Source organism: Scyliorhinus torazame, chromosome 22, assembly GCF_047496885.1.
Source record: "Scyliorhinus torazame isolate Kashiwa2021f chromosome 22, sScyTor2.1, whole genome shotgun sequence".
In the NCBI taxonomy this organism is placed as follows: domain Eukaryota; kingdom Metazoa; phylum Chordata; class Chondrichthyes; order Carcharhiniformes; family Scyliorhinidae; genus Scyliorhinus; species Scyliorhinus torazame.
Window position 1 is genome coordinate 94,689,748 of NC_092728.1, and position 72,089 is coordinate 94,761,836.

At 50.9% G+C, this 72,089-nt stretch overlaps 1 protein-coding gene across 1 annotated transcript; it reads right to left on the reverse strand.

Annotated features, from left to right (window-relative positions):
• Positions 1-234: 234 nt before the first annotated feature.
• cdk9 (cyclin-dependent kinase 9 (CDC2-related kinase)) lies at positions 235-28,006 on the reverse strand. The gene is made up of 7 exons (XM_072488644.1): positions 27,852-28,006; positions 18,465-18,546; positions 17,179-17,269; positions 15,345-15,511; positions 14,654-14,825; positions 10,746-10,894; positions 235-2,396 (listed from the first exon to the last, which is right to left on the reverse strand). The coding sequence occupies exons 1-7, from the start codon at positions 27,992-27,994 to the stop codon at positions 2,031-2,033; spliced, it is 1,170 nt and encodes a 389-aa protein (XP_072344745.1). The 5' UTR covers positions 27,995-28,006; the 3' UTR covers positions 235-2,030.
• Positions 28,007-72,089: the final 44,083 nt, after the last annotated feature.

Here is a 72,089-nt window from a genome sequence, read left to right on the forward strand (position 1 = left end):
ATGGGCAGGCGTTACCATCCTAAATTGGTAACTCTGTTCCTATTATCACATGGAGAATTTTGGGGGATGGGACAGTTCAAAGCACGAACATAAATAAGATTTTTTTTTTAAAAATCACCAAAGTACACAGAAATTAAGCACAACAGTGTGGCAATGAATAAAAAGAGTCCCCATTCATAGTAAGACATTCAAGCACCCCCTACAATACAAAGAAGAGAGAGCAGAGAAACAGGGTTGTTTAACAACAGTTTATTTAAAAATCTGGAACAAGGTAGAATTCATATTCAACACTGATATACTTTATGACAAAATGCTAAATGTTTTGCATATGCACTAATCTTGCACTGCACAATGTAACAGAATCCTTTCATCAAAATTGCTTATACTGAAGAATTGCACATTAACTGTGTCCTAAGCCCCCTAAGGACTGAATTTTAACTGATATTCCAGCATTACAATGCAAAGTAGACCCAGAGGCAAAATACCTGCAGTACCAATGATAACAAAGAAATATTTTATACTGCCAGGGGCGAATGTGATCTCCTGACATTGATGAAAGGCTGGATAATTAATTAAATTACAATAAAGGAAGTTTTAAGCAAGATTTCTGTTTGCTAAAAACAGGTTGGCCAACATCATTGGCCTCCAAATGCACCAATTCAAAAGCAGTTTTGTATTTACATAAATAAGATCTTCCCCCAAGTCTAGAGCGTGCAATACTTTTGGCCAGGAGACAAAAAGAACCATCTGCTAACTGGTGCACTCACATAAAGGGGGAAGTGGACAGCCTTCTGATCACATGACCCAGACAAGGGTCATCGCTGCGTCAACTTGGAGGGGGGGGTGGGGTGGGGGGGGGGGGGGGGGGGGGGGGGGGGGGTGAAAAGAGACCACACTTTTAAAAACATTGAGACTGAAATTAAACTGACAACTTGTAGGAATAAACTCAATCTGCTGAATTCACCTTAATCCAGCTACAGGTAGATTGGTGGACGGACTATCAGACACAAGGCAACATTAGACCAAGAAATCAGAAATCCCATCAACACAAATGGAATGGATCACAAAATGGCAGTAACTACAAACCTGTCGGAAATATCAGCTGCCCAGTGAGAAACGCACTTTAATTAAAAATATATATATATTTTTTAAAACCCTCATCAAATGTGTGGCACAACCCCGTTGATAGTTATCAATCCATTGAAGAGTTGCAAATTTCTGGCTCTTTTTGGTTTGAGGGAATCATGACCCCATCAAGATGCTCTCACTGGTGAATAATGCAGCGGGGCTTCAACCTGGTAAGTATTTATGAGTGAAGTTTCCAACAATTTATTGTTTGACATGCATCTTTAAAAAGCCACTGTCTTAGCATTCAAAGATCCGAGTGTCTGATCCACAGTAAAGTTAAATGAATATAAATCATAATCTTCCCCATCTGCCTTCCCCAAGGTCTCAGAGTGTCTCATGACCAGTACGAGGGGCAAGCTAGTCACAGTCTACTGTTGGGACTTTCCCCCCCCCATTTCCTGTGTAGCAGCATCAGGTCTCAAGAGACAGGCCACTCAATCCGTGGAGATCAGGGAATAAACCCATTCCCTAACCCTCCACTGCTGCCCCATTGCACTGAGCCACCCATATTGCCCAAGGTACTAACATGGAAGATAATTCAGCAAACAGCCAATTGATGAAACGACTGCAGACTCTGACCAAAGGACTGTACCACAATTCTAAACTGATGCTCAAAACCACAGCATCCTCGAAGGGGGGGGGGGGGGGGGGGGGGGGGGGGTGGAGGGGAAAACTAAAATTAACCAAAGATTAACCCAATAGAACCTCAATGTCACTTCTGGACCCTCAGTTCGGCTTTTGATTCCCGACGAAGCACCTCTGCCAAGGTATCAACGTCTGATCAATAATGGGCATAATTAATGCGTAGACCGCTCAATATTTTTCAATCATAAGACCTTGAATATGGCACCATGGTAAAAATAAAACCTGTCTCTTGGATTCATTAGCCTCCTCAAACACATTCAGAACACGCGATCAAACTCGGTCTGGTTGGCGGCAGCGGGATTCTTGTTCTGAGTGGTTGACTGTTGAGGCATGTGACTAGCTCGCCTCCTGGGAGGAGCCAAGTACTCAAACATTGACTGGTTGTGCGTCGAGAGCATATTTTTCAAGTCGGAAGGCATGGGGTCAGTCCAGAAGAAATCGTGGTTCAGCGCATCATCACTGTCAATCCTCTGGGCGGGGTCAAGGACAAGCAGCTTGTCAATCAGGTCCAGCGCGTAAGGGTCTTTCACATAAGCCTTCAGCCGGTCCTTGACCTTTCGCTTCTGACCTTTGGGCAATTCCAGTTTTTGGTACAGTTCATACTTTTCAACATTAGGCCAAACCTGAAACCAAGCAAAGTTTTATTTTCACTAAAATACAAGATTTGCTTTTGTCAATACGGCACCGGTATCTTATGAAAGAATGTAGAATCAGAAATACAGCTACAGGCTTGCTACGTTTGTAGAGAAATGGGCGAACTCATGAGAAGGGCAGCACGGTGGCACAGTGGTTAGCATTGCTGCCTCACGGCGCCGAGGCCCCAGGTTCGATCCCGGCTCTGGGTCACTGTCCGTGTGGAGTCTGCACGTTCTCCACGTGCCTGCGTGGGATTCCTCCGGGTGCTCCGGTTTCCTCCCACAGTCCAAAGATGTACAGGTTAGATGGATTGGCCATGCTAAATTGCCCTCAGTGTCCAAAAAGGTTAGGCAAGGTTATTGGGGTACGGGGATAAGGTGGAAGTGAGGGCGTAAGTGGGTCGGTGCAGACTGGATGGGCCAAATGGCCTCTTTCTGCACTGTAATGTTCTATGAAATTCCCAGAACACCAATGGTTGGATTTTCCGGTTGCCCAGCCGCGTGTTTCTCGGAAGCACACCTTTCGCTGTCGACAGGGTTCTATCTTCCTGCTGCTTGGCAATGGAATTTCCCAGTGTAACCACCCCACGCTGCCGGGAAACCCGTGGGCGGCAGTGCGCTGCCAGGGGGAAAAGTGAAACGCAGCAGCCGGAGACTTCCGGCCAATGTTATAAAATGTGGAACAACACACAACTTGAAAATGTTGGGATTAAAACAGGAAGCAACTGCTCAATTTTATGTACAAGACGAGTTATTTTCCCTGTGATTATCTCATTTTCAATGCACTCACCACGTGGTTATGTCTCAAATTACTCATTGTCCAAAAACATTTTCTCCTCTGCCAGTTTTTTTAATAAGCCTTCAAAAATCAATGCACGTGGACCACATTGTCCGCAGACCTGACACAAGATTCCCAAAGCTAGCTCTCTACTCCGAGCATCGTCACGCACCGGTTGCCAGGAGGAATGAGAACACGTTTCAGGGACGTCCTCAAAGCCTCCCCGGGAAAATGCAACATCCCACCAATTTGTGGGATGCTCAAGGCTACCCGAAGCGGAGAAGCATCTGCGAAGGTACCAACTGTTTTGAATGTTTCCGACAGGCCCAGGTGGAGGCCAAGCGCAAACAAAAGGAGCGTGCTAAAATTCAAGCACGCTACCCACCCACCCGCCTCATCAAACACTACCTGCCCTACCTGTGGTAGAGTGTGCACATCCAGCATTGGACCTTTAGTCACCTAGGACCAAAGGCCCTGGCGGCACACTGGTTAGCTCTGCTGTCTCACAGCGCCAGGGACCTGGTTTAGATTATGATCTCGGGTCACTGTCTGCGCGTCCTCCCCGTGTCTGCGTGGGTTTCCCCCCGTCCCCCAGATGTGTAGGGTAGGTGGATTGGCCAGGCTGAATTGCCCCTTAGGGTGGAGTTTCAGGGGGAATTGGGTCTAGGTAGGATGCTCGTTCAAAGGGTCGATACACACTCGATGGGCCGAATGGCCTCCTTCTGCACTGTAGGGATTCTATGATACAAGAAAGTTATCTTCGGGACTGTCCAAGAACATGCACCCCTAGGTCCCTCTGTTGCTGCACTCCTTAGAACTGTGCCATTACAACTTCCGGTTGCGGCGATGCGGAGCTAAGCCGCACATTTCGGCGGCTCCTGCTAGAACGGACTTTTGGGCTCTCCAGAGGAGCCCCAACGGAAATGTTTTGACCGATTCCCATGTGGGAAGGTGAGAGCAAGGTCCCCCTTCCGTCGTGCATGGAGGGGACCAGAAGTGGAGCGGGGGAAGTGGCGGCTTTGGAGCTGCGGCAGAAACGAGGGGGAAAAAACAAGATGGCGGAGATTGAGCAGCATTGGGGCCGGTCCAGCAGGAGTTTCTCAGGCGCTGCGTGGAGGAGCTTAAAAAGGTGCTGGCACCAATGCTGACGGCTATCGAGGGGCTGAAGGAGACCCAGAAGGCCCAGGCAGTAGAGCTCCGAGAGGCGAGGGACAAAACCAACGAGGACGAGATCTTGGGCCTGGCGGTGAAGTTGGAGGCGCACGAGGCGCTGCACAAGAGGTGGGCCGAGAGATTCGAGGTCCTGGAGAACAGGTCGAGGAGAAGAATCTCCGGATTCTGGGTCTCCCTGAAGGGGTGGAGGGGGCCGATGCCGGGGCGTATGTGAGCACGATGCTCCATTCGCTAATGGGTGCGGAGGCCTCTCCGAGCCCCCTGGAGCTAGAAGGGGCTCACCAGGTCCTGGCGAGGAGACCCAAGGCTGGTGAGCCACCAAGGGCGATAGTGGCGAGGTTCCATCGTTTTGCGGACAGAGAGAGGGTCCTGAGATGGGCCAAGAAAGAGTGGAGCAGTAGATGGGAGAATGCGGTGATCCGAGTCTACCAGGACTGGAGCGCGGAGGTGGCAAAGAGGACAGCTGGCTTCAACCGGGCCAACGCGGTGCTGCATAGAAAGAGGGTGAGATTCGGAATGCTGCAGCCAGCGCGACTGTGGGTCACGTATCAGGATCGACACCACTATTTTGAAACGCCAGAAGAGGCTTGGACCTTTATCCAAACGGAAAAATTGGACTCAAACTGAGGGTCTGTGGTTGTGGGGAAGATGTTGACTGTATACAGGGTTGTAAATATGGGTAAAGAACGTTTCACGGATGGGGATGGGGGAAGAGTTTTGATGGGGAGACTGTGAGGAATGTGGGCGCCGGTGCTGGAGGGAGGTGAGACCCGGGGATGGGGGAATTGGGATAAGGTCGCAACAGGAGCTGCGCCACAGGGGGCGGGGCTGGCTCAGGAAAGCGCGGGCTTTTTCCCGCGTTAGGGAAGGGCGGGAGGGGGGGGATGGAGGAGCGCAAGGAGGAGGAGGGATTTCCACACCAGGGGGGGCAACGGGAAGGCAGGGGAAGCCGGGGTCAGCTGACTTACAGAAGTATTATGGGGGGAGCAAAAGAGCTGGATCTGGATCGTGTGGGGGGGGGGGATTGGGTTGTTGCTGCATTGGCCGAGGGGGAACTGAAAATGGAAGTGGTGGTCGGGGGTCATGCTTCAGGAGACACATCTGAAGGTGGCAGATCAGGTCAGGTTAAGAAAGGGATGGGTAGGACAGGTATTCCATTTGGGGCTGGATGCGAAGAATAGAGGGGTGGCAATACTGGTGGGGAAGCGGGCGTCATTTGAGGCCAAGAACATAGTAGCGGACAATGGAGGTCGATACATGATGGTGAACGGTAGGTTGCAGGGGACGTGGGTGGTATTGGTAAATGTATATGTCCCGAACTGGGACGATGCTGGATTCATGAAGCGTATGTTGGGGCATATTCCGGACCTGGAGGTAGGAAGCTTGATAATGGGTGGGGATTTCAACACAGTGTTGGACCCAGCACTGGATCGCTCCAGATCTAGGACCAGAAAGAGGCCGGCTGCGGCCAAGGTGCTTAGGGGGTTTATGGACCAGATGGGGGGAGTGGATCCGTGGAGATTTGCCAGGCCTTTGGCCAGAGAATTTTCTTTTTTCTCCCACGTACACAAAGCCTACTCCCGGATAGATTTTTATGTTCTGGGCAGGGCATTGATCCCGAAAGTGGAGGGAATGGAGTATTCGGCCATAGCCATTTCAGACCACGCCCCGCACTGGGTGGAACTAGAGTTGGGAGAGGAGAGGGACCAACGCCCGTTGTGGCGTTTGGATGTGGGACTACTGGCAGATGAGGTGTGCGGGAGGGTGCGGGGTGCATTGAAAGGTATTTAGAGGCCAACGGCAACGGGGAGGTGCAGGTGGGAGTAGTATGGGAGGCGCTGAAGGCGGTGGTCAGGGGAGAGTTTATTTCCATCAGGGCTATCAGGGAGAAGAGAGAGGGCAGGGAAAGGGAGAGGCTAGTGGGGGAGATTTTAAGAGTGGACAGGAGATATGCAGAGGCCCCTGAAGAGGGACTACTCAGGGAGAGACGAAGTCTCCAGACAGAGTCCGACCTGTTGACCACAGGGAAGGCAGAGGCACAGTGGAGGAAGGCACAGGGGGCGACATAAGAGTATGGGGAGAATGCGAGCCGGATGCTGGCACATCAGCTCCGTAAGAGGATGGCAGCGAGGGAGATAGGTGGAGTCAAGGATGGAAGGGGAACTACGGTGCGGGGTGCGGTGAAAGTAAATGAGGCATTCAAGGCCTTCTATGAGGAGCTGTACAGATCCCAGCCCCCAGCGGGAGAAGAGGGGATGCGACGATTCTTGGACCAACCGAGGTTCCAGAGGGTGGAGGAGCAGGAGGTGGCTGGTTTGGTGGAGCCAATTGGGTTGGAGGAGCTGATTAGAGCACTGGGGAGCATGCAGGCAGGGAAGGCCCCGGGACCGGATGGGTTACCGGTTGAGTTCTATAGGAAGTACGTAGACCTGTTAGCCCCGTTGCTGGGGAGGACTTTCAACGAGGCAAGGGAGGGGGGGGGGACCCTGCCACCGACAATGTCGGAGGTGATGATCTCTTTGATCCTGAAGCGGGATAAGGACCCACTGCAATGTGGGTCTTACAGACCGATCTCGCTCCTCAACGTGGATGCTAAGTTGCTGGCAAAAGTGCTGGCCATGAGGATCGAAGACTGTGCCCCGGGGGTGATTCACGAGGACCAGACGGGATTTGTAAAGTGCAGGCAGCTAAACACCAATGTGCGGAGGCTCCTAAACGTGATTATGATGCCATCGGTGGAGGGAGAGGCGGAGATAGTGGCAGCTATGGACGCGGAGAAGGCCTTTGACCGAGTAGAGTGGGAGTATCTCTGGGAAGTGTTGCGGAGGTTTGGGTTCGGGGGAGGGTTTATTAGCTGGGTTAAGCTCCTATATAGAGCCCCGGTGGCGAGTGTGGTTATGAATCGGCGGAGGTCGGAGTATTTTCGGCTGTATCGAGGGACGAGGCAGGGGTGCCCCCTGTCCCCCCTGTTTGCATTAGCAATTGAACCTTTGGCCATGGCATTAAGGGAGTCCAGGAAATGGAGGGGGGTGGTCCGAGGGGGAGTGTCGCTGTATGCAGATGACCTGTTGCTGTATGTGGCGGATCCAGTGGAGGGGATGGTGGAGGTCATGCAGATTCTAAGGGAGTTTGGGGACTTTTCAGGCTATAAGCTCAATGTAGGGAAAAGTGAGCTCTTCGTGGTGCATCCAGGGGACCAGGGAAGAGGGATAGACGACCTACCGTTGAGGAGGGCGGAAAGGAGCTTTCGGTACTTGGGGATCCAGGTGGCTAGGAGCTGGGGGGCCCTGCACAAACTTAATTTGACACGGCTGGTGGAGCAGATGGAGGACGACTTCAAGCGATGGGACATGTTGCCACTCTCGCTAGCGGGCAGAGTACAGTCGATTAAAATGGTGGTCCTCCAGAGGTTTCTTCTTGTATTCCAGTGCCTTCCAATTGTGATCACCAAGGCCTTTTTTAAGAGGGTAGGCAGGAGCATTATGGGTTTTGTGTGGGCGAATAAGACCCCGAGGGTAAGGAGGGGGTTCCTGGAGCGCAGTAGAGATAGAGGAGGGCTGGCGTTGCCGAATCTGGGTGGCTACTACTGGGCAGCCAATGTGGCGATGATCCGTAAGTGGGTGATGGAGGGAGAGGGGGCGGCATGGAAGAGGTTGGAGATGGAGATGGCGTCCTGCAAAGGAACGAGCCTGGGGGCGCTGGTGACGGCACTGCTGCCGCTCTCGCCGACAAGGTACACCACGAGTCCGGTGGTGGCGGCAACGCTAAAGATCTGGGCCAGTGGAGACGACACAGGGGTGCGATGGGAGCCTCAGGGGTAACCATCGGTTTGTCCCAGGAAGGATGGACGGGGGGGGTTCCAGAGCTGGCATCGGGCAGGGATTAGAAGAATGGGAGACCTGTTCATTGATGGGACATTTGCGAGCCTAGGGGCGCTGGAGGAGAAGTTTAGGCTACCCCCGGGAAATGCCTTCAGGTACATGCAAGTGAGGGCGTTTGTGAGGCGACAGGTGAGGGAATTTCCGTTGCTCCCAGCACAGGGGATTCAAGACAGGGTGATTTCGGGTGTATGGGTCGGAGAGGGCAAGGTGTCGGCGATATACCAGGAGATGAAGGAAGAGGGGGAGGCTTTGGTAGAGGAGCTGAAGGGTAAATGGGAGGAGGAGCTGGGGGAGGAGATTGAAGAGGGTCTGTGGGCTGATGCCCTGAGTAGGGTTAATTCCTCTTCCTCATGTGCCAGGCTTAGCCTGATACAGTTTAAGGTTATTCACAGAGCGCATATGACAGGGGCGAGGCTGTGTAGGTTCCTTGGGGTGGAGGACAGATGTGGGAGGTGCTCAGAAAGCCCGGCGAACCATGGCCATATGTTCTGGTCGTGCCCGGCACTGGATGGGTTCTGGAGGGGTGTTGCGAGAACTATATCTAAGGTGGTGAAAGTTCAGGTCAAGCCAAGTTGGGGGCTAGCACTATTTGGAGTGGCGGACGAGCCGGGAGTTCAGGAGGCGAAAGAGGCCGGCATTCTGGCCTTGCCCTGCGAAGGATCTTGTTAGTGTGGAAAGATGCGAAGCCCCCCCGAGTGTGGAATCCTGGATAAATGACATGGCAGGGTTCATCAAGATGGAGAGGATAAAGGTTGCCTAGAGAGGGTCTGTGCAGGGGTTCTCCTGGCGGTGGCAACCGTTCCTAAACTATCTTGCGGAGCGTTAGATGAAGTTTGGTCAGCAGCAGCAGCAACCCGGGGGGGAGCATCTCTTTCCGGGGGGAAGGGAGGGGGGGGGGGTTTCCTGGGGGCACTTGAGCAAGAAAATACACAAATGTTCAGGAAAGTTGATATGTGCGGGAGGAATTCAATGTACAAAGTTCTGTATTATGTTGATTTGATATGTTTATGTCTTGCTATGCAACTTTTCTTTTCTTTTGTTATGGGGGGGGGGGGTTTGTATGGTTGAACATTTTGTTGAAAAATTCTTAATAAACATATTTTTAAAAAAAGAATTGTGCCATTATGTCTGTATTACCTCCTTCTATCCCTTTTGCCAAAATGCATCACTGCACACTTCCCTGTTTTAAATTCCATCTGCCACTTGTCTGCCCATTCTGTCAGCCTATGTTCTATTGCAGACAATTTGTATCATCCTCATTGTCTGCCACTCCTCCAAGTTTGGTATCGTTGTGTCCAAGTCAGTAGTACGTAGCAGAACCAAAAGCAGTGGTTCGAGCACTGACCCCCAACACCACTGCCTATCATCCTCCAATCGCAAAAACAACCATCTACCACGATGCGCTACTTTCTGCCCGTAAGCCAATTTTTTTATCCAATTGGACGCGGATTTGATTTGTTATTTGATTTGATTTATTATTGTCACATGTATTAGTTTACAGTGAAAAGTATGGTTTCTCGCATGCTGTACAAACAATGCATATCGTACATAGGGAAGGAAGGAGAGACTGCAGAATATAATGTTACAGTTATAGCAAGGTGTAGAGAAAAGATCAATTTAGTACGAGGTAGGTCCATTCAAAAGTCTGATGGCAGTAGGGAAGAAGCTGTTCTTGAGTCGGTTGGTACGTGGCCTGAAACTTTGGTATCTTTTTCCTGATGGAAGAAGGTGGAAGAGTGTATGTCCGAGGTGCGCGGGGTCCTTAAGTATGCTGGCTGCCTTTCTGAGGCAGCGGGAATTATAGATAGAGTCAATGGATGGGAGGCTGGTTTACGTGATGGACTGGGCTACATTCACGAGCTTTTGTAGTTTCCTGCAGTCTTGGGCTATTCTATAAGCCTCAGTTTTGTCAATTAGCCTTTGTTGCAGTACCTGGTCAAGCACTTTCTTCAAATCTATATGGACAACGTCTACCACATTACCTCAATTAACCATCTCTGTTACTTCATCAAAAAAACTCAATTAGCTTGGTGAATGACCACCTGACTTTTACAAGCCCCTGCTGGCTCTTCTTGAACAGGATACCACCTTCCAATCCAGTCTTTCTCACAACTTCATACATGGCACTCTTGAATCCGGTTTCCACCCCAACCACGAGAGCTACAAAAGCCCCAAAAACATAAACAATTGCATCTTTGCAATTTCCCTGCAGCTATGGGACATTGTCCTGCGTTAAATGCACAAAATGCAAGTTTTTGCAATAGAAGCAAAGGTTCACAGCACTGTGCACGTGGACACTCAATACATTTACAGTTACATCCATCTGCACATCTGAAAACTTACTACTGAATTTAACCTCGAGGGGTGCAATTATACAGTCAGCATTCCTTGCTCATTCCATAAGCAGATGTGAAATGTATGATTTTGCAACCAGTATTCTTAATGCTTGGGGAAAAAAATGAAACACCACTATTTGCGTGTCGACACAGAACGAGATGGCCTTACCTCTGCTGTGATGGAGCCACAGAGTTGACTGATCAGGGTTAACTGATGTTGTTCTGTGTTACCCTGCATTATAGGACTCCGAGTCCACATTTCAGCCATGATGCACCCAGCTCCCCACAAATCTATGGGTGGTCCATAATCTCGCTCACCTGTGTTGGGGGGGGGGGGTTTGCAAAGGTAAACAAATAATATTACTAATCATGAAGCAAAGCGCAACTTCCCAGTCCACTACTCTCTACTCAAAGATGCTGAGGTTAGATCCCCAGGGCACGGGTAGCCTGCTTATCCCACCCTGGCGATAGCCCTCACATGCAAGCCCACACAATGAATACCATCAGATCAATCAACCACATGGATATCACACCCCAGCCCAATTCTGTCCTCATCCAACACAAACACATGTTCACTTCCCATAATTATTAAATAGCTACCACCTGGACACAAGTTATCCCTTCCTTTGACTGGGGCATGCATACCAACTATATGCTTCCACCACTACCCCGCTGGTTAAGATTATTTCAGAGCACAGGTTAGGGTGGGAGGGACGTCTCAGGTTCACCCAGTCCATGAGACTTAAAAGCACATCATGTGGTACTGCAACACAGCAAAGGCAACCAAGCAGATCAATAACACGAAGGATTCATAGTACAGGACTTGGAGAATTGCTGAAGAGAGAGACACGCTAAGCTTCACATCTTGCACATATCAGGATAGCTCTTGAGAAATACCAAAAGCAACAAGGGAACAATAATTAACACGGCACGAAAGAGAGTGCTGCTTATAGAACATAGAACATTACAGCGCAGTACAGGCCCTTCGGCCCTCGATGTTGCGCCGACCTGTGAAACCACTCTAAAGCCCATCTACACTATTCCCTTATCGTCCATATGTCTATCCAATGACCATTTGAATGCCCTTAGTGTTGGCGAGTCCACTACTGTTGCAGGCAGGGCATTCCACGTCCTTACTACTCTAAGTAAAGAACCTACCTCTGACATCTGTCTTATATCTATCTCCCCTCAATTTAAAGCTGTCTCCTCGTGCGAGACATCACCATCCGAGGAAAAAGGCTCTCGCTGTCTCGGTTGGAAAGTGGACTGGTGGAGGCATTGCCATGGCGAATGCAGCTTGAAATGGTTACCTGCTCGACTTTGTTCAAATTCATTCTAGCCCTGTCCTTTGCAGACAGGAGGAACACGTCCATTCTTTATGCCTTTATCAACAAAACAAAAGATGAGGGAAGTCATTCCCTGGTTCATTCCTCAGGGCAATTCCATGACCAACCAGAGCCTTCCTGTTCGGATTGAATTGAACAAAGGTGGGCAATTAACTAAAAGCAAAATACTGCGGATGCTGTAAATCTGAAATAAATACAGAAAATGCTGGATAAACACAGCTGGTCTGGCAGCATCTGTGGAGAGAGTGCCGAGTAGGAAAAATGGCTAACATTGTGCCGTGAGGCATGATGGTCAAAGAGGTCAACGGCTAACATTGTGTCATGGGGCATGATGGTCAAAGAGGCAAACAGATTTGTCTGTGAAAAACTGCAGCGCTCTGCAGAATGAATTCCATGGGACCAAATAGAACGGCGACTTGCAACTGGACATTTTGCTGACAATGTTGTTTTGGAATAGCGAGAGCAAGGGTCTCCCAAGGAGAAATTAGGCCTGTGGGCCGCCGGAAAGTTTAATTGAACTAAGAACCAAAAACCTTATAAAATAGCAGGGACTTCCGGAATAACCCTGGGATCAATATTCGCAAGACCCCGAGTTTGGAAGGTCACAGCATACACTCTCCAGAGCGATCCTGGCCAAGTGTTTTTTTACCGGATAGTATTTTTTAGTTCAAGTTGGGAGTCTTGAAACTTATGTAACTGTTTAAATAAAACACATAACTCAAGTCGTGAGTGAAATAAATGCTGTTTAGCACAGGGCTAAATCGCTGACTTTGAAAGCAGACCAAGGCAGGCCAGCAGCACGGTTCAATTCCCGTATCAGCCTCCCCGAACAGGCGCCGGAATGTGGCGACTAGGGGCTTTTCACAGTAACTTCATTTGAAGCCTACTTGTGACAATAAGCGATTTTCATTTCATTAAGCTGCTGCGAGAATGAATTGGTCTGTTTTGTCAGTTGCCACCAGCAGAGGGCAGCAACAAGAGGAACAGTTAATATTTTGAGTCCATACGAGTTATATGGACTCAAAACATTAACTGTTTCTTTCTCCACAGATGATGCCAGACGTGCTGAATTTTTCCAGAATTTTCTGTTTTTATTTTGGACAATTATCTGTTCCGTGCTGCATTCGCCATGGCAATACCTCTACCAACCAGAGCCCAATTGCCAACCAATCAGCATTCTCCTCTCATGCATGGTTGACCCTGTTGGTAACTTCTTGTGAGTTAACCTGATGAGTACAAGATTAGAAGCTTTGATAGCAGCTCTCATTTCTCAGCAACATAAACGTTGGCCAAGAATGTGCTGCGCAGAAGCTGTAAGGGCGATATGTCACGGATCAGGTGTGGAACGTCCAGAGAATGACAAGATGATACGAGTGGAACAATAGAAGGTTTATTCCAGGCCTCCATAAATACTATGGCACCGAACTGGAGAATTACAAACCTACATCAAACATTCACAAAAAAGAGGAGTAATTCAAGTGGGTAATGACAGGTCAGCTAACGTAAAATCCACAGTGGTTTAATGCTTCTCCTTGGCCTGGCAACAGAAAGTAATCACCAACTACACACCAACCAGAGAAAAGTATTATCCAACCCAATCCCACTTTCTAGTTCTTGCTCCGTGGTCGTGTGGGTTACAGCACTTCATAGACATAACCAAGTACGTTTTAAATGCAATGAAGGTGTCTAGCTCCACCACCCTTTTTCCATAATGTGGAGGTGCCGGCGTTGGACTGGGGTGAGCACAGTAAGAAGTCTTACAACACCAGGTTAAAGTCCAACAGGTTTGTTTCGAATCACTAGCTTTCAGAGCACTGCTCCTTCCTCACCCGAGGAAGGAGCAGTGATCTGAAAGCTAGTGATTCGAGACAAACCTGTTGGACTTTAACCTGGTGTTGCAAGACTTTTTACTGTACCCTTTTTCCAGGCAGTGAGAAACCACCCTCCAGCACTGTGGCCCAGCAGAGTCAACCCTGCAAGAAAGAAAACTATAGAGAAAAGACAGGTTATTAGGAGGGGTTATTGGGTTACGGGGATAGGGTGGAAGTGAGGGCTTAAGTGGGTCGGTGCAGACTCGATGGGCCGAATGGCCTCCTTCTGCACTGTATGTTCTATGTTCTACATGCAAGCAGCTTAGCCACAATGTGCACATCATCAACTTCTGGTTCACAATCAGTATTTGCTCCTTTCATGGAGACCACATAAGCCCTAAAGATTCAGCATACTGCCAAACATTTACGCCCTTTAAAATACACAACGTCGGAGACTGATTCTAAACAGCCTTTCCTGGAACATTGCTCAACCGTGTGTTGAACAGGGGGACAAGCCACAGGTCATGGGGCCACATTACACAAGTAACACAAGAGCATGTTTCAACACAATTATTGTTATCGTATTTACTTCTAAAAAAGGTTTGCTAAACTTTAATGATGATAGTGCTGCTTTATGCAGTAATTTGAGCTGGGGAGACGCACATTATTTTATCTATTCAGAACCCAAGAGGAAAAAGCAAATGTCCACCAAGATTGAAATGATTTGATGACAAGTTACGATCAGTTGTAATGATTAGGTGACACCAAAGTTTCGTTTTCAAAACCTATAGGTTGTGAGAAGAAGGGAACCTAGGAGGTGTGAGGTTCCACAGCAATATTGCATACCATATCCCTCAAATATTTACCCATGAGCCCAGAGGCCTAGCTGGTCACGTACGGTAGAGTTTGTGGTAACCCACCTAGCAGGAGCTCCGGTGGACGGTACCACAGTGTCACAACCCTGTTGGTATAGCGGTTCGGTTGGCTATTCTTGGCCAGGCTAAATGCTCGAGCTAGGCCAAAGTCAGCCAGTTTCAGCACACCATCCCGAGTGATAAGGACGTTAGCTGCTTTCATATCTCGATGCAAGATCTGGAGGGGGGGAAAAAAATGCAAGAATCAGCATAAAGCAAATGGTGTCGGAGTAGTTTGCATAAGTATTTATTTCTCCAAGGACAGGATCCTCGGCAGAAATTCCTTTGCAGCTCGCCCGGAGGCTCACATTTGAAACTCTGAGCCCTTCGCAGCTCAATGAGGCTGAGTAATGCTTTAGACAATTTAGCCGCACTTACCCAAAACCTTTATGGTGTGTTACATCCGTACTAGTAGGCCATTCGGCCCCTCGAGCCTGCTCCGCCATTCAATAAGATCATGGCTGATCTGATCACGGCCTCAACCCCACATTCTGCCTCGCTCCAATAACCTTAAACTGCCTTGCTATCGAAATAATCCCCCTTTACCAGGACACCAATTCCTTTTTAAGTACAAATATATTAAACAGCATAACGTATTTAGCACTGCATGTAGTTATGACCAAGACTCTGGGCTTAACTATACACAAAACACTCTAAACCAGCAAAAGCCAAACCAACCGAGGTCACTCCATTTCACCTTGTTCCGATGAATGTAGTAGAGCCCGTTCAGTAACATCTGCATCACCTTCTTGATTTCTGCCAATGTGAACTTCACGTTGGCGTTGCTGAGCAGTCCAGCAAGGTCATGCTCACAGAAGTCAAATACCAGGTAGATGCTGCCCTTGTAGCGGTTATACTGCGTGGCTGAAGGAATTAAGCAGAAATATACATCACTGTCACCTTTTAACCATCACGATTCCAGGTACAAGCACCCACTTTCATTTGGTAGGCCCGAAGCAAGACAGTGACAACCAAGGAGCCGACAGATGAAGCAATTCCAGTTTGGGCGAAAACTGAAACCTCTGTAACTTTGCCGTTAGTTCAGGTCGCAGGTTGGGACCTCTTCCCAAGCCAGTAAGGCGCCTGGTTCTTATATACACATATACATAAAAAATATAAAGAAGGTTAACATTCGTGCTTGCTGTAACTGAAGCATGTTCAGTAGAACTGGGAAAGGAGTTGCTCTTTTGTTAAAGCAAACTTCTTTTTTCTTTTAAGAACTTACAGTACCCAATTTTTTTCAATTAAGGAGCAATTTAGTGTAGCCAATGCACCTACTATGTACATCTTTGGGTTGTGGGGGTGAGACCCACACAGACATGGGGAGAATATGCAAACTCCACACGGACAGTGACCCGGGGCCGGGATCGAATCCAGGTCCTGAGCTCTGTGTTGTTAAAGAAAACTTGACGGGAGAAAAGTTATGATACTTCCCTCACCAACGCATGGTCGCACCAGGTGAACACATTACACGGGTCTTTGAGTTGTATGGACAGGATGTGCCTGGACATATGACTGGTAGTTGTAAGAGTCCTTCCTGATGATTCCGACTTCCCCTTTTTTTATTTTTTGCCGTTATCATTTTCGATCCATGGATGCTTAATGGACATGTATCTTTAGGTCAAGCGGCAGGGAGAATGAGGAGTTTAAAAAGTTGCAACATAGTATATGGTGCTAGTCTTCGAGCAACAAAACTCAGATTTTGTGGCAACCGAGTGCTGGGAAGGGACTTGATTTGACTAGTTGGCTGGCGGCAAATGAATTGGCCAAAATGACATATTCTGCCCAGTAACAGGTGGTGATTGGATCCTGCCTGAGTGGGACCATTTCCAGAGATGCAAGGAAAGCACAGTCGTGAGTCTGGACCTCAGGGGAAAGGACCCACTCTCCCTCGTGTTTTCTCCAGAAAAGCTGCTGTATTTCTGAAACTGCAGAGGCCTAAATGAATCTACAGTGAAAACCATTACAGACTGGAAAGCAGAAATCGACCTGAAAGGCTAGTTTGAAAGGAAGTGTGCTAGAATCAACCATCTGAAACAAAGTATCTTATCTTTATTATTTTCCCCTCTTCTTCCCCCCCCGTGTTTGTTTGGCATGTGTGTATATATTATATAGAGTTAAACTGGGGGGGATTACGAATTAGATCATTGTTAACCAGTTGTATTTACTGCATATTTCATTATAGTTGTTATAAATAAAAAGTAACTGTGTTTAAATTTACAAACCTGGTGACTGTAATTATTGGACATCCAAGGGCCAAATAATTTGGGTATTTTTCGAAGAACTACTGGCTAATTCAATTGTATTGCAACTCCAGGTAAAGGGGGGCTGGAATTGACCGTGCCCCTGCCCAGGGCGTTTGCATGATGTGAATATATTCCATGAAACCTGCATATTAACTGCTATCTGCTGCCGACAAGTATCAGCCAACTGCAACAGGAAAACCAGGGTATTGACTGGCAATGCCATAAAGGCAGGAACCCACCAAAGACATAATTGGCTGACTGAATTGCAGCTTGAAATGAGCTCACCTTTAGTGCGGCAGATCTCAATGAGATTCACCACGTTTTCGTGCTTCAGCAGTTGTAGGATTTTTATCTCTCTCAGGGCTGTGATGGGAAACTACCAGAAAGATTTGATTTTTAAAAAAGCATTACAATCATGTGTGTAAACACTTCCATATCTTATCAGACCCAACACAATTATTACTGAGCAAAATATTAATTTACAACCAGAAACAGAAAAACAGATTTGTGCATGAGGAAAATGTTTCCATTTCACCGTACTGATCAACGGCAACACAGAGGAGGGATCGGGTGCCACTACATTACAGTGAGAAAATTCACAGGAAAATAGTTCACGCATCACAAATAAACAGAAGGACATCCGATCAGAATAAAAATTCCTGCAGCAGAATGTAGAAGGACTGCCTGGTGCTGTACTGGTCCAGACGGAGCCCAATGCCTGGCACGAAGTCCATTAGAGAGGTTTGGAAAGGGAGCCAAGCTTGATACAACTCTCCAGCAGGTCAAGGCTTGGAATGTCTACTCTTGGCTAAAAGGCTACTGGCAAGAAAAATGCCAGATTCTTTTGTTTTTAATATTAGTTAATGGTAAATGGGCGTCACTGGTAAGGCATTTATTGACACCCCCAAATGCCCGAGAAGGTGTTTGTGAGCCGCCTTCCTGAACCACTGTAGTCAATGTGGCGTAGGCTGTTCTGCTAGGAAGGGATGAAGGAATGGCGACATATTTCCAAGTCAGGCCATATGTAACAAGGAAGGGATTGCGCAGGTGGTGGTAATCCCATGCATCTACAGCCCTTCTAGGCGGCAGGGATCGCAGGTTTGGGAGCCAGGACTGAAGAAGCCATGGCTGGTTGCAGTAATGCACCGCATAGATGGAATGCACGGCAGCCACAATACACTGGTAGCGGAAGCGGCGAATGTTTAAGGTGGTCGATGGAGTGCCGATCAATTAGGCTGCTGTACCCTGGCTGGTGTTGGGTTTCAGGAGTGTTGTTGAAGCTGCACTCATCCAGGCAGGTGGGGAGAATTCCATCACGTTCTAGTCTTGCGCCTTGAAGGTAATTTACAGGGAATCAGGTGGAAAGTGACTCGCTGCAGAAAACCCAGACTCTGACCTATGTGAGGTAGCAAGGGAGGTCAGTGCCCACAGTTGTGAAGAAACACGAGCCATAGCCCACTGTTCCTTTAAATCAGTGTAATTTGCATACGCAGATGTCACACAACCCACCATCAGGTCTTCAGAGGAGGAAATATTAACTTTAATATCCAGGCGAACGTAACCCTACATACCCCTTCCTTTTCATTTTCCATCAGGACTTTCTTCAGAGCCACTTTCTTCCCCGTCTGTCGATGACGTGCTTTAAAAACCTCCCTGTGAAAACAATCACAGCACCTTCAGTCCAAAAGTTCCAGTGACTAACAAATTCTCCCAGAACAAATACAGCATGCATTCCAAAGGAAGAAAAACGGGTCAGAACAGTTATAATTTTGCAATGCAGTGATTCGAAGAGTCAATACTTCCGTATACTTGTAGGTCTTGAAATCAATTATGCAGAACTTCACTGTAAAACTGCTAAGAGCAGCAAGCATTGCAGCAAATGAAATGTTCTCTTCCACCCCATTCCTGCTCTTCTTCACTCAATCATACAATGCCTTTGGTAGCATTCCGCGAAGTTTCACAATGTTTATCAATGTCCACCCGCAAAGGAGAGATTCAATCTGAGCTTGCTGATTACCGAATGTAACGCCATGGTTATCCTCCATTCCTGCTATGCAATCTGTGCCTTCCACTGTGCCCTGCCCTTTCCTCATTGCCCATAATGTATCTTCTTTCTTTCTCTTGAGGGACCAACTCAAGCTAAACGCGACCTCAGTCTTGAATGGCGAAGAAGGCTCGAAGGGTTGAATTGCTCCTAATTCTTATGTTCCTGGCCTTTCTATATTCTTTATTTTTAATAAACATTTTATTGAGGTATTAAAATAAACAATATACATGCAACCATAAACATAGTGCAAAAGCCGTCTCCCTTCCTTACAGGTCCCACCTTTATTAACCCCCAACTCTAAGCAAAACTAACCCCCACCCCCTTCTGCTGACGATTAATTTTCCACGAAGGAGTTGACAAACGGTTGCCACCTTCAGGTGAACCCCAACAGTGACTCTCGCAAGGCGAACTTGATTTTCTCCAAACAGAGAAAGCTAGCCATGTCCGATAGCCAGGTCTCCGACTTCGGGGGCTTTGAGTCCCTCCAAGCTAATAGTATCCGTCTCCAGGCTACCAGGGAAGCAAAGGCCTCTTTCTCCTCCTGGGTTCCCGGGTCTTCCGACACCCCGAAGATCGCCACCTCTGGACTCAGCGCCACCCTTGTTTTTAACACCGTGGACATGACATCTGCAAACCCCTGCCAAAATCCCCCAAGCTTCGGATACGTCCAGAACATATGGACATGGTTCACTGGTCCTCCCACACATTTTGCACACCTGTCTTCTACACCAAAGAATCTGCTCATCCGGGCCACTGTCATGTGAGCCCGATGATCAACCTTGAATTGTATCAGGCTGAGCCGCGCACATGTTGCGGACGCGTTGACTCTACTCAACTCGTCCGCTCATAGACCATCCTCTATCTCTCCTCCCAGCTCCTCCTCCCACTTGCGCTTCTCCTACCCACCCTCTGGAAACTACCCTGTCCTGAATCCCCCTTAGCGGTAGGAGCGAGAAGGGCAACACCTGTTTATGTAGGAAGTCCCGCACCTACAGATACCTGAATTTGTTCCTCGCCAACCCAAACTTCTCCTCCTGCGCCCTCATACTTGGAAAGCTCCCCTCTATAAACATATCCCCCATCCTCTCAATCACTGCTCTCCGCCATATCCGGAACCCCCCATCCATACTTCCCGGGGCAAACCGGTGATTATTACAGATTGGGGACCAGACCGATGCTCCCACATGTCTCCTCCATTGCCCCAGGCTCTCAGAGCCGCCATCACCACGTGGCTGGTGGAGTACCATGCCGGCGGGAATGACAGAGACGCAGTTACCAACGCCCCAAGACTGGTGCCCTTGCATGAAGCCACCTCCATACGCTCCCATGGCGACCCCTCCCCCACCACCCACTTCCTGATCATGGCTTTATTCGCCGCCCAGTAATAGTTACTAAAATTTGGCAGTCCGCCCTCTCCCGACTCCGCTCAACCATTACCTTCCTTACTCGCGGGGTCTTGCCCGCCTAAGCAAAGCCAGTGATCACTTTGTTGACCCGTTTAAAAAAGGACCGCGGAATAAAGATGGGGAGACACTGAAATACAAACAGGAATCTCGGCAGGACCATCATCTTCACCGTCTGCACCCTCCCAGCCAGTGACAATGGAAGTGCGTCCCATCTCCGAAAATCGTCCTTCATTTGGTCTACTAGCCGGGCCAGATTTAATTCATGCAGCCGGTCCCATTCCCACGCCACTTGAATGCCAAGGTACCTAAAGCTTCCCCCTACTAATCTAAACGGCAGCTCCCCCAATTGCCTCACCTGGACATCTCACTTTTCTCCATATTTAGCTTGTACCCCGAAAACTGGCCAAATTCCTCTAGAATCCTCATGATTTCTTCCATCCCCTCTATTGGGTCCGATACATACAGAAGCAGGTTGTCTGCACAGAGCGAGACTCTGTGCTCCACCCCCCACGGGAGCCTGATACAGCAACCTGACCCAGTCAATAATGCCCCGCCCAATTCCAAATCGTCCCAGTACCTCCTACAGATAATCCCATTCTACCCCATCAAAAGCCTTTTCTGCATCCATTGGGATCACTACCTCCACCTCCCTACCTTCCGGGGGCATCAGGCTCACGTTTAACAACCTTCTTACATTGGCCACCAACTGCCTACCCTTAACAAACCTCGCCTGGTCCTACCCAATAACGTCCGGAACACAATTCTCAATCCTGGAGGACAACATTTTGGCCAGCAATTTAGCATCCACATTCAACAGGGATATCGGCCTGTAGGACCCACACAACTCCAGGTTCCTGTCCCGCTTCAGAATGAGCGAAACCGTGGCCTGTGACATCGTCGGGGGCAGCACCCCTCTTTCCCTTGCCTCATTGAACATCCTCATCAACACCGGCCCCAATATCCTGGAGAACTTTTTATAAAACGCCACTGGGTAGCCATCCGGCCCCGGGGCTCTACCCGATTGCATGGCTTTCAGACCCTCCACTATCCCTTCGGGGCCCCCAGTCCTTCTACCAGCTCCCCCTCCACCTTTGGGAAATTCAGCCCCTCCAAGAAGAAGTGCCTCATCCCCTCCGACCTAGTAGGGGGGTTCCAACCTATACTGCCTACTGTAGACATCCCTAAACGCCTTATTCACCCCTGCTGAATTGCCTTTCTATATTCTTGTAAACACTTACAATCTGCTTCAATGTTCCTGGCTTATTTACTCTCATTCGGCTTCATCCCTCATCAACTTTTTTGGTAGCCCGTTGCTAGTTTCTAAAACACTCTTATCCTTTACAACTTTATAAGCTGCTTTTAATTGTATACCATCCCTAACTTCCCAGTAAGCCGCAGATGGATATTTCTCACTGTTTTAGATTTTAATGGAACATATTTTCTTTTTTTTTTTTTAAATATATTTTTATGGATAATTTTTCAACACTATTTTCCACCTTACAAACAAAACTCCCCCCCCCTCCCCTAACAAAGAAAAGAATGAGAACTCGCGTGGCAGGACATAAACATGGCAAGTCAATATGATACAGAACTTTGTACATTGGATTCTTCCCGTACATGTCAGTTTCCGGATCATTCATGTGTTTTCTTGCTCAAATGCCCCCCCAAGGAACCCCCCTCCCCTCCCCCCCCCCACGAACGATATCCCCCCTAGGCTGCTGCTGTCCGACCTTCATCTAACGCTCCGCGAGATGGTCTAGGAACGGTTGCCACCGCCTGTAGAACTCCTGCGCAGACCCGCTCAAGGCAAACTTTATCCTTTCCAACTTAATAAACCCAGCCATATCATTTATCCAGGCCTCCACGCTGGGGGGCTTCGCCTCCTTCCACATTAGCAAGATCCTTCGCCGGGCTACTAGAATGCCGGCCTCTTTCGCCTCCTGCACTCCCGGCTCGTCCATTACTCCAAATAGTGCTAGCCCCCAGCTTGGCTTGATCCGGACTTTCACCACCTGAGATACTGTTCCCGCAACTCCCCTCCAGAACCAGAGTGCCGGGCATGACCAAAACATATGGACATGGTTCGCCGGACTTCCTGAGCACCTCCCACATCTGTCCTCCACCCCAAAGAATCTGCTCAGACCCCTGCCTCGTCCCTCGATATAGCCAGAAATACCACCGGTTCGTGACCACACTCGCCACCGGGGCTTTATACAGGAGCTTAACCCAACTAATGAACCCTCCCCCGAACCTCCTCAACACTTCCCAGAGATACTCCCACTCTACCCGATCAAAAGCCTTCTCTGCGTCCATGGCTGTCACTATCTCCGCTTCTCCCTCCACCGATGGCAGCATTATCACATTTAGGAGCCTTCGCACATTAGTGTTTAACTGCCTACCCTTTACGAATCCCGTCTGGTCCTCGTGAATCACCCCCGGGACACAGTCCTCAATCCTCATGGGCAACATTTTTGCCAGCAACTTAGCATCTACGTTAAGGAGCGAGATCGGTCTATACGACACACAATGCAGTGGGTCCTTCTCCCGCTTCAAGATCAAAGAGATCGTCGCCTCCGACATTGTCGGGGGCAGGGTCCCCCCCCCCCCCCCCCCCCCCCTCATTGAAGGTCCTTACCAGCAACGGGGCTAACAGGTCTACATACTTCCTATAAAACTCCACCGGGAACCCATCTGGCCCCGGCGCCTTCCCTGCCTGCATGCTCCCCAGTCCTTTAACCAGCTCCTCCACCCCAATTGGCGCCCCCAAACCAGCCACCTCCTGCTCCTCCACCCTCGGGAACCTCAATTGGTCCAAGAATCGCCACATCCCCTCTTTTCCCCCTGGGGGCTGGGACCTATACAGCTCCTCGTAAAAGGCCTTAAAAGCCTCATTCACATTCCCCGCACCGTAGTTCCCCTGCCATCTTTGATTCCGCCTATTTCCCTCGCTGCCATCCTCTTACAGAGCTGATGTGCCAGCATCCGACTCGCCTTCTCCCCATGTTCATATATCGCCCCCTGTGCCTCTGCCTTCCCTGTGGTCAACAGGTCGAACTCTGTCTGGAGACTTTGTCTCTCCCCGAGTAGTCCCTCATCTGGTGCCTCCCGCACCCTCCAGTCCCCCAGGCGGGGAACCCCCGTCCCGACCACCTCTTCCATTTTCAGTTCCCCCTTGGACAGTGCAGCAGCAACCCCATATTACTTCCGTGAGTCAGCTGACTTCTGCTGACCCTGGCTTCCCCCGCCTACCCGCGCTTTCCCGAACCAGACCCGCCCCCTGTGGCGCAGCTCCTGTTGCGGCCCTTATCCCAATTCCCTCATCCACGAATCTCACCTCCCTCCAGCACCGACGCCCACATTCCCCATCATCATCTCATCTACCGAAAAGAAAAAAGGAATTTTAGGAATTTAAACCAGAACTCTACCGACACCCCCATCCCACCCATGAAATATTCTTCACCCATATTTACAACCCCATATACAACCGCATCCCCTCAGTTCGAGTCCAGTTTTCCCATCTGAATAAAGGTCCAAGCCTCTTCTTGCGTTTCAAAATAATGGTGTCGGTCCTGATAAGTGACCCACAGTCGCGCAGGCTGCAGCATGCCGAACCCGACTCTTTTTTTATGCAGCACCGCCTTGGCCCGGTTGAAGCCAGCTCTCCTCCTTGCCACCTCCGCACTCCAATCCTGGTAGACTCGGATCACCGCGTCCTCCCATCTACTGCTCTGCACCTTCTTGGCCCATCTCAGCACACTTTCTTTGTCCGCGAAGCGATGGAACCTCGCCACTATCGCCCTTGGTGGCTCATCGGCCTTGGGTCTCCTCACCAGGACCCGGTGGGCCCCTTCCAGCTCCAGTAGGCTCGGAGAGGCCTCCACACCCATCAGCAAATGGAGCATCGTACTCACGTACACCCCGGCATCAGCTCCCTCCACTCCTTCGGGAAGACCCAGAATCCGGGGGTTCTTCCTCCTCGACCTGTTCTCCAGGACCTCAATTCTCTCGGCCCACCTCCTGTGCACCGCCTCGTGCGCCTCCATTTTTATCACCAGGCCCAGGATCTCGTCCTCGTTGGTATTCACTTTATCATTCACCTCACAAAGCTCCACTGCCTGGGTCTCCTTCAGCCCCTTGATCGCCAACAGCATTGGCGCCAGCACCTCCTTTTTCAGCTCCTCCACACATCGCTTGAGGAACTCCTGCTGGTCTGGCCCCCACGCTGCTCGCTCTCCGCCATCTTGCTTTTTTCTCCTAGTTTTGGTCTCTACCCCAGGGCCTCTTGTCCTCGTCGTTCCACCGCTAATTTCTGCCATATATTGTAAGGGGGGACCTTACTGCACCTTCCCACACGGGATGGATTAAAAAAAAGCTCCGTTGGGGCTCTTCTGGAGAGCCCAAAAGTCCATTGTCACGGGAGCTGCCGAAACGTGCGGCTTAGCTCCGCATCGCCGCAACCGAAAGTCCGGAACATATTTTTGTTGAAAATTGTGAATCATTTCTTTAAATGTTTGCTGCAGCAGCAGGCGCTCGCCATTTCCGTTGAGCGCACTTGTTGACCCATGGGGCTCGAGCTACTGTTCAGTTCTTGCCATTGAGCTTAGCACGGAGGTCACGAATCAGTAGCTTAATATCATAGCTGGGTGCCTCAACCAGTTTGTCCTGCTGCTGGTGGTAGAATTTATCTTTCACCTCCTCTCTATCTGCCTCAGTTGGTGCATAAACTTGCACCAACCTGTGTCCTGTGTGTAATCTGGAGGTGATAGCTACTGGCTTCCACCTCACTAACACTTGTGCTGAGCATCTGCTGAATCCGAGGTCAACTCCATTGGTGTGATGTCCTTCTTGCCTGCCGTCCGTATCCCAGTGTATCCTCTCTCCTCTGTATCCCAGGGCAGAGGATACACTGCCTGCCGTCCGGGATTGTCAGGCTCTCAATGCTGATTCATTCTTGGTCTGCCCACGGCATCTCACTGATGCCGAAGGTATCGAAGTCGGGTGGTTCTCATTTCTCCCAACACCTGGGACATCTTCCCACCCCAGGTGTGTTCGGACATTCCAGGTGCTAGCCACTGCGCCACCCAGGTTTATCCCTTTCAGGTTTGAGGTAGGCAGAATGACATGGAGGTCTCTCGCTGATAACACCCTGACGAGATCGACTATATATGCATCAGTCCTATATATGTAAGACTTCCCGACAAGATGCCTGCAGGTATTGAGATGCTCCTGTAGGATCGGACCTCCTTGTGTTAGGCAAGTGGAATCCATCTGAAGCTGAAGGCAACAACCATGAAGTTACGACGGTCATTTGCAACGGAGAAAGTGAAGGACAAGGATACAGACATATCACATTCCTGGCCGGCCCTCTCCAAGATTTAAAATATTAATGAAGTCAGGCACCACCGAGGAACAGTGGGAAACCTTCAAAACAGAATGCATCGGGCAGAGGAGGAGCCAACAAAGAAAGATGGATCACTGACCCAAGTGTTAGTGAGGTGGAAGCCAGTAGCCATCATGTCATCACTGCCAGATTCCACACCAGGCACACCAAAGTCACTGTATGGCATGATTTCACACCAACTGAGGCAGACACAGAGGAGGCGAAAGATGAACTCTACCACCAACTGCAGGACAAACTGGACGAGGCACCCAGCTATGATAGCAAGCTACTGAACGGTGACCTCAGTGCCAAGCTCGATGGCAACTGGCACAGAATGATAAGTACAATCAGGCCCCATGGGTCAGCAAGCATGCTCAACAGAAATGGCAGAAGTTGTCTGATGATGAAGAGTAAGGAGAACCAGGAAAAGAACATTGAACAAAGGCAGGAAGATTGGACAAAGCCATGAGGAAGAATTGCAGAAGAGATAAACGAGGATGGATAGAAATAAAAGTCAGGGAGGCACAAGCAGCAACAAACTGAGGCTACTCCAAGATTGTACAGGAACTAACTGGTACATGAAGCGACACCAGTGGACCAATCAAGGGCAAGGACGATAAAATGCTGATGCCGAAGGAGCAGTGGCGGGGTGGGTGGAACACGTTTGGGAGATTTTCAACCAGCCCAACCCTACATTTAAGTTCAATGACAGCACTGAGCCATCAAGAAGAACAAATAACCTCGGAAGGATGGTATAGCAGCAGAGCTTTTGAAAGCGACAAGATCACTTACACAACAGAGCTCATCGACCTGTTCAACAAGTTCTGGGCTGCGGGTGACTGGAGGTGAAGAGTAATCACCAAACTACCAAAGAAAAGAAACCCCAGTCACTGTAACTGGACGTCCCCTTGGAGGGTCAGTGCAGACTCAATGGGCTGAATGGCCTCCTTCTGCACTGTAGGGATTCTATGACAAGACAATCCAGATCCCTCGGTGCTGCAGAATTCTGAAGTCTCTTTCCATTCAAATAATATCCTACTTTTCTAAATTTGACAACCTCACACCTTCCCACATCATATTCCATCCACCAAACACAGTGTGTACTTTTGTTGTATTCCACCTGTCACATGGCAAGTATCCCAAGGCACTTAAGAGGATTAATTTCAAACAAAATTTGACAGAAACACATTAAAGAGATATTTGGGGAAAATACTTTGGCAAAGATCCAGGTTTCAAGAAAGAGGGATTGGAGTGGATCAAATAGACTGACATACACAACCTGTATCGATGGCCGGGGGGGGGGGGGGGGGGGGGGGGGGGGGTGTCACATCACACAATTTATTGGCCATAAAGCACATTGGGATGCCCCGATGCCATAGGAGATGTCAAGAAATGCAAGTTTCAGACACGGGCAGGTCCTGTACAGGATGTGTGAACTTTCCCAGACCCCAACCACAATCCCAGTACGCAAACATTCCCCCACTCCCATCTCTGGCCCATCCATCCACCCCCACCCCAGTGCCCATTCCATCCCAACCCTCCCCTGTCCCCCCCATGCCCCATCCATCCCATCACCCCATCCCCCCCCTCTCCCCCCCGTGTCCCATCCACCACACACACCCCAGTGCCCCACCCACCCACCCCTCCCCCCGTGTCCCACCCCTCCCCCCCGTGTCCCACCCCTCCCCCCGTGTCCCACCCCTCCCCCCGTGTCCCACCCCCTCCCCCCGTGTCCCACCCCCTCCCCCCGTGTCCCACCCCCCTCCCCCCGTGTCCCACCGTGTCCCACCCACCCCCCTCCCCCCGTGTCCCACCCACCCCCCTCCCCCCGTGTCCCACCCACCCCCCTCCCCCCGTGTCCCACCCACCCCCCTCCCCCCGTGTCCCACCCACCCCCCTCCCCCCGTGTCCCACCCACCCCCCTCCCCCCGTGTCCCACCCACCCCCCTCCCCCCGTGTCCCACCCACCCCCCTCCCCCCGTGTCCCACCCCACCCCTCCCTCCAGTGCCCCATCCATCAACCCCTCCCCCCCCCGTGTCCCACCCCCCCAGTGCCCCATCCATCAACCCCTCCCCCCGTGTCCCATCCATCCTCCCCCTTCCCGGGGGCCCCCAAAAACCTCACCCGAATGTGCCCTGCCCGATCTTCGCCAGCTTCTCGTACTTCCCGACCTCGTCGCAGAACTGGAAATCCAGCGCTTCATAATGTTTGATCATGTCAGCGCTGAGCCGGACACTCATACCGCCATCCGGGCACCGCGCCATCATCTACTTCCGGGGGGGGGGCCGGCAGCTGCATGCCGGGAGGTGGTTTACTTCCGCTGCGGCCAGCGACCCCCTGCGGCCGGGGGTGGCACTGCAGCATCATCAACCTTCCTCCCCTCAGCTGCTGGCTACATTGGGATACAGAGGAGAGAGAGGATACAGTGGGATACAGAGGGGAGAGGATACAGTGGGATACAGAGGAGATAGTATACAATGGGATACAGAGGGGAGAGGATACACTGGGATGCAGAGGATACACTGGATACAGAGGGGAGAGGATACACTGGGATACAGGGTGAGAGGATACATTGGGGGGCAGAGGATACACTAGATGCAGAGGAGAGAGGATACACTGGGTTACAGAGGGCAGAGGATACACTGGATACAGAGGGGAGCGGATACACTGGATACAGAGAGGATACACTGGATACAGAGAGGATACACTGGGATACAGGGCAGAGGATACGGGGAGAGGATACACTGTAATACAGAGGGGAGAGGATACATTGGGATACAGAGGGGAGAGGATACACTGGGATACAGGGAGAGAGGATACATTTGGATTCAGAGGGCAGAGGATACACTGGATACAGAGGAGAGAGGATACACCGGGTTACAGAGGGCAGAGGATACACTGGATACAGAGGGCAGAGGATACACTGGGATACAGACAGGAGAAGATACACTGGGATACAGAGGAGCGAGGAAACACTGGGATACAGAGGGCAGAGGATACACTGGGACACAGAGGGCAGAGGATACGCTGAGATACAAAGTGGAGAGAATACACTGGGATACAGGGGGAGAGGATACACTGGGATACAGCGGGGACAGGATACACTGGAATGCAGTGGGGAGAGGATACACTGGGATACAGAGGGGAGAGTATACACTGGGATACAGAGGGGACAGGATACACTGGAATACAGAGGGGCAAGGATACACTGGGATACAGAGGGGAGAGGATACACTGGGATACAGAGGGGACAGGATACACTGGAATACAGAGGAGAGAGGATATACTGGGATACAGAGGGGTGAGGGATTCACCCAGACTCTTGGAGAACTCAGATTTACCACTTGTGGGAATATAATATATATTAGCACCCACACAATCCTTACCATCTGCCTTGCCATGCTTCCTGCTCACCATCTGTCTTCATGTCGGTCAAACCCGCCCACAGTAAAAATGGGCGATCCCAGACCAATGATGGGATGCCAGAGATCAGGATGCTCACTCAATATGAGGAGCATTCTAGACATCTGGCAGGAGAGGACTGGGACCATGCCCTGCAGCGATGGCGAGGTCAGCAGCCCACACCCAAGTGAGGACCCTGTGCCAGCTGATCCTTCAGATGGTGACACTGTGAGTACAATGTTATGCCTTGGAGTCTATTGCCACACACTAATTATCTTTAGTCTCTTTCATAGGCATCACAGCCAAGTGCCAGAGGGGCATCAGGAGCTTCAGACCCTGCCCTCTGGGGAGTGCACTGGAGTGTTCTGCCAGATCTATCGAGGCATTGGAACCACATCTTCAAGATGCCAAATGTCTGTTCTTGAAGCATAAATTACTGAAACCCTGTACACAGTATTTGGGTACACTTGAAGCATTTTCCATGCATTATGGAAAGAAAGGCAAAAGTACTGCCCTGTGGTGTCAACTTAGCTGTGCCCAGGTTTCAGAGTGGGGCTTTACTCCACCATCGTCAAATGGGTAGGGTAGCAGCTTCGTTACTGGGGTCACGATCCTAGAGTCTTATCCAGTTGATGTGACCATCAATTCACTCGAGACGGGGGTAGAAGTAAACTGTGGCTTTAATCAACTTAGAACAGTGCCTGCCTGAGACTGATCCAATACTGAGAACTGCCTACAGGTCGACTGCTCTTTATACCTCCATTCAAGGGGAGGAGCCATGGGTGGAGCCCATACAGGCCCCAACATGTTCCCCTATGGATAATGCCATACAATGGCCCATAGGAGGAGCCCACAAGGGCAACAGCATGGCACAGATACAGATACAAGGGCAACAGCACAGATACAAATATAATGGTGGATTATTGGCAAAATATATTCACCACTTTCACTCCCTGTTAAAAAAATGAAGTCCGGCGGGGGTGACGGGTTCATAAGTTCAGCCAGTCCGGCGCACGAATTGTGCGCTGTGGTCGCCGAAGCTCTGGCGTTCGTCGCTCATGAACGACGAGTCCTGGTCACAGTGGACATAATTGGGGAAACCAAACAGGGTGGAGACACTATGTAGGGCTTTAATGACGGTGGACTTGGTCATGTCGGGGCAAGGGATTGCAAAGGGGAAGCGGGAGAACTCACCAATAATGTTGAGGAAATATGTATTGCGGTTATTGGAGGGGAGGGGCCCTTTGAAATCGATACTGAGGCGCTCAAAGGGCCGGGATGCCTTTACCAGGTGGGCCTTATCCGGTCGATAGAAGTGCGGTTTACATCCCGCACAGATCTGGCAGTCCCTGGTCATAGCTCTGACCTCCTCGGTGGAGTAGGGCAGGTTGCGGGCCTTGATATAGTGGATAAGCCGGTGACCCCCAGGTGGCAGAGGTCATCGTGGATAGCCCGTAGTCGGTCATCTTGCGCGCTGGCGCATGTGCCGCGGGACAGGGCATCTGGGGGCTCGTTGAGCTTCCCAGGACGATATACTATATCGTAATTATAGGTGAGAGTTCAATCCTCCACCTCAAGATCTTATCGTTCTTGATTTTGCCCCGCTGCGTATTATCGAACATAAAGGCTACCGATCGTTGGTCGGTGACGAGGGTAAACCTCCTGCCAGCGAGGTAATGCATCCAGTGCCGTACGGCTGCCAAGATGGCTTGGGCCTCTTTTTCGACTGAGGAGTGCCGAATTTCAGAGGTGGTGAGGATGCGCGAAAAAAACTCTACCGGTCTGCCTGCTTGATTGAGGGTAGCACGAGAGCGACCTCTGATGCGTCGCTCTCCACCTGGAAGGGGACAAACTCGTCCACCGCACGCATCGCGGCTTTGGCGATGTCCGCCTTGATGCAGCTGAAGGCCTGGCGGGCCTCAGTCGACAGTGGGAAGATGGTGGCCTTGATTAGTGGGCGGGCTTTGTACAGGAGGGGGAGTACAGGAGGGGGCGCATACGGTCAGGGTCGGGTCCTAGAACCCCGCTTTCCACAACGTAGCCGAGGATGGCTAGTCTGGTTGTGCGGAAAACGCATTTCTCCTTGTTGTACACGAGGTTTAGGGTTTGGGCGGTTTGGAACAATCTGTGGAGGTTGGCGTTGTGGTCCTGCTGATCATGGCCGCAGATGGTGACATTGTCCAAGTACGGAAATGTGGCCCACAGCCCGTACCGGTCCACCATTCGGTCCATTGTCCTTTGGAACACCAAAACCCCGTTCATGACGCCAAAGGGGACCCGGAGGAAGTGGAAAAGGCGGCCGTCTGCCTCAAATGCCATGTAGTGGCGATCCTCCGGGCGGATTAGGAGCTGGTGGTATGCAGACTACAGACCCGGTAGTGTGCGATCTGGTTTACCATGTCTGCAATCCGGGGAAGGGGGTACGCATCGAGTTGCGTGTACCGGTTTATGGTTTGGCTGTAATCTATAACCATCTGGTTCTTTTCCCCGGTCTTGACGACCACCACCTGGGCTCTCCAGGGGTTATTGCTGGCCTCGATGACTTCCTCCCGCAAGAGTCGCTGGACCTCGGACCTGATAAAAGTCCTGTCCTGTATGCTATACCGCCTGCTTCTGGCCACTGGCTTGCTGTCGGCGGTGAGGTTTGTGAAGAGTGGGGGGGGGGTCCGACTTTTAGGGTTGCAAGGCTACATATGGTGAGTGGGGGTAGGGGCCCCCCAAACTTCAGGGTTAGGCTCCTGAGGTTGCATTGGAAATCTAGTCCCAATAGGAGAGGAGCGCAGAGGTCTGGGAGCACATATAATTTAAAATTGGCGTACTCAGCGCCCTGTATTGCTAGGGTTGCAGTAGTGCACCCTCGGATTTGCACCGAGTGCGACCCAGAGGCGAGGGAGATGGTTTGGTGCGCCGGGAAAATTGGGAGCGAGCAGCGTCTTACCATATCCGGGTGAATGAAACTCTCTGTGCTCCTGGAGTCAAAAGCTCAAGGCATCTCGTGCCCGTTTACGCGGACGGTCATCATGGAACTCCGGAGGTGCTTGGGTTGCGACTGGTCCAGGGTGACCGCGCTGAGTTGCGGGTAGCTGGCGTGGTCAGAGGTTCTGCGATGGCTACCCTTGTTGATCGTACGCGTCGAGTGGCGTAGCAGATGGCGGCCAAGATGGCGGCCCCGTTGGTCAAGCATGGCAGGCGGTGAGGAAGATGACGTCCAAGATGGCGGCCCCCATGGATCGCACATGGCCAGCCGCGTGGGGGAGGATGGCCAAGATGGCGGCCCCCGTGAGTCGCACGTGCTGTGAGGGCTGGAAGATGGCTGCCCCCACGGATAGCACGAGGCTGATGATGCGTCTACAGGGGGCGGAGTCGGCAGACACGCTGCCTCAATGTGGGGTCTGTGGGCCTGTGAGTCTGAGGATCGGGCCTGTGAGTTAGAGTTCTTGGACCTGGCCAGGCAAACTTTGGCGAAATGTCCTTTTCTCCCGCAGCTGCTGCAGTTTGCGTTGCGGGCCGGGCAGTGCTGCCGGGGGTGTTGGGACTGGCCGCAGAAATAGCAGGGCAGCCCCCCATGGTGGGCGGGTGGCCGTGCGGCACAGGCCTGGGGTAGCCTTTGGTCGGGGGTCCATGAGGGGGGTCACGTGGTCAGCCGGGAACGCGTTAAGCCTCTGGAACGCTACTTCCAGAGAGGAGGCTAATTTTACCGTCTGATCCAGGCCCAGGGACCCCTTTTCGAGTAGGCGCTGTCTCACGTAGTTGGACCGGACTCCTGCCACGTAGACGTCTCGGACAGCGAGTTCCATATGTTAAGTGGCCGTAACGGCCTGGTAGTTGCAGCTGCATGCAAGGGCTTTGCGGTCGTGTAGGTAGGTTTCTAGCGATTCCCTGGGACGCTGGCGGCGAGTGATGAGGATGTGTCGCGCGTAGTTCTCATTCACGGGCCGTACATAGAGGCGTTTGAGCATCGCAAGGGCGTCTGCGTAGGAGGAGGCCTCGTCGAGTTGAACAGAGATTCGATGGCTCACCCGTGCGTGGAGGAGGCTCAGCTTCTGTTCGTCGGTGACGGAAGGCGTGGAGGAGGCTGCGAGATAGGCCTTGAAGCAGCGGATTTCTTTCGCCTCCGTGGCCTCCGGATCTAGTTCCAGTCGGTCAGGTTTGAGGGCCGATTCCATAGTTGCGTTTAAGTTGATTAAATTGATTCGACCTTCAATTCACTCAAGACGGGGTAGAAGTGATGCAAGATCAATGACCACTAAAGCGAGGTTGTAGTCCAACTGAAAGCTTTAATAAGCTAGATGTTTACCCCAGCAGCTCAGGTACAGAATGAAGGCTGCTGGGGCGGCACGGGCTTTTATACCCCGCCCAGCAGGGCGGAGCTACCATACAGTTTGGTCAATGGGAAACATACAATATCTACCAATGGTGCTCCAGCATTACCAGGTGCCGTAATACCTCTACAGAGACTACCACATTCACCCCCTGTTAAAAAAAAGTCCAGCGGGGGTGGTGGGCTGGGCTGACATTACAGCATGGTAGCGTGGTAGAAATTATAGTTATGGAGGTACTGTAATACCTCCATACAGCGTTTTGTTACTATTTACAATTCTATTTACTATTTACAATTTATGATTCATAATTAAATATACACTTTAAAATGAAGCAATTAATCGATCGGGGGCCCTGGTCGTCCTCTGTGATCGTCGAAGCTTCGGTGGTGACTCCGGTGGAGGCTCGGGCGTCTGTGACTCCGGGAGCGTGGCCTCGATCCCTGTGGCAGCTTCAACACCCCTCGAAGGCGCTGGTGGGGAAAACGGTTGACCTGGGAAGGGAGCGTCTGCGGGGTGCGTCGGTGGGTGGGGGGGCCTAGACGGGGCTGGCGGAAGGACTGACCCTCCTGTAAGGTGCACAGGTGAGAGGGAGGGTGGGACTGGTGGCTGGGGTGTACGTGGGGCTCCGGCGGGGGCCAGGTCTCGTCGGGAGACTGTATCTTGTCGGCCGTCAGGGTACGCCACGTAGGCGTACTGGGGGTTAGCGTGGTGTAGATGGACCCTCTCGACCAACGGGTCCAACTTGTGCGCCCACACGTGTTTTCGGAGCAGGATGGGTCCGGGGGCTGCCAGCCAGGTCGGGAGCGAGGTCCCAGAGGAGGACTTCCTGGGGAAGACAAGGAGACATTCGTGAGGTGTTTGGTTGATTGTGGTACACAGCAGTGACCGGATGGAGTGGAGGGCATCCGGGAGGACATCCTGCCAGTGGGAGACTGGGAGATTCCTGGACCATAGGGCTAGTAGGACGGTCTTTCAGACAGTTCTGTTCTCCCTCTCTACCTGTCCGTTACCCCGGGGGATGTAACTGGTCGTCCTGCTCGAGGCAATGCCCTTGCTGAGCAGGAATTGACGCAGTTTGTCGCTCATAAAGGAGGACCCCCTATCACTGTGTATGTAGGCGGGGAACCCGAAAAGTGCAAAGGTGCTATGGAGGGCCTTGATGATGGTGGTTGCGGTCATGTCGGGGCAGGGGATGGTGAATGGGAACCGGGAGTACTCGTCAATCACATTCAGGAAATACGTGTTGCGGTCGGTGGAGGGGAGGGGCCTTTGAAGTCCATGTTGAGGCGTTCAAAGGGACGGGAAGCCTTTATCAGGTGCGCTTTCTCTGGCCGGTAGAAGTGTGGCTTGCACTCTGTGCAGTTTTGGCAATTCCTGGTGGCTGTCCTGACCTCCTTGATAGAGTAGGGCAGGTTGCGGGTCTTGGTAAAGTGGAAGAAGCGAGTGACCCCCGGGTGGCAGAGGTCATCGTGGAGGGCTCGGAGGCGGTCCACTTGTGCGTTGGCACATGTGGGGGGATGGGGGGTGTTTGGGGGTCGCCTGCGGAGGGGTTCCACGCTGCCCAGGGGGCTGCCGCGCGATCGGGAACATAAGCGCGGGCGTTTCTGGAGGCCACATCCAGGGAGCCTGCAAGGGCCCGGGCCTCCTTGAGGCCTAGAGTGTCTTTTTCCAGCAATTGCTGGCGGATTTGGGAGGACAGCATACCTGCCACGAAAGCGTCCCGTTTCAAGAGTTCTGTGTGGTCGCTTGCCGAAACTTGCGGGCAGCTGCAGTTTCTCCCCAACACCAGGAGCGCACGGTAGAATTCTTCCAGCGATTCCCCAGGTATTTGTCGCTTCGTTGCTAGCAGATGTAGGGCGTAGACCTGGTTTACCGTGCGAATATAATGTTCTTCTAGCAGCTCTATTGCTGCATCGAAGTCTTCCGATTCCTCGATGAGGGTGTAAATTTCCGGGCTCACCCTCGAGTGCAGGACTTGCATTTTCTGTTCTCCCGTGGGTGTGTTTTCGGCCGTTCCGAGATATCCTTTAAAACACGCCAGCCAGTGCTTGAAGATTGCCGCTGAGGTCGCCGCATGGGCGCTGAGTTGCAGACACTCCGGCTTGATTCGGAGCTCCATCCTTTTAAATCTAGCTTATTAAATTGATGCACGATCAATGACCACTAAAGCGAGGTTGTAGTCCAACTGAAGGCTTTAATAAGCTAGATGTTTCCCCCAGCAGCTCAGGTACAGAATGAAGGCTGCTGGGGCGGCACGGGCTCTTATACCCCGCATAGCAGGGCGGAGCTACCATACAGTTTGACCAATGGGAAACATACAATATCTACCAATGGTGTTCCAGGATTACCAGGTACCGTAATACCTCTACAGAGACTACCACAAGAAGTAAACTGTGGCTTTAATCAACTTAGAACAGTGCCTGCCTGCGACTGAACCAATACTGAGAACCGCCTACAGGTCGACTGCTCTTTATACCTCCCTTCAAGGGGAGGAGCCATGGGCAGAGCCCATACAGGCCCCAACATGTTCCCCTATGGATAATGCCATACAATGGCCCATAGGAGGAGTCCACAAGGGCAACAGCATGGCACAGATACAGATACAAGGGCAACAGCACAGATACAAATACAATGGTGGACTATTGGCATTATACATTCACCACACCAGTCTAGCTTCTCTGTGACTCCAGTCAGCCACCAACATCACAGAGTTGTTCGGGTGCGGAAAGATTCCATTCGGCCCATCGTGACTGCACCGGCTCTCCAAAGGAGCATCGTGACTTACTGCCATTGCCCCTGCATTTTCTTTGTACACCTGCACATTGTTTCTATCCAGGTAATCATCGATTGCCCTCCTTAATGCCTTTGTTGAACCTGCCTTCCCCACGCCTCCAGGCAGTGCATTCCAGACACTAGCTGTGTAAGAAGGTTTTTCCACATGCTCCATTTGGAGTGGTCTGAAGTGGCCTCGTCAGTCATTTAGCCGTACCAAGCTCAGGGCAGCTATGGAAATGCAATACATTGTGGTCTTTCCAGTGGGCCCAGCATGAAATCAGAAACAATGGGCGCACGCCGCCTACTTGTTGTCGGTCTGGGGTCGCTGAATCGCGTGCGAGACCTCCCGCGAGATTCGCGATGCTCAAAACGTCTCACGAGATTCAACGGAATCGCGCTAGGCCTCACAATCTCGATCTTTTGCTGGGCGAGATCCAGGCGTGCATATTTTAAAATCCATTAGGCTCATTTAAATATCCGCTCGCCGGATTCAACCGTGGACAAGTCGGAACGACACCTGGTGGGGGGGTTGTCTCCCTGGCCATTGGAGACCATAGGGTGGTCTGCGATAGGGCAGGGTGGCACCATGGCGACTTCCCTGTCACCCAGGAACTTTGGCACTGGCACCCTGGGAGTGAGGGGGGCCTGAAATGGGGGCAGGGGAAAGTTCGGAAGATCAGAGCAGCCAGTCAGAATGAGGCCCCAATCTGCGAGGACCCTTTCCTGACGTCAAGCTTCAGCTGGTCAGCAGGAAGTCACTCTAAGTGCGGCAAAGTTCCATTCAATAGACGAGTAAGACCCTGCTAAATGTGTCGTTCAGCGGATTTTAACTGAAGTCGATGGGCTGAATGGCCTCCTTCTGCACTGTAAATTCTATGATCTATGATCATCGAACAGCCAGAAAAAAGTCCATGAATCACACCCCATATTTTACAGGCAAGCCCACTTTCAAACATCATTAATGTTGGAAAAGTTTTGTTGAGATGCAAAACTCTATCCTTTGTTCCTATCCATCACGATTTGTCGAGGGTTTGCTGACGAGCAATATAACAGCGCCTGTGGCTTTTATTTCCATGAATGTCCTCATTAGAAAATGTGGATCTAGCTTTGCGGATACTCCCACAATAAGCCAATAGTAGCCAACTTGTGACTCATTCTAACAGCATCCTAGCTTCAAATGACATGTCAATGGTTTTGCCCTGGGTCTTTTGATGTGCCTTACTCTACTCGACTGGCAAATTAGTGACATGAAAGTTATTACTGGGAGATAAAACACTGTCCACAATCTCAATTAAATACTTACTGGATAACTTAAAGTTACTGTATGTTGACAGCAAATAATCCCTTATCAAAGACATAGCAAATTCAACAACTCAGCAGCCTTTATCTGTAGCACTAACTCAGAAGCAGTGATAAACATTCTATCGCCTCAATAATTCACTGCCGCTTGCTTCACCAGAGCTCCTGTGTCTGGCACTGCAATTTTCCCAGCTGCTTTCTTCAAACTTAAAACCTTAAAGAAAACCTTCAGACAGCTTTGTGGAGAGAATATTGCTTTGCTGTCAGGTTACATGTGATGTGTTTGAATGAAAGCAACTGAGGCGATCATACGGTGTTGGTACGTGTATTAAGGATTGTGGTAGTATGCATTAGGGGTCATGTGGGACTGTGAAGCCGTGATGTCATTGGCTGACAGATCCCGGGTCCTGGTTGGCTGTTGATCTCTAGCTCCGCCCTGAAGGCGGAGTATAATAACCAGGAGTTCTCCCCCACAGGCCAGTCTGTTGCTGAACTGCGGGGAACAAGTCACGCTTAATAAAGCCTCATCGACTTCATCTCTATTCGTCTCTCGTGAGTCTTTGTGCGCTACAAGGATCATATGAATAAATGTATTATGAAACGTCGTCTCAAGAAGCGGACTCTGATATTGATAGCAGAAAATGTCACAATGGAAGCAACCGGAGTTGTTCTATAGTCAATATTCGTGTACTGACTGTAAAGCAGCATATCGTCTCACCCTGTATGGCCTACTTCTTCATAAAGAATATTACTGACCCAGTTATCATCAGTTACAAGCTGTAATATCAATTAGAAAACTAGTGTTTCAATTAACAAAAGAGAAATTACTTGCACGCTTTTTAAAATTCATTTTATGGGGTGTGGCTGTCACTGGCTGGATCGGCGTTTATTGCCCATCCCGAATTGCCCCTTGAGGGGGGCGGCCTTCTTGAACCGCTGCAGCCCATGTAGGGTAGGTACACGCGCAGTGCTGTGAGGGAGGTAATTCCAGGATTCTGACCCAGCGACAGAGAAGGAACTGAATATTTTTACGAATGTTTTTTTCAAATTTATCCAACAAACAAACAATTAGAATATTTCCAGCACCTTGCCTCAGTCAAGCATGAGTCAAGTATTGCATTTTCAAACTATAGATATTCACATTTAGAATTGAGAGCTCGTGGATGTAACGTTGTCACATTTCACAAATTTAAACCGTTCAGGTTTCTGTCTGGTTGGTTTGCAACGTTCTGAGGCCCTTGATTAGATTGGTCTCATTGATTGTCGATATGCGCGTAACACATATTGATCTTGCAAATACGTGGCTCGCTGCCCCCTCTCTCTCTCTCTCTTAATCATTGTGTATTCAAGACAATTTAAACAATTACACATTGGAAACTTTATTATCTATTTAGAAGGGAAGAAATTCCTTCCTTCCTTTGCCCCTTTGAGACAGTGGAATAGCGGTAATGTTACTGGAACAGTAATCCAGAGGCTCAACCTATTGCTCTGGAGAGGAATCCCACCACCGGAGCCGGTGGTTCACCAATGTCCTTTAGGGAAGGAAATCTGCCGTCCTTACCCGGTCTGGCCTACATGTGATTCCAGACTTGCAACAATGTGGTTGACTCTGAGCTGCCCCTCTGAAATGACCGAGCAAGCCATTTAGTTCAAGGGCAATTAGGGGTGGGCAAAAGATGCTGGCCTTTCTAGCGACTCCCACATCCCGTGAAAAAAAGAAAAAATTGGTAAATGATCCAAAATGCCCAGCGTTTAATCTTGAATGGGTACACTGCAAAGGCACAACAATGAAAACAAATGCAATTCAAGTTGAATTTGATCCTCTTTGGGCAACAAAGTTGATTTATATCAAGCAGCAGGATATTGACGTTAGTGTTGTACAATACGGTTATGGGCAGCAAGTGGTTAGCACTGTTGCTTCACAGCTCCAGGGTCCCAGGTTTGATTCCCGGCTCAGGTCACTGTCTGTGCGGAGTCTGCACGTTCTCCCCGTGCCTGCGTGGGTTTCCTCCGGGTGCTCCGGTTTCTTCCCACAAGTCCCGAAAGACGTGCTTGTTAGGTGAATTGGACGTTCTGCATTCTCCCTCTGTGAACCCGAACAGGTGCCGGAATGTGGCGACTAGGGGATTTTCACAGTAACTTCATTGCAGTGTTAATGTAAGCCTGCTTGTGACAATAAAGATTATTATTATTTTTAAAATTTGGCACAATTCTCATCCCACAAATATTCGGCCAAGTAGAATCACAGAATCCCTACAGTGCAGAAGGAGGCCATTCGGCCCATTGAGTCTACACCAACCCTTAGAATGAGCACTTTACCCATGTCCACCCCGCCCTATCCCTGTAATCCCATAACCTAACCTGCACATCTTTGGACGTTAAGAGGCAGTTTAGCATGGCCAATCCACCCAACCCACACATCTCCTGCCTTCACCGCTCACACTCCCTGTCCATCGTTTCTGATCTTACCCCTTCTGCAAATGCAGCTCGATGAATGTCTGGCTGGTTGGCATTTCTGCGAAGGTCATGGCGGGAGATGATAAGACCGCCCCACCGTCTGCACAGGTTTTCTATCAATGGGCCGAATGGCCTCCTTCTGCACTGTAGGGATTCTATGATTCTATGTATTTTCTACATTGACATTTGCGGATGTGCCTCCTGGTGAACATTTTCAGGTTCAGACACTTTAGGATTGAAATTGTTCCTGGGCGGGTAGCGCGAAATGGGAAAAACCTTATGGGGCAGACATTCTCAACCAGCCCGATATTCAGTTCCACTCACTATACTAGGTGGACGTTTCTGTGATGCCTGCTGTGCACAGATGCCACAAGGAAACTTCAATCCCTTTATCGGGTGAATTTGATGGTATTTTGGCACCTACTGTAATTCTCTCCTTCAAGCCAAATATAATCCCCCCCCCCCCCCCCCCCACCCCCACCCCCACCCCCGCAAACCGGAGGAGCACAGATATTGTACGTATAAAAATAAAGATAGTTGCACAGCCTCCAATACAACTTTACAGAGCAACGTTAAGACAGTGGATTCAGTCCTGTTATTAAGAGAAATATTGAGCAAACAAGCTCAATGGGCAGTGCGTTAGCACAGTTGCTTCACAGCGCCAGGGTCCCAGGTTCGATTCCCCGCTGGGTCACTGTCTGTGCGGAGTCTGCACGTTCTCCCCGTGTGTGCGTGGGTTTCCTCCGGGTGCTCTGGTTTCCTCCCACAGTCCAAAGACGTGCAGGTTAAGTGGATTGGCCGTGATAAATTGCCAACAAGGTTAGGTGGGGTTACGGGGATAAAGGGGATAGGGTGGAGGCGTGGGGCTTAAGTAGGGTACCCTTTCCAAGGGCAGCTGCAGACCCGATGGGCTGAATGGCCTCCTTCTGCACTGTAAATTCTATGATCTAAGCTGAACATGTACTTTCTGCCACCAGCAGCAATCTTTGTAGCGTTCTGTACAACCTGTTCTGGTTTATTTTCCTGCACGGGAAGTAAAAAGCATTACACGCAGCAATCATTGACAGAAGACTGAAATTCACACAAGACGCGAGAACAAACACGGGAAGTTACATTTCGTACTGTCGGGTGAGCCTGACTGTGTGGATGTTGTGCAGAGTTTGAACTCCATTCTACCCTCCTCAATGTGACCGTTCACTTTTTCTCAGGCTCTGACATAGATGCAGGGGACCCTTTCCCAACTTCAGCAGAATAACACAAGGACTTCAACAACGTGTGCGAGACAAATTGAAAACAGCTTTTCAAGTTACTGACCAAAATCAGGCTCCGTGCGTTGAAACTGACCAAGCCGTTCATTTTCCATCGACCTTGGGTCCGCTTAAGGCCAGCATTGATCTGCCATCCCTATTTGCGCTGGAGAAGGCATCGGCGAAACACCTTCTTGAACCAGTGCAGTGATTGCGATTGCTCTAGAGAGGGTGCAGAGGAGATTCACCAGGATGTCGCCTGGGGCTGGAGCCTTTCACCTATCAGGAGGGGCTGGTTAGACTCGGGTTGAACTATAGAATTCCTACAGTGTAGAAGGAGGCCATTCGGCCCATCGAGTCTGCAACGGCCCTCTGAACGAGCACCCTATCTCGGCCCATTCCCCCACCCCTATCCCCGCAACCCATCTAACCTTTTTTGAAAGTAACGGGCAATTTAGCACGGGCAATCGTAGAATCTACAGAGCAGGGAAGGCTGAAGGGGGACCGGATTGAAGTTTACAAAATTATGAGGGACGTAGATAGAGTGGATAGGAAAGAACTTTTCCCCTTAGTAGAGGGATAAATAATCAGCGAGCATAGATTTAAGGTAAGGGCAGGAAATTTGGAGACGATTAGAGGGAAAACCTTTTCGCCCAGAGGGCGGTGGGAATCTGGAACTCGCTGCCTGAAAGGGCGATAGAGGCAGGAACCCTCACAACATTTAAGAAGTATTTAGATGAGCACTTGAAACGCCTCAGCACACAAGGCTATGGACCAAGTGCTGGAAAATGAGATTACAATAGATGGGTGCTTGATAGCCGGTGCAGACTTTATGGGTCAAAGAGCTTCCTTTTATGCTGTAAAACTCTATGACTCTATGTGGTGTAGGTACACCCCGCAGTGCTTTCTTTGGCAGCAGTTTAATACAACTGAGTGGCTTGCTCGGCCATTTCAGAGAGCAAAATTGGAGTCAACCTCATTGCTGTGGGTCTGGAGTGTGGGCCAGGTTGGGTAAGGAGAGCAGATTTCCTCCCCTGAAGAACATGAGTGAATCAGGCGGGTTTGTACAACAATCTGGCAGCTCCAAGATCATCATAAACACGAGCAGCATTTTATTCTGGATCTAGTCATTGAATTTAAACTCCCCCAGCTGTTGTGATGGGATTTGAACCCGTGTCATAGAAACATCAGTCCAGTAAGATAATTAACTATGGTCCATTAGGCAGCATAGGCATTTCTCGCTGTTGGAGAATCAGGAGTTATGTAGCTTGAGGAGCGCCACTCTTCATCAAGTATGGAGCAAAGTGAGGAGGCAGTCGTCCATGAGGACTACCACAGCCGGTATGGGAATTGAATCTGAACGTTGCCATCATTTGGCTCCACATCTAGTCAACTGAGCTAACCGATCTCCCATGTTACTCACTATGCTACTGCCCCCCTTAGTCTGCATCGTACAGCACAACTCATCATCTGCCCATCTCTCGAATCTTTCAGCGCTGAAGCGGCCCATCAGCCCATCGGTGTGTGCTATCTCTTTGATGGAGCTGTCCACCATACTCCCAGCTTTCACCCATAACCACAAATTTGTTCTCTTCGAATCTAATCGCCTTTTCAAAGTTCCCGTTCCCACAATGTCCAGAACAAGACCAGCAGTGCGGGTTCAATTCCCGTACCAGCCTCCCCGAACAGGCGCCGGAATGTGGCAACTAGGGGCTTGTCACAGTAACTTCATTGAAGCCTACTTGTGACAATAAACGATTATTATTATTATTATTTCTAAAGGGATGGCAATTCTGTAAATGTGGTGGGAACAATGCTCAGATGAAACCAGTTCGCACCAGGGGACATTCACCCCATCTCGGTGAAGGCGGCTGTAGCTGAGTCAGTTGGCATCAGGCAACAGCCACCCCAGAAAATTCCTTGGAGGAATAGGAAAAAAAAGAAAGTCTTGCCTTTATGTAGCGCCTTTCACCGCCACAGGGCACCTCAAAGTGCTTTTCCATTGGTAGATTACTTTTGAAGTGTCGCCACTGTTGTGATGTCTGAAATGCGGCAGCCAATTTGCACACAGCTGGATCCCACACACAACGATCTGACAATGACCAGATAATCTGATTTTGAGAAGTTAATTTTTAAAAAAAAATTTAGACTGCCCAATTCTTTTTTCCCCCCAATTTTCTATTTATTTTTTTATAAATTTAGAATGCCCAATTCATTTTTTCCAATCCACCTACCTGCACATCTTTCGGTCGTGGGTGGCGGAACCCACGCAAACACGGGGAGAATGTGCAAACTCCACACAGACAATGACCCAGAGCCGGGATCGAACCCGGGTCCTCAGCGCCGGGAGGCAGCAGCAGTGCCAAGCACTGCGTCACCGTGGCACCCATTTTGTGATGTTGGCTGAGGGACAGATATTGACCAGGACACTGGGGATCACTCCCCCTCTCTTCGAAATAATGGCACTGCGAGGCCTCAGTTTAACATCGCATCCGATCCAGTTACAATCTGTATTGACGATTGATAAAGGGACCGAATGTATGGTTGCTGAAATCTCCGATGACACAAAGATAGGCAGGAAAGTAAGTTTCGGAGCGGACGTCAGGGGTGGGATTTTCCGGCAATGGGGACGGCTCGCTATTGGCTGCTGGTGGGTTCCTAGCTCTTGCGTTCTGGTTACCCCAGCGACAGCCCATCTGACAGTGCAGCATTCTCTCAGCGCTGTACTGGAGTGACGGATTTCATTTCTGCGCTCAAGCCCTTGAAATTGGTCTTGATCCAGAGGCCTGTGATTCAGAGCTGAGAGTGCGACCAACTTGGCCAAGGTAAATGCTGCCTTTCAGCTGCTAGGTAAACCTAAATATTTTAAGGTTGTGGTAGTCACCACTGTTGTATTATATTGTATATATGGGTATTACGGTAAAGCCCCTGTACTACAGGTACGGGGGTAGATCCCTGCCTGCTGGCTCCGCCCAGGAGGCGGAGTATAAATGTGTGCGCTCACCGAACAGCAGCCATTTCGTCAGCTGCTGTAGGAGGCCACACATCTCTGTGTAATAAAGCCTCGATTACAGTCTACTCTCGTCTCGTCGTAATTGATAGTGCATCAAAGGTCAAATGCCAAATTTAAGAAAAAAATCCTGGAGCTCTTAGGAACCACTAGCTCATCTTAAATCTTCCCGACATCAAGCAGAAGTAATGTCTAATCGATCGTTTCTAATGGCTTTTCTAACTGATCTGAGTTGTTCAGATCAATGGAAGCCTGCGGGAGGGGGGGATTTCTCTTCTGAAATGCTGACGGGGTGATACACAAGCTTAAATGTTGCTTGTCAGCTTAAAAGGTCGAGGGTCGCCTGGTGCCTCACCCAAGAGCCCACCTTTAATGCTCGAGTGTCAAAATGAGGTGTCAAGTGGATGTCACAGCCGACACGATCCTGCTCGTATCCCACACTCCCACGACATACTTTCCAGAAGCTGCCAGTAATGGACAAACTAAAATCGGGAAACGCTTGATTCAGGAATTGCAAATGTGAAGGCAAATCCTTGGATCAGGGTTGAATTGGAACATATCTAGTTGCACTTATTGGATTGCTCTCTTAACACCTCCAGTCATGGACACAAAACCGATCCAATATATACTTACACAGCGCAATCTGGGGAGTACAATATAAGCTAAACTTTATAAAGTGACTCGCAAATCCTCAGCATGTCCCAGAGCCCTTGGCAGCTTATCCGTGGCATTGGCGTTTAGTCGCGTCTTTACAAGGATGAGGAACCCATGCTGGAGCTACAGACAGTGGGTGTGATTTTCCCACCTCGTTGCGCCCGTTGCCTATCCCGTTGTGCCGGGTGACTAGCGGGAGAGGCCAAAATCAAGACTCGCGCCAGCCGCGAACCATTTTGCAATTCACCCGCAAGGCTCCGATGGCCAGTTCCTGATCACGCCCAAGAATGGTGAGAAGCCCGCGGAGCCTAATTTACATTTAGTTCAGTCTCATTAGCGAGATGGAAGTCGAACGCAGCGGCCTCCGGGGAGTCACCTGACACCCCAGCGAGGAGTCACGCGGGTGTCGTTTAATACTCCTCTGTAAAAACGGAACCTGGTGCAATGGCTACCGAGGACCAGTGAGGAGGTGAGTAGCCATCTCCATTTACCAGCATGCAGCTCAAAGACACCAGAGCTGCCGCCCCAGTGCCTGGTTTGAGGGGAGTTCCCTTCAGGGGGAGCAGGGTTGTTCGGGAGGCTGGAGCATTCCAGGTCGGGGACCGCCCCTGCGCGGGGAGGGGAGGGGGGGGGGGGCTTTGTGCTTGTGACGCCTTCAACCCATCTTAACCCATAACAGGGGCAACCACAGTTGCAGCCTGTCTGTCCTACCAAACCCTTCCATGGCAGAGTCATGCTGAAGCCCCCCTCGTGAAAGTCAATTTCACTCCCTTTGACTGTGAGCAGCCTCTAGCTTCACAGCTGAAGGCTATCTCAAAAGAGGAATTAGCCTTGTTACTTGTGATAGCACTTACCGCTCTTGAATTCTCAAGTGCCTCCTCGAAGGAACAGGTGCCCTGTCTGAGAGGATGATTAGTGGATTCGATGACCTGCAACTTTGATGCCTGTTCTCTAGGTGCACCAGCAGCTGCCAACGATCAAACATTAAAGAGCAGGGCTTCACCACTGAAGACTCTTTCATGGCCATAGGGTAAGGGTTTGGAGGAGTGGAGGACAGTTGAGCACAAGCTCCCGAATGTTGCTGGCAGAGGACCGGGGTTCTAGATCTATTGGGGAGTGAGTGTGCAGAGTGAAGTTTGCCAGCACAATTTTCTCACTGGATGGCACTCAGAGAGAAGGTGGGACAGTCACGGTAAGTGTGGGAGATATGAATGTCCCGGGATGGAAGATCTAACTGATTGGCTCTCCCTCTTCAATTCCTTTCAGAAACAGTAATGATTGCTGGGGTCGATCCCGCAGAGGCTGCGATCACTGTGCTTGCGGCAGCCGAGGCAGCAAGACCAACGCAGGCTGGAGGCAGCACCACATGCGCAGGGGGCTGCGCTGCACACCCTCGAGATCCGGCCGCCCATCAGGCTGAGGTGGGGGCCAGAAGGGGAATCCAGTGACGGCCCAAGGTGTACAGGAGTCATTGGCCCTTCAATGAGCTGACAGACACCATGGGCAGCACGGTAGCACAAGTGGATAGCACTGTGGCTTCACAGCGCCAGGGTCCCAGGTTCGATTCCCCGCTGGGCCACTGTCTGTGCGGAGTCTGCACGTTCTCCCCGTGTCTGCGTGGGTTTCCTCCGGGTGCTCCGGTTTCCTCCCACAGTCCAAAGACGTGCAGGTTAGGTGGATTGGCCATGATAAATTGCCCTTAGTGACCAAAAAAGGTTAGGAGGGGTTACGGGGATAGGGTGGAAGTGTGGGCTTAAGTGGGTCGGTGTAGACTCGACGGGCCAAATGGCCTCCTTCTGCACTGTATGTTCTATGTTCTATATGCCGCAGAAGACTGTGAATCAACAGAGAGACAGTGTAGAACCTGTGCCACGTCCTCGCGGACAGGGCACCGTATAGAGGAGGACACCTGCTCCCGGTGACTGTGAATGTCACTGCAGCCCAGGCATACAACCTTTGACCTGGATCAGGCCCACCAAGATGCCTGGGCTGCAGGATTCGCCTCCATCATTGGGATGCCCCAGGTCTAGGGTGCCAGCGAGCACAGGGGCATCAAGGGGTGCCCTATATTAAGAGGAAGTGGTTCCACTCCCTGAATGTTCAGATGGTGTGCGACCACCGCCTCAGGGTCCTGCATGTGTATACAACACATCCCAGGGAGCGGGCATGACAGCTACATCCTGGGGCATTCGGAGACCCCTGGTGTCTTCGAGGACCACCCCAGGATGACTGGTTGGCCCGCAGAGGCCATGGCCGGTGCCGCTGGTGCGGAGGCCTGCGGCCCAGGCGGAATCCCGATACACTGAGACCCACACCGCCACCCGGGCGGTCAGTGAGCGGTGCATCAGGCTGCTCAAAAGGTAGTTCCGCTGCCTGGACCACTCTGGCAGGTTCTGCAGTTCACCCTCCGGGGGGGGCGGGGGGGGTCTCCCACATTGTGGTGGTCTGCTGTGCTCTCCACGTTCTGGCACAGCAGCGGGGGTGACATGCTGGAGGAGGAACATGCAACCTCGTCTGAGGAGGAGGACCGAGGAGGACTTGGAAGACAGGCGGTGGCAGCAAGGGTCTGACACGCCCGGAGGACAAGGGAGGCCAGCATCGTCTCGCGATTCTCATGAGCAGATGCAGTGTCCGTCAGCTCAACCCCCCCCCCCCACTTCCTCTCACTACTCATTACTCCGCCCTTCACTGACCATCCTGTCTCCCCCCTCCAAGATCCCCCCTGTGTAACATCACCCCAGGGTGGTGGGCCTGTGTCGGCACTGTAGCGGGTCACTATACAAGGCAGGAGGGTGGTGACCAGTCGCTGTGAGGAAGGCTCTGATGCTCCTCAGTTTATGCTGGAGTTTGACTCCTGTCTATCTGCTGACAGCATCCTCTGGACGGGGTCTGCATCGGGGGCTTTAGACCACTGTGCCCGGGGGACGATGGGTGGGGGAGTGGAGGGCAACAGGGGGTGGGAGTTCAGCCAGGCCCGTTGTGAAGATTAAAGCGACAGAAGCTTCACAGGTATGAGGTGTGAGTGTTTTTAATGGTGAACATTTTAATGGGACAGTTTTCCATTCATCCCAGCTCCGGACGATGACCTCACCAGTGCCCCCTCAGCGCTCCTCACTCTTCTTGACCTTCCCTGGTCTACTGCTCCGTCTAGGTGTATCTGCAGGATGCACAGCCCAGGTGGAGGCAGCCTGCTGTCTTTTGCGCCCCATAGCCTTTGATGCCCTCGGCGGTTGTCCTCGAGTGGGCATGGAGCCGGCGCACCCCAGCCAACGTACCGGTGACACAGGCATCGCCGTGCCACCCTGTTTTGCCCACTGACCTTGAGATGCGCTAGGGTCGAGTGGGCAATTAATTCGGACTGGAGTCCACCTCCTTGGTGGAACGTCCCGGGATGAGCTCCAGAGCTTCCTCCTCCCTGAGGGTGTCCGTGAGGCCTTGGGTGACTCGATGGGATGGAGGGCAGTTGGAGTGAGCTCCGGGGGCCTCTGAGTCGTCTGGCACAGGTGGAAGCCGCCAGAGTGGCCCAGGCTGCGACGCCTCGCTGGGGTTCTCCTCGGAGCGGGTGTACCTCCCGATGGCCTGGCTTCGTCAGATGGTGAATGGACATGTGGTCAGTGAATGGGAAGGATCATTTTGTGGGGCATCAACAACTCAGTTCAGACAGACCATCTGGATGAAGGGACAGGGGATCCTCGCTTCTGGCGAGGGCCAATCTCGCTGTCGGTGACTGCTCTCTCCTTGAGCAGCTCCGTGATCTCCAGGACCCAAACCGCACCCCCCCCCCCCCCCCCCCCCAATCTTCACTCTTCCCCTCTTATTAGGGGTTATCTTCTCCTGTGGGGACAAAGAGCTTGATGGGTCGGGGGGGGGGGGGGGGTCTATAGCAGGTGGCATGTGTAGGCAGAGCACCGAGACATGAAGGGGTTCTGATGGGGGTACCGGTGGGGGGGGGTCTGAGAGACAAGCTCGGAGATCGGATGTTGGGAGGTGTCAGCCAGTGGATTGAAGGGGGGGAGGCGAGGCTGGAAATTGAAAGGTGGCAGGCGGGACTAATGCCAGGAGAGAGGTGGTAACTTACCCTGGCAGCTCGCAGGAGATCGTTCATCTTATTTCTACGTTGAACGCCAGTCCTGCTGCCCGCGCTCACTGCAGCTGCCACTGCCTCCCAGGTGGCATTGCTGAAAAAAATGGAAAATGAAACGAAAATCGCTTATTGTCACAAGTAGGCTTCAAATGAAGTTACTGTGAAAAGCCCCTAGTCGCCACATTCCGGCGCCTGTTCGGGGAGGCTGGTACGGGAATTGAACCGTGCTGCTGGCCTGCCTTGGTCTGCTTTCAAAGCCAGCGATTTAGCCCAGTGAGCTAAACCAGCCTCTGATCCCGCTGCTGGGTCTCCGACCCCCTCGCAACCACGGTGTGGAGAACCCCGGCCAGGTCGGCACCCCCAAAGCGAGGAGCAGGTCTGTGCGCTGCCATGTGGGAGTGAGTGCTGAGGGTTTAAAAGCAGCTCCCCCTTGTTAGCGGCGAGCAGCTGGGGTGTGAGTCCTGCGAATCAGACAGGGCGAGATTCACGTGGGGCTCGTTTTTTTTGTTGTTGAATACAAGTCGCGATCTCGCCATTACAGCCGGAGCGAAGCACTCTGCCAAACCTGCCCAAAATAACACACAGGCCACAATTTAATGGCCTTGCACCCAACCTGGCCACGCGGCGAGGCCTTTAAATTCCGCAAGAGGCCTCTGGGCGAGATCCAGATATCTGCGCCATCTTCTCCCGGGGCCTGGGAACTGGCGGCCTCGCCTGGGAATCTCTCACCGTGGCACCATTTAGCAATGGCCCACACAAACGTGGACCAGGCGTAACTGCGCCTGGGGTGGACCTCTCAGGCCATTAGAGGCCTCTGGGTGGTCAACCTCTGGGCAGGGTGGTACGCCGGGCACTCCCGCTGGCATCTTGGCACTGCCAGCCTGGCACCCTGACAGTGTCACGGTACCAGGGTACCAGGTTGTCCATGCCAGGGATCGGGCCCAGAGGTGCCTTGCCCTTAAGAGGATATTTGGTGGGGGGGGCTCAAGGATCCCGTAAGAAGTAAGTTGGATGATGTGAGGGCGACCTTGGCGGGAACATAGAACATACAGTGCAGAAGGAGGTCATTCGGCCCATCGAGTCTGCACCGACCCACTTGAGCCCTCACTTCCACCCTATCCCCGTAACCCCTTCTAACCTTTAGGGGCAATTTATCATGGCCAATCCACCTAACCTGCACATCTTTGGACTGTGGGAGGAAACCGGAGCACCCGGAGGAAACCCACGCAGACACGGGGAGAACGTGCAGACTCCGCACAGACAGTGACCCAAGCCGGGAATCGAACCTGGGACCCTGGCGCTATGAAGCCACAGTGCCAATGACTATGCTACTGTGCTGCCCCGACTAGGCCAAAAAAACCCAGCAAAGTGCCAGCAGCGTCTTTCTCTGTGCTGCAGGCGCCCAGAAACACCCCGCTAAATGTGCTCGAAATGGCACTCTGGTTCTGTCCCGTTAAGCGTGCCCATAGTCACTTTTTGGATGATTTGCGCCCAGAATCTTGAGTAATGCAACCACTTCCAGTTGCCTCACTTTGGTTATACCGGTAGGAAAAAAAACTACCTGGAGGGAAATCAGCGGAATGTGACAACCCTGCATTGGGTGACGGCCAACAAAATGACGCATATGGCCCCAGGGCCGAAGGTTCCCATCACTGCCCAACACAATCCATGGTTGCAGACTCAATCCCTCATGTCCACTTTGTGATTGCTGCAGTACTTCTGGACGGCCACAAGGTGGTAGCATATGACTGTAAATAGAAGTGGGTCACCCACCTAATTTAAAACAACATTTTGTTGATGGGTTCTCGTTGAGGGATGTGGAATGCAGGTTTTCGTCACTGAGCTGCACGTCTCACTGGTTTTGCTGTATCCCCTGCAAAGGGCGCCGATGTGAAATGTACACCCTGGAAACCAGTGTTAAAAATTAAAATCGCAGGGAAATTAGTTTTCGAACCCACTTGCGGAAACAATCGTTGTTATAAAGTATCGGTGCCGTCCTGAGCCCTGATTTGCCACCTCGGTAGGCCGGGGTCGGATTTTTAATCCTCCTCCCAAAACTGAGTCCCGAGGGGAGGGCGCGACGTTATCCTCGAACTGGATTTTACCGGCCTCTGGGGGAGGGTTTGGAGGCGGGAATGTTGGCAAATTGACTTGGGAAGTCCAGCTCCAGCAGGGTGGAATCATGGGAAGGATACCGCAGAAAGGTGCAACACCTCATCACTGACCCCGACAGCTGAGGCTGTCAAACTCTCGCAGTGGAGAGGCAGCCCGATCGAATTCACAGAGAGCTTGAAGGACACTTCACCCTCTTCGCGAAACCATAAGATATAGGAGCGGAATTAGGCCATTCGGCCCATCGAGCCTGCTCCGCCATTCGACCATGGCGGACATGTTCCTCATCCCCATTCTCCCGCCTTCTCCCCGAAACCTCTGACACCCCCCTTATTAATCAAGAAATCCCCTTGTTTTTTTTTAATAAACATTTTATTGAGGTATTTTTGGTATTATAACAAGAACACAATAAACAATGTACATGAAACTATAAACATAGTGCAAGAGCCGTCTCCCTCCCTTATAGGTCCCACCTTTATTAACCCCCTACTCTAAGCTAAACTAACCCCCCCTTTCTTCTGCTGACGATTAATTTTCCACGAAGAAGTCGACAAACGGTTGCCACCTCCGGGCGAACCCTAACAGTGACCCTCTCAAGGCGAACTTGATTTTCACAAACAGAGAAAGCTAGCCATGTCCGATAGCCAGGTCTCCGACTTCGGGGGCTTTGAGTCCCTCCAAGCTAATAGTATCCGTCTCTGGGCTACCAGGGAAGCAAAGGCCTCTTTCTCCTCCTGGGTTCCCGGGTCTTCCGACACCCCGAAGATCGCCACCTCTGGACTCAGCGCCACCCTTGTTTTTAACACCGTGGACATGACATCTGCAAACCCCTGCCAAAATCCCCTAAGCTTCGGACACGTCCAGAACATGTGGACATGGTTCGCTGGTCCTCCCGCACATTTTGTACACCTGTCTTCCACCACAAAGAATCTGCTCATCCGGGCCACTATCATGTGAGCCCGATGAACAACCTTGAATTGTATCAGGCTGAGCCTGGCACAGGTTGTGGATGCGTTGACTCTACTCAACGCGTCTGCCATAGACCATCCTCTATCTCTCCTCCCAGCTCCTCCTCCCACTTGCACTTCAGCTCCTCGGTCTGCATCTCCTCTGACCCCATAAGTTCCTTGTAAAAGTCAGAGACGCTCCCTTCTCCTACCCACCCTCTGGAAACGACCCTGTCCTGAATCCCCCTTAGCGGTAGGAGCGGGAAGGTTGACACCTGTTTACGTAGGAAGTCCCGCACCTGCAGATACCTGAATTTGTTCCCCTCGCCAACCCAAACTTCTCCTCCAGCGCCCTCATACTCAGAAAGCTCCCCTCTATAAACATACACCCCATCCTCTCCATCTCTGCTCTCCATCATATCCGGAACCCCCCATCCATACTTCCCGGGGCAAACCGGTGATTATTACAGATTGGGGACCAGACCAATGCTCCCACATGTCTCCTCCATTGCCCCCAGACTCACAGGGCCGCCACCACCACGGGGCTGGTGGAGTACCGTGCCGGCGGGAATGACAGAGACGCAGTTACCAACGCGCTCAGACTGGTGCCCTTGCATGAAGCCACCTCCATACGCTCCCATGGCGACCCCTCCCCCACCACCCACTTCCTGATCATGGCTATATTCGCCGCCCAGTAATAGTTACTAAAATTTGGCAGCGCCAGCCAGCCCTCTCCCCAACTCCGCTCAAGCATTACCTTCCTTACCCGCAGGGTCGTGCCCGCCCAGACAAAGCCAGTGATCACTTTGTTGACCCGTTTAAAAAAGGACCGTGGAATAAAAATGGTGAGACATTGAAGCACGAACAGGAATCTTGGGAGGACCGTCACCGTCTGCACCCTCCAGCCAGTGACAACGGAAGCGCGTCCCATCTCCGAAAATCGGCCTTCATTTGGTCTACTGGCCGGGCCAGATTTAATTTATGCAGCCGGTCCCATTCCCGCGCCACTTGAATGCCAAGGTACCTAAAGCTTCCCCCTACTAATCTAAACGGCAGCTCCCCCAATCGCCTCTCCTGTCCCCTCGCCTGGACCGCAAGCATCTCACTTTTCCCCATATTTAGCTTATACCCCAAAAACCGGCCAAATTCTCCTAGAATCCTCATGATTTCTTCCATCCCCTCTATTGGGTCCGATACATACAGAAGTAGGTCATCTGCATAGAGCGAGACTCTGTGCTCCAAAACCCCCCCCACCCCCACCCCACCCCCGGACCTACAAACTTACCACAGTCCCATAATATAGTACTGTAATATACATCATGTAATACATTTTATGGAAATGTACTGTAACTCTGCACAGTTATTCTATTTTGTACCCGAACAGGCGCCGGAATGTGGCAACTAGGGGCTTTTCACAGTAACTTCATTGCAGTGTTAATGTAGGCCTACTTGTGACAATAAAGATTATTATGTTATTTTGCCGACACACTTGGGGTGTGATATCAACGTAACCGGCCTCGCAGGAAACTGATAGGAAACTGGCCGTTTGACTTTGACCCATCAGTTATAAAACCTCTGAAACTCAACGCTGTCAGTTTCCAGTGGGACCTGCTTAGATTACAATTATCCTCTTTGTTTTATCATCCCTGTGACCACCCCTCCCCTTCGCAACCAGCGCACTGTGGACCCACTGTGTGTGCTATCGACCGGATGCACTCTAGCTATTTACCAAGTCACTCCCAGCAGGGTGAACCCTATCAGTAAGAACAATAAGGGCACGGCAACGTCATCCCCTCCAAGATTTCCTTCGAGACATGCGCCATCCCGCCTTGGTCCCGTGTTGCCGTTCCTTTGTCCATCGCCGGGTGACGATGTTGGGATTCTCCCCCCCCCAAACATCATTCGTGTAAGAAAGGGCAATGGTTCAGAAAGATTATCATCATAGAATTTACAGTGCAGAAGGAGGCCATTCGGCCCATCGAGTCTGCACCGGCTCTTGGAACGAACACCCTACCCAAGGTCAACACCTCCACCCTATCCCCATAACCCAGTAACCCCACCCAACACTAAGGGCAACTTTAGACACTAAGGGCAATTTATCATGGCCAATCCACCTAACCTGCACATCTTTGGACTGTGGGAGGAAACCGGAGCACCCGGAGGAAACCCACGCACACACGGGGAGGATGTGCAGACTCCGCACAGACAGTCACCCAAGCTGGGAATCGACCTGCGACCCTGGAGCTGTGAAGCAATTGTGCTAACCACTATGCTACCGTGCTGCCGATGGCCAAACATCTCTTTCTCGGGCCGGCTAGGGAATGGACAATGAAAGCCGCTGTACCCGTGATACCCACTCCCCGACAGCAAAAGCATTTGGAATAATCATTAATCTGCAATGCTTTTAAAAATCCCAAAATGTTATCTTGGTCGGTTTGGTCCCATCTTTCCATGAGCTTGGTGAGTTCCACCTCCACCAACATTTTCTTCTCTGTTCACTCTTCACCCAATGTCAGTCACAACTTCACCTTCGCCTCTCACAGACACCCCTTTATCCTCATCCTTCAGTGTGACCTGACTACCTCCTGGGTGGGTTACGTTTGATAAGTCTATCTCTGATTGCTCCCTTGGCTCTCTCCGTTCCCATGTTGAGCCCCTCTCTCGCCTTTCCCGCTGCTGCCTCAAGGTAGACGAGTCCCCGTGCCTGCAGGAGGTTCAGAGGGGATTTGAGGGAAAGGTTTTTCACCGAGAGGGGGGTGGGAGTCTGGAACGTGCTGCCTGAAGGAGTGGTGGAGGCAAAGACCCTCATAACATTTCAGAAGTATTGAGATGTACACTTACGATTCAGATGTACACTTGCGATTCAGATGTACACTTGCGATTCAGATGTACACTTGCGATTCAGATGTACGCTTGCGATTCAGATGTACGCTTGCGATTCAGATGTACGCTTGCGATTCAGATGTACGCTTGCGATTCAGATGTACACTTGCGATTCAGATGTACACTTGCGATTCAGATGTACACTTGTGATTCAGATGTACACTTGCGATTCAGATGTACGCTTGCGATTCAGATGTACACTTGCGATTCAGATGTACACTTGCGATTCAGATGTACACTTGCGATGCCAGGGCAGACATGGCTGTGGGCCAACTGCTGGAAAACGGGATTAGAATGCTTGTTTTTGACGGGCCGAAGGGTCTTTTCTGTGCGATCGACCTCTATAACTCTCCAAAACTCTCCTTTTTCCTTCCACTCCTGCGTGGCTGCCTTACGTTCACCTCTTTGCCTCCTCCCTCATTCCCTCTGTCTCCCAGCCCACCGCTGCCCAAATTCAATTCTCCTCTCCCGCAGTCTGAGAGCCTCAGTGTTGAGCTAACCCCCCCCCCCCCCCCCCCTGCATGAGTCCTAGGGCGGGGATTTCCTGCCCTGCCTGCCACTGGGGTCGTCCAACCTGGGCCGCCGGATTTCCCGCGGCGGGTCCTCCCACATCGGTGCCAGAAAATCCTGGCCATGGAATCATAAGGGCGCAGGAGGAGGCCATTCAGCCCATCAAACCCAAGCCAGATTCATGAGGTCCCCCTCGAGCCGTTACTTGATTATCTTTGGCGACGGCACGTCTCACTTTCCTCCGGCAACGCCCCCCCCCCCACTCCTCCCGCAACTCTGCACAAGGTGCAGACAATTCCAAAACCCTTGACAACAAACCGCAAACACTGACAAGGACACATTTATTGTCCATCTGTCATTGTGATTGGCCTTTCTGTGGAGCAGTTTATATTTAAGATTGAGTGACCAGTTAGGCTGCTGCAGAATCGGCCTTGCAGCTCAGCATTGGAGTCACATTGTTGACCACATTGGGTAAGGGTTGAAGCCTCACTTTAATTTGGGACAGTATCGATCCAATTACGTGTCTGTGACATTGTCTTGCTGCCAGGTTTATTCAATTGAATCTCTCAACTTCCCACGTGGCATTTGAACCCACACTGTCTGTGTGATCAGGACCATAAGCACCACACTATCAATTCCGCATTCACTAATGTATTATAGCCCTCCTCCACAACATACACAAACACACATGCACAAACACACGCACAAACACACAACACACACAAACACAACACACATGCACAAACACACAACGCACGCACAATCACACAACACACACAAACACACACAACCACACAGTACACACACACAACACACATGCACAAACACACAATGCATGCACAATCACACAACACACACAAACACACAGTACACAACACACTGTACACACACACACATGCACAAACACACAACACACGCACACACAAACACATAGCACATGCAGACACACAGACAAACACAAACAGACACACAACACACATACAAACAACTCACAAACACACACACAAACACGCGCAAACAAACATGCAAGCACATAGGTGGACACACACATGCATACACACATACATACATACACACACACGTACACACACACCCGCGAAGGAACTGATAACAGACTGTAGCTGCGTGAATAGATAGCCTGTGATTTTCAGCCAGAGAGATGGGGTGAAAGGTTAGTCTTAACAAGGTTTGTTATCAGTGAACTTGTCCAGGTTCCAATCCCTGTAGACGAGATCCAGGCACATGTCACCATCTGCTGTTCTGTGGGTAAAATCGAGTTAACAACCTCCCCACATTAACATTCAGGAATACTGAATACTCTCTGTTCACGTTAAGTCACAAATTAATTGGACATGGAGGGAAAATTCCCATCAGCTTCTCCTAATTTTCCACTGTAACTTTGGTGGAAGATTGCCAGGAATCCTGAGCTATTTATACCATTTTCCCAGAGATTCTATCAATTACTCAGAGGAACTTGCACAGTAATTCCAGAAGATTGTATTTTTGTGCTCGATCATGTGTATCTATGTGTACACACACCTGGATGTGTCTTTACATGTGCAATTTGTTTGTGCACCCTATTACTCTATTTGTGTGTGTCTGCATGTGTGTGTGTGCGTGCATGTGTGTCTGTATGTGCATGTATGTGTCTGCATGTCTGTGTGTGTGTGAGAATGTGCTTGTGTGTCTACATGTGTGTCTGTATGTGTTTGTGTGTGTCGGCATGTGTATCTGTATGTGTGTGAACGTGTATGTGTGTGTGTGTCTGTATGTATGTGTGTGAGAATGGGCGTGTGTGTCTGTATGTGTATGTGTATGTCTGCATGTCTGTGTGTGTGAGAATGTGCGTGTGTGTTTGTGTGTGTGTACGTGTCTTTGTGCGCATTGGTATGTATGTCTGTATGTGTTTGTGTATATGAATGTGTATGTATGTGTGTGTGTCTGTATACGTGTATGTGTGTGTCTGTATGTGCATGTGTGCATATGTGTGTGTCTGTATGTGTGTGTTTGCGCATGTGTGCATGAGTGTGTGTGTATGTGTGTGTCTGTATGTATGTGAGTCTGTGTGTGTGTATCTGTACATGTGTTTGTCTGTATGTGTGTGTGTCTGTATGTGTGTGGATGTATGTGTGCATGTATGTATGTGTGTATGTCTGTATATGTGTATATGCATGTATGTCTGTATGTGTGTGAACCTGTCTGTGTATCTGTATGTGTGTGTGTCTGTATGTTTGTGTGTATGCGTGGACATGCAGGTATACATGTCAACTTTGAAAGTGAGATTTATGACCCTGCAAATATAGGAGTCAGTGCCAGTAGAGCGCATGGAGCAGCACAGTGGATCAGGTCAGGGATCACGTATTGGATCAGCACGAGGATTCAGCTAGTCCTATATAATGCTATCTCCCAAAAATGCCCTGGCGACAAGGTACACATGCAGCAGAACCTACCAGATTTAAATTCATCATAAGTTTGAATTGTTTGGTTGGTGATCTGCATCTGACAGTTACAGAGGTGGACCAGGTCATTGTTGCCCCACTAACCATATCCACAGTCTCAGCAAAAACTGTCCAGTCCCTTCACCAGTTTTCTCTTCAATTCCAACTCCTGCCCCTCTGTGCTGACAAAACAGATCTGTTAAGGAGCCCCATCCCCAACAAGTCACACTCCATCTCCCAAACCTTGGTGTGCTTACCAACTCCTCTGCAACAGGCTCCCCTGCTTGCGATCATCCCTGCACGCTCTTTCTCATTTACCTTACCAGGATCCATGTCCCAGGGGTCCCGCACAGTAAACAGAGGGCAGAGGGGTTACTTGCCTTTATTGGGCATAGAATATGAGAGCAGGGAGGTTATTACAGAGCTGTATAAGTCGTTCATTAGGCCACAGCTGGAGTGCGCAGTTCTGACACCGCACTATAGGATGGATGTGATTGCACTAGAGGGGGTTGATGTGTTGGGTGTTCTGGATCACAAACAGGTCACCAACACTGGAAGTGGTGCAACTCTATTTTATTATAAGGTTAACTATATTAACATACTTGAACTGTGGGTAAATGCAATACCAGCTTTAACTGTTGACCCTTGCCTAGTCCTAACCAGGTGATGCACTCAGCACACGGTGAATGTCTGTGTTGCAGGCTGTGAGCTCTGTGCTCCAAGCTGGCTGCTACTAGAATGAGCGGAAATTCTCCTGTCCCCTGTCTTTATAGTGCGTGTGCTCTCACTGGTGATTGGATGCGGTGTTGTGTATGCTGATTGGTCCCGCTGCATGTCCATCAGTGTGTGTGTGTGTGTGTCTGCACCATGATATACTGGTGTATATTATGACATCCCCCCTTTTATATAAAGAATATGTGCCTGCGTGACAATAAATACCGTGTAGTGAATGTACCTGACTATGTGTGTGCGTGTTATTTACATGACTATGTACATGAGGCTAATCTATTTACACGGGAAGGTGCCTGGTGCCGAGAAATAGGGTGTCACACCAACAATGAAATGAACATTCTATACAAACTACTGGAACAATGAAACAGAACAGAACAGATCAAAGAGACCAACATCGTAAAACTCATAAGTCAAGTCTCTGAGGTGGGCGACGAATTCTGGTTGACCGCCTCAAGAGTGGGTCAGGAGCCACCGGCTGAGGGACGGGCTGGGCCACAGCAGAGTGAGGAGGATGCAGAGTATTCGGAATCTCCACATAGTCCAGGTTGGGGACAACAGGAGGGTGTGGCGGCGGTGGAGGATCACGTAGCGAGCGTGGAACGAGACGAAGGGCATGCCGATTGCGGCGGCCAATGGAACCATCTGGCAGACGAACCAGGAACGAGCGGGGAGACACCTGCCGAAGAACCACAGCAGTTGCAGACCAGCCACCCTCCGGAAGATGGATGCGGACGTTGTCATCCGGCGCCAGAGCACGGAGATCAGTCGCCCGAGCGTCATGCGCCACCTTGTGTTGTGCACGAGACTGTTGCATCCGCTGAAGGACCGGAACGTGGTCGAGGTCTGGGACGTGAATGGACGGCACCGTGGTCCTGAGGGTGCGACCCATAAGCAGCTGGGCTGGTGACAGGCCCATGGCGAGTGGGGCCGAACGATAGGCCAGCAAGGCGAGGTAGAAGTCGGATCCCGCATCGGCAGCCTTGCAGAGGAGCCGTTTGACGATGTGGACGCCCTTCTCCGCTTTGCCATTGGATTGGGGGTACAGGGACTGGATGTCACATGCACAAAGTTATACCTGCTGGCAAAGTTGGACCATTCCTGGCTCGTGAAGCAGGGGCCATTGTCCTTCATCACAGTGAGTGGGATGCCATGACGAGCAAAGGTCTCCTTGCAGGCACGGATGACCGCCGATGATGTGATGTCGTGCAGGCGTACGACCTCCGGGTAGTTCGAAAAATAGTCTACAATCAGAACATAGTCCCTGCCGAGTGCATGGAACAGATCAACGCCTACCTTAGACCAAGGGGACATGACCAACTCATGGGGCTGTAGGGTCTCGCGTGGTTGGGCCGGCTGGAACCGCTGACAGGTGGGGCAGTTGAGCACTGTGTTGGCGATGTCCTCATTGATGCCGAGCCAGTACACAGCCTCTCGGGCCCTCCGTTGGCACTTCTCCACGCCAAGATGGCCCTCGTGTAGCTGTTCCAAAACGAGCTGGCGCATGCTGTGCGGGATCACGATGCGGTCCAGCTTCAGGAGGACACCATCGACTACTGCCAGATCGTCTCTGATATTGTAGAACTGCGGGCATTGGCCCTTGAGCCACCCGTCCATCATGTGGCGCATGACACGCTGTAGTAGGGGGTCAGCCGCAGTCTCGCGGCGAATGTGGATAAGGCGTTCATCTGTGCCCGGCAGACTGGAGCCATGAAGGCCACATGGGCGTCAACCTGTCAGATGAACCCCTCTGGGTCACACGGGGTGTTGACTGCCCTGGACAGAGCGTCGGCTATGATCAGGTCTTTGCCCGGGGTGTATAGGAGCTGGAAATCGTACCGCCAGAGTTTAAGCAGAATGTGCTGGCGGCGAGTGATCATATCATTCAGGTCTTTTTGTATAATGTTGACCAGCGGGCGATGGTCGGTCTCGACAGTGAATTGGGGGAGGCCGTACACGTAATCATGAAATTTGCCGACCCCAGTCAACAGGCCCAGGCACTCCTTTTCGATCTGCGCGTAGCGCTGTTCCGTGGGGGTCATGGCACGTGACGCATATGCAACGGGGGCCCATGATGAGGCCTCATCACATTGCAGGAGCACCGCCCCAATGCCAGATTGGCTGGCATCCGTTGAAATTTTTGTTTCCTTCGTGGGATCAAAAAATGCCAATACCGGGGCCGTGGTAAGCTTGGTCTTAAGCTCCTCCCATTTGCGCTCATGGGCGGGAAGCCATTGGAAGTCTGTCGTCTTCCTGACCAGGTTCCAGAGAGCTGTGGTATGGGAGGCGAGGTTGGGGATGAACTTCCCCAGGAAGTTGACCATGCCCAAAAATCGGAGGACCGCCTTCTTATCCGCTGGCTTCTGCATGGCCGTGATGGCTGCCACCTTGTCCGCATCCGGCCGCACACCCAACCGGGAGATGTGGTCCCCTAGGAAGTGTATGGAAGTGTGCCCATGCCTTCGAAAATGTCGCGGTGCTGGTCGATGATGGCATTGAGTTGCGCCCTGAAGTCCGCATCCCGGAAGGCAGACGTGTCCTCTGGAGAGAGAGTGTACTCGTTGAACGAGGTTTAGGAGTTTGCACGCTGTGTGCCTAGCAGAGAGTCCTTCAAGGAGCCCACGATCTCGAAGGGAAGGATGGCTTTTCGCAAGTTGTGCCTCACTTCGAGTTGGCATGAACCGGTAGCAGGAATGACGTTGCCATTGTAGTCCACTAGTTGGCAGGTCGACGGAAGAATGGTTGGTTTAACCCCAAGGGTCTGAAAGGCTGACCACGCTAGGAGATTAGCGGAAGCACCAGTGTCCAGGCGGGATCGTATCTGGGATCAGTTGACAGTCACGGTAGCACACCACTTGTCGTCTGGATCAATGCTGTGCACCGACAGCGACTGGTGGTTTTGATTCGGGTACAGCCTGTTCTTTGTTATAACAGCGACTCAAAAAGGCTCCCTCGGGTCCTCGGTGTCACTGGTCTGCGGGAAGTCGGAATCGGACTCGGTTTGGAGGTAGGTAACTGCTTGTTACAGTGTTCTTCGGAGGTTTATTTCATTTCCTGGTTCAATTTGAGGCATTGTGCTGTCATTCCAGGTGAAGGAAGGTTGTTTTACAGCTTTAAAAGATTTTTTCTTTGATTTGGGACGTTTCCCCTTTAAATGGGCGTGGTCCGGGGCCTCTGACGTCATGACGCGCGTGACGTAGCACGTAGGAGGCGTTTGCACATGCGCAGATCGCGGTTCCTTTACTGATGGCCGTTTTCGTGATTGCGCATGCGCGGCGTCACGCAACTACGCAAGTGCAGTCCCTTTAGAAAGATGGCCGCCGACCAAAATCGTTCTCTGCTCCGGGATTTCGGCCTCGAGGTGAGTACTGGCGCTTCTCTTACCCTTTTCTTGCTGGTTGGAGTGTGTTTTCCTCACAGTATTTGCCGAATTTGTCCAGGACTGCCTGGAAGTCGCTCCTGTTTTGCCCCTTGGAGAATTTGAATTTTTAAAAGATTTCTTCTGCTCTGGCACCAGCGATGGTGAGGAGAAGCTCTGTCATTTCAGGATCGGCCAGGTCTTCTAGTTCGGCTGCGAGCAGGAAGATTTCAAACATTTGCCGGAATGCCCGCCAGTTTTCGCGGAGATCGCCGTGGCACTGGAGCTGCTGCGGAACCCGGTTCTTGAACATCTTGCCTGGGTATCGTTGCTGGTTGTCACTGTACGCTGAGGTGCCGGCGATGTGGAGCGGCGGCGGTGGGTTGATGTTCTCCATACTTCAGGATGCCGGAATGCTGATTAGTTGTAGGTGGGTCTCAGAGGTGCTAGTATGCAACCACTCCTTGTACCATGATGTGTTGGGTGTTCTGGATCACAAACAGGTCACCAACACTGGAAGTGGTGCAACTCTATTTTATTATAAGGTTAACTATATTAACATACATGAACTGTGGGTAAATGCAATACCAGCTTTAACTGTTGACCCTTGCCTAGTCCTAACCAGGTGATGCACTCAGCACACGGTGAATGTCTGTGTTGCAGGCTGTGAGCTCTGTGCTCCGAGCTGGCTGCTACTAGAATGAACGGGAACTCTCCTGTCCCCTGTCTTTATAGTGCGTGTGCTCTCACTGGTGATTGGCTGCGGTGTTGTGTATGCTGATTGGTCCCACTGCATGTCCATCAGTGTGTGTGTGTGTGTGTGTCTGTCTGCACCATGATATACTGGTGTATATTATGACAGGGGTGCAGAGGAGATTCACCATGAAGAGCGGCTGCTTAGGCTGGGGTAGTTTTTCTTACTACAGAGAAGGCTGAGGGGGGAACCCGATGGAGGTGTACAAAATTATGAGGGACGTAGATCAGGTGGTTAGGCAGGAACCTATTGAGGGTCCTAACCTAACCAGGGAGTATAGAATTAAGGTAAGGGGCAGGAGATTTAGAGGGGATTTGAGGAGAAATATTTTCACCCAGAAGGTGATGGGAATGTGGAACTCGCTGCCTGAAAAGGTGGTAGAGGCAGGAACCCTCACAATATTTAAGAAACATATAGATGAGCAGTTGAAACTCCATCGCATACAAGGCTTCGGATCAAGTGCTGGAAAATGGTATCAGAATAAATAGGTACTTGATGGCTGTCACAGACACGATGGGCCGAATGGCCTCTTTTCTTTGGCTATGAAACTCTAAGACTCTATGAGAACTCTGGCCTCCTTATTGATCCTGGTGGCTTTGAATGAGAGTCAGTGAGCGGGCAGTAAAATTAAATCCAGGTGTTAAAGGCTCACCTCAGCGTTTAACCTACATGCCTGAGGCAATGACTATTGGCAAATCATAGGGTCAGAGAGTAGGGGTGGATCCTCTCCTGTCCTCAACTGGCACCTGGGAAGATTCACTGGACGGTGACTGAGGAATGGCAACTCTTGATGTTCATTTGCTTCCTGGCCCTGGCTAAAGAGAGCCCTTATTTTAAAATCACCGTGACAGATTGCCTAATTTGAGCCGTTCGAGCGGCTTCAATATCCTCAATTTGGGATGTCAGCCATACACTGGACACATGTCCTGACTGCTAACGCGGTCTGTTTATCAGGTAATACTGGCCAAAACAGGGCGGGAGATGAGGACTGCTTGAAAAGATTGGAATCTGGTAGGGGGAATAAATAAATATTATCCCTTTCCGGACTAGGGAGTGGGGGAAGGACTGTGAATGCCTCAACCTCGTGCACGGGGCTGGGGTTGATACAGTTGAAAGTGGTGCACAGGGCGCATTTGACGAAGTCAAGGACGAGCCGGCTGTTTGAGGGGGTGGAGGACGCTTGCGAACGGCGTGGGGCAGACCCGGCTAACCATGTGCACATGTTCTGGTCCTTCCCGAATTTGGGGAGATTTTGGGGGTCGTTTTTCAGCACCTTGTCGGCGATACTGCGCGTGAAGCTGGAGCCGGGTCCCCTGGGGGTCCATATTCAGAGTGCCGGACCTGCCGGAGTTGGAGACGGGAGCAGGCGCAGATGTTTTAACCTTCGCTTCGTTGATCGCTCGCAGGCGGGTCCTGTTGGGGTGGAGGTCAGCTTCTCCACCGTGTACCTCAATGTGGCGAGGGGATCTAATGGAGTTCTTGTATCTTGAGAAGGTGAAATGTGCCTTGGGGGGGCAGAGGGGGTGGGGGGCAGATGAGGGGTTCCACAAGAGATGGAGTTTGTTTATTTTGCATTTTGGAGAGCTAGTTACTGTCAACTGTTAGGAGGGGATTGTTGGGGGGAGGGGGTGGGGAGGGGGGGCGGGGGGGGGGTAGTGTTGGTGCAGGGTTTATTGCATTTTGGGGTGTAATGTTTTTGCCTTGTCTTGTTTTGTTAAATATGAAATGCTAAAATTTGAATACAAATATTTTCAAAACAAAAAATGACCTGATTCTGGAGGTTCTGCCCCTGAGTCCGGCACCTACCATTCTCGCTCGTTGGGGGTTGGGGGTGGGGGTTGGGGGGGAAGGCAGAACATGAGCACGTCGTACTTTGCAGATCAGTGGTGCAAGGAGACAGCTGGAGATCCAGTTTTCATCACCAGGATTTGGAGGAAAAGGACTAAGTGATTTGAAGAGGCACGTACCTCTTTTTGAGTGGGATTCTCCGTCCCGCCTCAACCGTTTTCCGGCGCGGCACCCCCCCCCCCACACTCGCCAGCAGTGGGATTCTCCTTCCCGGCAGCTGGCCAATGGGGGTTTCCCATTGTGGGCACCCCCACACCATCGGGAAATCCGCGGGAGTGAGTGCACTGCCGGCGAAACGTCGACGGAGAATCCAGCCCACGGTAACTCTTTATGATCGTTAAGAGTAGACATTAATGTGTTTAAAAAGTGGATATGCTCTTTACATTTTGGAAAAAAAAGCACCCAGCCTGCAGTTTAAGAAAATAGGTGCTTGTTTTTTCAATGTTTGTTGACATAAGGATGAGTGCTGCTTTACTGCTTCCACAACCTATTATTATCACGGCGAGGGCTTGGAAGTTCACAGCTTCATTGACAGCTCCAAGTGGTTACATAAAAAGCTGTCTTTGCTGTGGGACAATGAGTAGAAATGTATGTTTTCAAAAGAACATAATTACTTGAAATGTTTGTTTTTATAGCGGATTAAATACTAGAAGAGGTTGTAAAAAATATAAAGTGAAGTTTGTAATAGACAGACTTCATTTTATTTCATTTCACCATGGTACCTGAGGTCTGCCCATAGTTTATACTGGGTGAGTTGGCACGGAGGGATAAATGGTGGTGGATGGGCATGAGTTGGCACTAAGATGGCTTGGGGCTATAAAGTGATACTAGGAAGAATAGGATCATGGTGGCTTTGAGAGTATTAGGGGCTATGGGCGTGGACAAACGAGCACTGGTTGGGATGGACGGTGTGGGAGGCCGTGGGTAGAAGGGCATTGATAATCATGGAGGGTACAAAGGGCCATGGGGTGGGTAGAGTGGCATTGGTTGCAATGGAGGGCATGAGGGGCCATTTGGGGTGAGTGGGAGGGCAAAAATTGTCATGGAGGGTCATGGGTATGGGCAGAGGAGCATGAGATGGCATAAGATAGGACATAGGGGGCAAGATTCTCCACTCCCGCGCCGGTTGGGAGAATCGCCTGGGCCGCCAAAATTTCTGGGACACCGGTCCGACGCCCTCCCGCGATTCTCCCAAGCGGCGGGAACGGCCCCGTCGGGTTCCGCGGGCCGCAGGCCAGAGAATCGCCGGAGACACCCAAAATGGCGATTCTCCGGCACCCCCACTATTCTCAGGCCCGGATGGGCTGAGCGGCCAGGCCAAAACGGCGGGTTCCCCCCCGGCACCGTCCACACCTGGTCGCTGCCATCGGGAACAGCGCGGGTACGCTGGGGGGGCGGCCTGCGGTGGGGGGGGGGCGGGGAGATCCTGCACCGGGGGATACCTCAAATGTGGCATGGCCCGCGATCGGTGCCCACCGATCGTCGGGCCGTCCTCTCTGAAGGAGGACCTCTTTCCTTCCGCGGCCCCGCAAGATCCGTCCGCCATCTTTTTGCGGGGCGGACTCAGAGAGGACGACAACCACGCATGCGCGGGTGACGCCAGTCATGCGGCGCCGGCCTCGTCATCTGTGCGGCGCCGCCTTTACGCGGCGACAAGGCCTGGCGCGTGTAGATGACGCGGCCCGATCCTAGCCCATTGTCGGGATCGGGGCCATTCGCGCCGTCGTGAACCTCGATGGCGTTCACGACGGCATGTGCACTTCGGCGCGGGAGTGGAGAATCCCGCCCAGGGAATGAGGGGCTGTGAGGACCAGGGGGCTGTTTTCAATTGTGTTGTTTTATTATAACTGGGACTAATGCCCAGATCACCGAGGGGGAGGCTCTTTCGACGTGAGATCACAATTCCACGTCAATTTATGGACATGTTTATACTGCGAACCTACCCCCACCGGAGCCAACTCAGACTCAAGTAAATAACAAGAAGAGGTGCAATGTCTAATTGTGTCCCTTTTAATAGATATTATCGGATCGTGAAACTGGAAATACTGATTGTACTGACATATGTTTCAAGCAATAACAGCAATGTATATTTATATAGCACCTTTAACACAATTGACTGTCCCAAACGTCTTTCACAGGAGCATTATTAAACAAAGTATGGCACCAAGCCATATAAGGAGATATTCGGCCAGGTGACCAAAAGCTTGGTCAGGCAGGTCGGTTTTTAAGAGCGTCTTGAATAAGGAAAGTGAGGTAGAGAGGTGGAGAGGTGCAGGGAGGGAATTCCAGAGCTTGGGGCTGAGGACATGACCATTAATGATGGAGCGATTGTAACAGGGAATGTACAAGAGTCCAGATGGAGAGGAATGCAGATGTCTGGGTGGGTGCTATGGTTGGAGGAGATTACAGAGATAGGGAGGGACAAGACCATGGAGGAATCTGAAAATGAGGGTGAGAATTTGTAAGTCAAGATGTGTTGCTTGACCAGGAACCAATGCAGGTCAGCGAGCACCTAGGTGATAGTTGAAGAGGACTCGCTGCGAGTTAAGATACAGAGATTCGGACGACCTCAAGTTGATAGAGAATAAAATGAGGGAGACACTCAGGTTTGCATTGGAACGGGCGAGTCTAGAGGCAACAGAGACATGAATGAGGGTTTCAGCAGCTGATGAGCTGAGACAGGGGTGAACTCGGACAACGTTACGGGGCGGTGGATATAGGTAGCCTTGGTGATGGCACGATTATGAGGTTATCCCAAAGGCTTATCGGATGGATTTTACAAATTTTGCTTTACGGATGAGCCCAGCGACCTCCCTTCACATTTGTGATTCCAATCTTGTTGGGCAGCACGGTGACAGAGTGGGTAGCACTGTTGCTTCACAGCTCCAGGGTTCCAGGTTTGATTCCCGGCTTGGGTCACTGCCTGTGCGGAGTCTGCACGCTCTTCCCGTGTGTGCGTGGGTTTCCCCCGGGCTCTCCGGTTTCCTCCCACAGTCCAAAGATGTGCGGGTTAGGTGGATTGGCCATGATAAATTGCCCCTTGGTGTCAAAAAGGTTACATGGGATTACTGGGTAACGGGGATAGGGTGGGGGTATGGGCCTGGGTAGGGTCCTCTTCCCAAAGGGCCGGTGCAGACTCGATGGGCCGAATGGCCTCCTTCTGCACTGTAAATTCTAGGATTCTACGATTCTTGTTCTCTGGAAGTAAAAATGAGTAAAATCAATCTTTACATTGTACTCGTATCATCAACGGGTTTCCCAGTTGGATCATCTGTAACTCAAGTGCAGAGAGCACTGCAGGCATTTTATGAACAGCACGTCTCCCCCACTAAACAGGAAGAGCATGGCTGAGTTCTGTGCAACTGGATTCCAAGAAGCACTCTTGTATCTCACCCTGCCAGTAAATTATTATCTGCATATGTCAATTCTTTACAATGCGACAAACCTCAAACGCAACTCAGTTTTATTTTCTGCCATGCATAAAGGTTAAAGTTAACACATTCTTGCTGATCTCCATTAAACATTTCAGTAACGCACATTAATCAGCTACATAATTTAATCTTTGTGGTCACTCTCTTAGGCCCCTCCCATGGGACGACTCGCCAGTTGTTGATCGTTGTAATTACTGAGCCCCTTCTTGCTCCGTCCACTGTTTCCTCCTGCACGATGGGTGACTTTCTGCACCCTGGGCCTGATTTCCCCTGATTCCAGGACGATTCTGTTTGGTCAGTTTCCCCTCCGAACTAGTCTTTCGGGAGAAGCAAGGGCCATAAAGTAAGTTGTTGGCGAAAGCGATTGAAGAGTAAACTGCTTCAGATGTTTCTGGGGAGATAAGGAACTGAGGATTCTGAGTTAGCTGATAGGTCAAGTTCACCAATTAAACGGCACAGGTTTGTTCGTCTTGCCCCAATTGAAAATTGTGGTCTGAAATGGGCATCAGTTGGCTATTGACTACTGGCCATTGACTAACGCAGACCAATTTCACAGGCCTTGTTGCCGTCCGGAGTCAGAGATCCTTGGTGGAGGACTAGACTACACGGGAATCATTACCATGACCATACCATTGGGGATCTGGAGTGGAGGGTGTTGTATGCAGCAGTCCCATACAACTGTAGGTTACATTGGTCAATGGACTCAACAAGGTGCTTGTGTCTTTTGTGGCCTTGAGGAGTCCGTGGCCCACGTATGTAGATGTGAGTTGTCCTAGGCTGCACCCCTTTATAGTTTTCGGAAAAATCTGTTACTTTCCTTTTGGTTACACTTCAGCCCCAAGCTCCTGATCTTTGGCCACCCATTGCGGAGGAGCAGGGAGGGAGGGTAACCTGCCCCACCCCACTCTCATTTCTCCATTGCTTCTTTTGCCAATTGCGGCTGGTTTAGCTCAGTGGGCTAGATAGCTGGTTTGTGATGCAGAACAAGCAGCGCGGGTTCAATTCCCGTACCAGCTGAGAATTCTGAATTTTCCCTCTGTGCACCCGAACAGGCGCCGGAATGTGGCGACTAGGGGCTTTTAACAGTAACTTCATTGCAGTGTTTCTGTAAGCCTACTTGTGACAATAAAGGTTATTTATTTATCGTAGGCCTGCTTCTGGGCCTAACCAAACTGACCATTAAATGGTCTGAGTAACGGGCAGTCGAGGGGGTCGTCCATTCTGACTATCTGTCCCTCTTCTGTGGCTATGTTCACTGCCCGGTGTCCCTGGGATGGGAGCATATGGTGGCTGCCGGTGCAATTGAGGCCCCAGTGGCCACCGTGAGGACTGCGGAGTTTTACAATCCCTTCAATGACGTTTTGTTTTGATGTTTCAAGTTTCTTTTGAGATTCCATTCACTTTTGTTGTATCTGTCCAATTCAGATACTTCAACCAGCTCCTTAATTAAAGTTTACCCAGGTGTCTTTACTTATGAGTAGAACAAAGTACAGAGACAGATATAATGCAACACACTTTATTAAATATAGTTAACCCATAAATTACCCACTATATATACAAGAAACACCCAGGATTCGACTATACCACCCACAAAGGTGGTTTGGTAAGCTGTAGATCCGATCCCCGAGTTCCTCTGGTTCCTCTTTGTAAAGGTGATTCTGGCTGGCTGTTGCTTGCTTGCTTCTGGTCTGGTCAGGGTCACCTCACACACCGAGTCTTTGCTTCGAGTCTTCGCTTCCTAGCTGTCTGGAATGCCTATTTTTATCCCCCTGTCGCCACCCACCTCCTTTTCCACCTGCCCTTGATCTTCTGCCAATGGAGTCCTGGGAGGCAGGGCCTCAGCATCCAATAGAACATAGAACATACAGTGCAGAAGGAGGCCATTCGGCCCATTGAGTCTGCACCGACCCACTTAAGCCCTCACTTCCACCCTATCCCCGTAACCCAATAACCCCTCCTAACCTTCTTTGGTCACTAAGGGAAATTTAGCATGGCCAATCCACTTAACCTGCACATCTTTGGACTGTGGGAGGAAATCGGAGCACCCGGAGGAAACCCACGCAGACACGGGGAGAACGTGCAGACTCCGCACAGACAGTGACCCAGCGGGGAATCGAACCTGGGACCCTGGAGCTGTGAGGCAGCAGTGCTATCCACTTGTGCTTCTGTGCTGCCCTAATGGTCGAGTTGATGACCTGTTGACAGGGCACCTGAGCCCCCCTAGGAGGAGAGATAATCACTTGATGGGTTATCAGGGGCTGCTCCAGACATGCCCCGGCAGCCTGTCTGAATTCTGTATATTTGGATTCAAGTCGGATATTCTGCAGGCTTCTTGCTGGAGCAGACTGTGGTTTTAAGACCATGAGATCATAAGACATAGGAGCGGAAGTAAAGCCATTCGGCCCATCGAGTCCACTCCACCATTCAATCATGGCTGATTTCAACTCCATTTACACATAGAACAATACAGCGCAGTACAGGCCCTTCGGCCCACGATGTTGCACCGAAACAAAAGCCATCTAACCTACACTATGCCATTATCATCCATATGTTTATCCAATAAACTTTTAAATGCCCTCAATGTTGGCGAGTTCACTACTGTAGCAGGTAGGGCATTCCACGGCCTCACTACTCTTTGCGTAAAGAATCTACCTCTGACCTCTGTCCTATATCTATTACCCTCAGTTTAAAGTTATGTCCCCTCGTGCCAGCCATTTCCATCCGCGGGAGAAGGCTCTCACTGTCCACCCTATCCAACCCCCTGATCATTTACCCGCTCTTTCTCCATAGCCCTCTCGAGAAATCAAGAATTTATCAACTTCTGTCTTAAAGACACTCAACGTCCCGGCCTCCACCGCCCTCTGTGGCAATGAATTCCACAGACCCACCACTCTCTGGCTGAAGAAATTTCTCCTCATCTCTGCTCTAAAGTGACTCCCTTTTATTCTAAGGCTGTGCCTCTGGGTCCTAGTCTCCCCTGCTAATGGAAACAACTTCCCTACATCCACCCTATCTAAGCCATTCATTATCTTGTAAGTTTCTGTTAGATCTTCCCTCAACCTCCTAAACTCCAATGAATATAATCCCAGGATCCTCAGACGTTCATCGTATGTTAGGCCTACCATTCCTGGGATCATCTGTGTGAATCTCCGCTGGACCCGCTCCAGTGCCAGTATGTCCTTCCTGAGGTGTGGGGCCCAAAATTGCTCACAGTATTCTAAATGGGGCCTAACTAATGCTTTATAAAGCTTCAGAAGTACATCCCTGCTTTTATATTCCAAGCCTCTTGAGATAAATGACAACATTGCATTTGCTTTCTTAATTACGGACTCAACCTGCAAGTGTACCTTTAGAGAATCCTGGACTAGGATTCCCAAGTACCTTTGAAATGAAATTAAATGAAAATCACTTATTGTCACAAGTAGGCTTCAAATGAAGTTACTGTGAAAAGCCCCTAGTCACCACATTCCGGCGCCTGTTCAGGGAGGCTGGTACGGGAATCGAACCGTGCTGCTGGCCTGCCTTGGTCTGCTTTCAAAGCCAGCGATTTAGCCCTGTGCTAAACAACCCGGCACTTCAGCATTATGAATTTTGTCACCGTTTAGAAAATAGTCCATGCCTCTATTCTTTTTTCCAAAGTGCAAGACCTTGCACTTGCCCACGTTGAATTTCATCAGCCATTTCTTGGACCACTCTCCTAAACTGTCTAAATCTTTCTGCAGCCTCCCCACCTCCTCAATACTACCTGCTCCTCCACCTATCTTTGTATCATCAGCAAACTTAGCCAGAATGCCCCCAGTCCCATCATCTAGATCATTAATATATAAAGAGAACAGCTGTGGCCCCAACACTGAATCCTGCGGGACACCACTCGTCACCGGTTGCCATTCTGAAAAAGAACCTTTTATCCCAACTCTCTGCCTTCTGCCTGACAGCCAATTGTCAATCCATGTTAGTACCTTGCCTCGAATACTATGGGCCCTATTTTACTCAGCAGTCTCCCGTGAGGCACCTTATCAAAGGCCTTTTGGAAGTCAAGATAGATAACATCCATTGGCTCTCCTTGGTCTAACCTATTTGTTATCTCTTCAAAGAACTCTAA

Coding starts and splice junctions, on each gene's coding strand:
- cdk9 (XM_072488644.1), bottom strand. CDS start 27,994: ATGATGGCGCGGTGCCCGGATGGCGGTATGAGTGTCCGGCTCAGCGCT. Junction 17,270..18,464: donor TGGAAAATGAAAAGGAAGGG/GTATGTAGGGTT, acceptor TCTTTCTGGTAG/TTTCCCATCACAGCCCTGAG. Junction 10,895..14,653: donor TCCACCGGAGCTCCTGCTAG/GTGGGTTACCAC, acceptor CCCCCAACACAG/GTGAGCGAGATTATGGACCA.